This window comes from Crocodylus siamensis, chromosome 15 (genome assembly GCF_052110815.1).
Source record: "Crocodylus siamensis isolate JL-2025a chromosome 15, ASM5211081v1, whole genome shotgun sequence".
NCBI classification, from domain to species: domain Eukaryota; kingdom Metazoa; phylum Chordata; order Crocodylia; family Crocodylidae; genus Crocodylus; species Crocodylus siamensis.
In genome coordinates this window covers 39,399,281-39,456,805 of record NC_143409.1, presented here as the reverse complement: position 1 = coordinate 39,456,805, position 57,525 = coordinate 39,399,281, and the positions used below count along the sequence as shown (strand labels likewise).

Sequence of the window (57,525 nt, the reverse complement as noted above, 5' to 3'; positions counted from 1 at the left end):
AGGTTCGAGTGTTCCTGATATCTTTGGGCATTGTGCCTTGTAGTTGTGTGACAGGGCTGCCTGTGTAGGGTTAGGAAGAGGTTAGACAAGCACTTGTCTGGGATGGTTTGGACAGTGATGGGCTTGTCTTGAGCCAAGGGTTGGACTAAACAATCTCCAGAAGTCCTTTCCAGCTCTATTTTTCCATGATGTTATGAATAACCATTGTCTTCTTTTCCAGCCTCTCCATATAGGGGCCTGCACCTGTATGGAGCTGTTCAATGAGCCCCTTTTTCCCAAACAACAAGACATTTTTAACCCCTTTCCTTTTTTTCTTTCTTTCTTTTCCTTCAAAAGGGCAGATCACTCACTCCCAGCCCTGGTGCTGCAGCCTGCAGGTTAGTTGGACTTTTCCCAGTACCTCTGCAGCCTCTTTGTTTTGCCAGGTTTCAGGATTAGGAGCCCACCCTTCTCACCAACTGGTGTGTCTTTTGTGCTTTGCACAGCAAAATTGTATGAAGGGGCAGGTCAGAAGGTGAACCTGGTCCATAGGGCTTGAAGCACACCAGTGTTGGTAGCCAACAGCATGCAAGGATGTGACAGATGACATTGTATCCATGTCTTTGACTTGTCTGCCACCACGGCCATCAACCCATTGACAAGTGGGCCTCCCAGTTTGGGTACAGGTCTGTATCAGGGCTTGAACTCAGCCCTTTGAAGCTTTAACAGATCTGCCACCCTGTCTTTTTAAGGGGGGTAAAAATAGCCAAGTTTAACCAACTGTGTACGGCCTGAACTCCAACTCCATAGAGCCACTGCTGCTCTGGGGACAGGGTCTGAAACACAGACCTTATTCAGTACTACTAGAAGGTTTGCAGACTATTTAAAGGAACACTACCTCTGTCCTCTGCATTACTGAGATGCTTCAGCTGACAGCATCAACCTCTGCAGGGACATGGATACCTTGATGGAACTGTCCAGCATCTATGGCCCAAATCTAGGAAATGCCTGAATCTTGCTCCCTTTAAGGATGATGGTTGCATGCTCCCTCCACAGTTGTCTTTCCTCAGACACTGTGCTAGACAGTATTTCACCTGGAGACAGATAGATGGAAACATGTCCAGGCAGGGTGAATGACTCAGAGGAATGTGAATGATGTGCATATGGAAAGGGCTGCATGCATATGGACAGTAGAGGTGGTTGAACCAGGCAGGTGGGAAGCAGTACTTGCAAAACCATTGCTGGAGTTTTCTGTGGGTCCCTCCCCCACACCCTCCTCCCTTGTCTCAGTTCCCTGGTTAGTGACTGGGTGACCAGAGCCTGGCAAATCATAATGCGAGGCTTCTCTTGTGCTCGCAGCCACTGAAAGCTGACAGGTGCAGCTACCATCACGTCATTGTGGGATATTCTATCAGGGTGAAATTCACCCCAGAGCATGGAGCCCAGGTGATCTGGCTGCCTGCTGGGGGTGGGGGGGAGCATAGGTGGGTGGGGTGGGGGGAAATCTATCCCTGCTTGGGTCTGTGGGGACCTGCTACATGGCCTGGAAGAAGCGCTGAATCCCTTGGGAACTGATGAAAGCTCTGATCTGCCCCCGTTTGTGCCAGGCCATTTCATTCTATGCCCTGTGTGTGGTACCCAGGGGATGCAGCAGCACCCTGCCTGCTTTCTCTGTAGCCCAGGGCTGGTAGGATCTACCACAGGAGATGCTGAAACAATGCCGTGATTAGGACTGACATGAGTCCCTGGCAAGCCTTACTGTGGCTTTCTCATTCCAGGAGATGGGGTTGCTAATGAAGGTGCTGGAGAAATATCTTTCAAACTGAGGAGGACCGGTGGCCGCCATCCACATGGAGGACTTGGGCCAGTGCCCCCGACGGTCTCACTAGTTTACAGGGAATGCCCAAGGGCATTCCCCTTGTGGTGTACTGTGGCTGTGTCATTTTTTGGTTATTTATTCTTACTGTAATATTGTTCCCAGAGAGTGCCTGGGGGACAAATCCAGCACTTTCTATATATTCCCCTCCCTTCCCCACTGTGGATTCTGCATCATTGACATTTAAAGAGCCCCTGTGAATAAAACCAACTCTTTGCACAGCATGGGTGACCCCTTGCCTTGGAGTCTCAGGACAAAGGCTGGAGCAACAAGCTACTTCAAAACAGCCAGAGCCTTGGGTACAGATGGGATTGGTGCAGGGGCTTTGCAGGTATCCTGGCCTGTAGCAGGTGGGGAGAGGCGATGTGAATGGGGTGAGAGGGGCCACTGAATACTGGCAGGGAGGGAGGGTCTTTAAATGTGGATGAGGGATTGTTGTGGGTATGTGGCCATGAGACTGAACAGCAGCTGGGCAGAGAGGAAAGAGCCTGCTGTATTGGACTGGGTTGTGCGGACGCCCAGGCTGCAACCTCCAGCCCAGCAGCGAATAAACAGCAGGTGGCAGCAGCTCCCAGAGAAAGAGCAGCTGCAGCAGCTAGGCACCTCAGCATCTGGGTGTGCTGGAGCTTGAATCGTGGATCTGCCACATGGGGCCAAACCCATTTCCCTGTAGAACTATCCTTGACCTGTGTGTGTACCCGCTGGAAGTGAAACAGGGGAGGATGCTCCTGCCTCTCAGCCAGCAGCAGAGCAGTCGGCCCAGGGAGCAGACCTGGGTTCCAGACCCCGTCCACACAGCGGGGTTTAGTGTTGCAGCTTCTGTTTGCCATCAGTGTGTCTGAACCACTAGGCCACAGGTTAGGCATTGGCCCCCTTTCCAGCCCTCTTCCTGAAGCTAGCCATCTGCACTTGCATTTAATAACTGTTGGATAAAATGGATGGAAAGAAATGGGAAAGGTCCTACTCCATTGGGAGCCTGGGTCCAGGCCAGAACCCATGGCCTCCAAGTACAGCCTCCATCTCAGTGAACCACACCTCCCCCAGTGCTTATACTTCTTGGTGCCATGTACCAGCCTCCCTTGGCTGCTTAGTGGGCCTGCTTCAAGAGGAAGGCTGAAGAAGGGCCTTAGCCAGTGGCCTGGTTGTTCAAGCATACTGAGAAATAGGAGCAGCAGTTTCCATCCCCCTCTGGGTGAAGGGGGCACCTAGAACCTAAGTCTGCTGCACAAATGCCTGAGCCCCTAGACTGAAGTATAGGAGCACCTGTCTCTTCCAACATCTGCCAGCTGTGGAGTCTCTGCAACTAACACTTCAAGCCTTACCTGACTTACGATGCATACTTGCACAAACCTATTTCACTGTGCAGGTGCCTGGCCAGAGCTCAGCCCCACTGAGCATGGTCAGTAGGTAGTGCAGGCTTGGGCACCCGCAGAGCTGGGTTTCAAACCATGCTTAGCTGTAATTACCCAACTACCTACGTACTAATTAAATAGGATTTTGCCTACAGTGCCCACTTGCTACGACCCACACGCTGCAGGCCTGGAGAGACCTAGACACTGCTTTTGCATGGGAAATGCTTCTCAGAAAAGCAATGAGGCCTTACCCAGTGACCTTGGGTGGTTGAAGCTGGAATAACTTGGGGCTGGAGAGAGGCAAGTGATTTATGTAAAGTTCATGCAGGGAGTAGGCATGGATGGAGGCCACCTGAAGTGCACAGTAGAGCACAGCCCCATGAACAGGCTGTGGTTCAGCACCTTCTGGAAGTGCCACTTGCAGATATACTAGAAGGAGAAGGATAGTAGCAAGTCAGAGCTGGGACAGGGAGCCTGGAGCAAGATACCCCCCCACTCCTCACTCCCACATGGATGGGTGGCAGCCTGGCATAGAGGGTCAAGGGGAGCCCTCAGCCAGCATCACCCACAAGTCCTGACCTGTGCTCTGAGAGGACAATAGCTGCTCCCGTGATGCATCTCCCAGGCACTGGGCAGGACTCACCACGAGGGGAGCTGTGAAGTGGCCTGCAAGCATGAAGGCTGTGCAGCCCTGCCCTGTTCCCACATTCTTGCCTAAACTGGCCCTCAAGCTGCATGCTGTCCCACTTTGCTTCCTGCCCTGAGGAAGGTACTGGTCTCTTTGTGTCACAGCAAAGGGTGTCCTACCACTCAGACCCTTCCCAGTTGGGAATTCACTCAACCCTGACCTGCTGGTTTCCCCTGGACCTCTCCCCTGCTGGTGCCAGGCGCTTACCAGCATGGTGGTGCACAGGTTGAACCAACCCAGATGAGTGATGTAGAAGTGCACAGAGACCAGACCAAGCCAGTCGCTCTCCTCTACCTTATGGATGATATCACCCAGCCACTCATACTGCTGCTGCACGCACATCATCCAGATTAAATAGATCTGGGAGAGATGGAATATGGTCAGCACCACACCAGGAGAGCCCTACACCAGGAGACACGCAGCCAGCTCTGCTCCAGAGGACCCCACATCCACCTCCACTCCAGAGTACTCTTCCAAAGAGGGACTGTGACCCAAGGAGGGACTGTCCTCCTTGCAGATGCCTGGGCCAGGCAGGGCAGAGGGGCCATGCATTATGCAAGCTGGTGCACAGATGTGCAGACATCTCTTTGGCTATGAACCTCTGTGGACACGGGGGCATTTCAGTGGGGCAGCACAGCTACAGTTGTGGGGACATATACGCATGCATGAATCTGGCCATGTATGTGCAGTTGTATGTGGATCAGTAGGTGGAGATGTAGGTGTAGAGCTGTGTGCATGCATGAGGGGTACACAGAGGGCAGGCACACATCCCTGCCTCTGTGTGTGTGTATGAGTGACTGGGTTGCACTGGCAGGTAGCCTCTGTTTCAGGGCCAGCTCCAACTCCTCCGTGTTTCCCAAGAACTACACTGTACTGGGCAACATGACAAAGATCTTCCTGGCCTGGCTCTGGGCCCATCACTAAATAAACTCTGACATGTTGTAGATGTTCAGGCCTCTAACACTCAGCTTAGTCGGACAGGACAGCCCTGAGGCCCTGCTGACACAAGAAATGTGCTGTGCTCCCTAACTACCACGCTGTTGGCTCAGTAGATCAGAGCCAGTTGGGCTCCCCACCCAATGGCTGGGGTGTGGGATGGTGCCAATGAAAGCAAAGACACCCTCAGCCTCGCCCTGTGGAGCAGAAGATGGCTGGGTGCTGCCTAAGCATGCATTAATCACACTGTGCCACTGCTGAGGCACGGCAAGGCTGTACCCTGGCCCTTTTACCCAGCAATGCACTATGGAAGGGAACGCTGCCCTCCTCTGACCTCCCTGCTGCCAAGATGGCCGAGTCTGCTCTATACCCCACTGGTGGCATGGCCACGAGCCAGGGCCCAGGGTGTCAGGGACCACTCCTGGGAGAGGGCTGAGAGCGCACAATGGTGGGAGGCTGCACTCCTTGCTTCTGCTATAGCAGGGCTGCTCTTGATCAAGCAGGGGTGGAGGGGCAGCATTCAGGAACCCACAGATAGATAGGGCTGCCAGCACCTGGTATCTCTCAACATTTGGCAGCCTTGGCATCGCCCCCACCTACAGCCCAGCAGAGCTCAGGTAATACAGCTGGGGAATATTCCTGCTCTTGTTTCATCAGGCCACACTGTGGCTGCTTCTCTAGTTGTCCTCATCCTTCCCTCCATGCTGGGCTAGCTCCCCTCCCCAGCACTTCCTTCATGTTGATCACCTGCCACAGCTTCCCTCCCCCCAGCAATCCCCTGTGCCCAGTGACATCAGCCACTTCTTCCCCGTGGGCATCACCTGCTGCCCTTCCCCCACCAGTGCCATTGGAGCCCCACCCCAAGCGTCTTACCCCAAACCCCCCCAGCCACCCCCGACCCAGCTGTCCCCTCATGTACCCAGAACTGTCAGACTTACTTCAGTGGTCACCCACAGGCTTTTCCAGCCCTCCAGGCACCTTTGTACCTGACCCAGAGCCCCAAGCAGCCACTCTACTAGCCGGGCCCTTGCTGCCAAGTTTTGTACAAGCCCTGTGTGGGCCAGGGTGTTAGGAACACGAGATAAAGTGACTGGTTATACACAAAATGTGGAAATCCACTCACCAAATGCTCCGAGCAGATGCTACATGAGGGGCTGCCCACAGCCTGGCTGCTCTGAGGGTGTTGCCTCCCCACAGAGTACCGCACACAGTGCACGTAGCAGTGCAGCTGGTTGGAGAGCATGGGCCACCCACATGAAGGGGCCTGGGTTTGCTGGAGTGGACTCTGCCAAAACACTTGTCCCTGTCTGACAATCTCACTACAAATCCTTCCCTTCTGTGAAGAGCCCTGTTATGAGCAGCACTCTTTTGCCACACAGGCGAGGGTGCCTGGGGGCAGCTCTCACTGTGCTAAATCCATCCCCTCTTAAGCCTGACTCAGGGAAAATCTGTAATATATGTTATAGGGCAAGGCTCCTCTCTGATCCAGCCCTCCAGGATGCCAGTGGAACGGTTCCACCTGCAACATGTCTTCTCCTGAGCTCCACCTCTGTTGTGTTCACTCCCTTTCATCATGGGCTCCAGTGATCCACCCAGGCAGCTGCATTGAGCACTCCTGTCTGCCCTCCCAACAGCTCTTCCTCATAATGGAAGGAGCGTGGCACCTGGGGCAGCAGCACCAGGGCCCCTGGCCTTTATAAGTGGACAACAATTAAGCAGCAGTTGAAAGGCAGACCTGAGATCCAGACCATTCATCTCCTCAGCTGGTCCTAACCTAAGGTGTCTATCGTGCATCAAGACAAGAAATCAGTCTAGATCAGTGGTGCCCAACCTTTTGGCCCTGTGGGCCAAATGAATGATGTGGAGCTGGTGCACAGGCCGACTCAGACCCACAGATCTGGTTCCAGACCCCACTGCCCCTGCAAGACCCCATGTGCTGGGACTGGGGCTCCAGGACCCCAAACTACCCCTGCTCAGCCCCACTCACCAGGATCAGGGCCCTGCACCATCTCCGCTTGGTCCAGCCTGCGAGGCCTGGGTTCTGGGGCACTGTGCTGCCTCATCCAGTGTGCAGTGCCATGGCTCGTGGGGCTCCTCGTGGATCCATGGGGAGCCCTGCAGGCTGGATGACAAGGCGCCAGGAGCCAGAATCTGGCCCATGGGTCAGGGCTTGAGCATGGGTCAGGGCTCCTGCAGCTGAACACCCCATGTCTAGATGTTTCAGAGGCTATTTCCATCTCTGGGTCCTCACATCAGCCCTGCAAGCTGACAGAAACCCCCAGTCGGATCGCTGAATGCTGGGGAGTACCACATCAGGGTCACACCCTTAGGGACAGCTCTGTGTTTGCAGACTTCCTGACTTGGCCATCACAGTGTGACACCTTGTCTGAGGGCCATCACAGTGTGACACCTTGTCTGAGGGCTGAGGGAGCCTTTAGTGATGGTTCTACTTCACCTGTCTTGACAAGAGGGAGATATCTTTCATTTGGGTAGCTGAAGGGGCAATTCCCAACCCAGGGAGGGGCCTCTGGGCCTCTGGGTGTTCCCTGCTGTTTTACACACTGAGGACATAGGTGCTGTGCTAAATATTATGAGAAGCCCTGCTCAGAGAGGCCCCCTGCCCCTTTCCCCGACTACACAGCCAGCCAGCCATAGGCGTGATGGGGAACCTCTGAGAGGAAAAGGCTGTACCTTCTTACACTGGAGCTTGGTGCTGAGTGAAGACCAGGCCCTTGAGGACGAAGGCAAAGGGAATCACCCCAATGCTGCTTCTCGCTAGCACGGACACCTCAAGCTTCTGCCACTCCTGGCGGCCCTCACCAGATGGCCCATCCAGGTAGATCTGGAAAGGAGCAGGGTGTTATTAGCAAGCCTGCTTCCTTGGAGCAGCTGTTTTTGAGGCTGGCAGCTGGTTTTATAGAGAGAGAGCCCAACAATGGAGAGGCTTTAATAGACCTTCATGGACTGGTGCCTCTGGAGAGGGGCTGGAAGGTGAGACAAGGACCTGCTTGGCAGCACCATATAACTAGGGCTCTGGTCCCAGCAAGACAGTGTGGAGGATCCCAGACTGTGAGCTGGTCACAGTGTAGCCTCCATTCTCTTCACCACGATTCAGAGGTGCTACTTGTCACCTGGACCACAAGAAGGCACAAAACAAAGTGCCAAGAGCTTTGTGCAAGGGGCAGCAGCATTTCTATTTAGGCACTGCTGAGCAAGCCAATTGACTTCACGACTCATTATCTCATTTGAATTATTTGGGGTCATCCACAGGCTTTCATGAACAATTAAGCTGTTGAAGGACTGAGGCAGCCAAGATAAATAACTGGTATGCTAGCTAGTCATTTCACAGGTTGATGCATGAGCAGCTGCGCCTGCTCAGCACCTGCATTCACTGGTTACAGTGTCGTTGCTGCAAGAAGGGTGGAAGACAGTACTCCACCGCTGGTGGCTGCTGCGGAGACTAAGCCAGGCTCCTTGACAAGCTGTTCACAGCAATACCCAGAGCTTTTCCCGTGCTGGCTTCCGTTATTTTTAGAACCCAGCTGTCAGAGTGATTCAGACTGCTCTTGCCAGGTACGTTACCATGTACTTGTTTGAGCTGATTTTTTTTACCTGCTATAAACCTGCCACCCACCTGGGCCTTGCATGGCTGTAGGAGTACCGGAAATTCCTCATAATCCTTCCAAATTTTGACTCATTTAAATAATATGCAGATTTCCAGGTAGGACACCTCCTTTCCCAGATTATTCATGAACTAACTAGTCTTTGCATGGATTTAGGGAACTTACCTGCTCACTTTTTTCCATGCCAGTTAGCCATGTATTCCTCCTGTCCTTTTTTGCCTCTCAGCTAGTTTCTAATACATGACATTCCTAACACTACATTTTTTGCCAGGTGTCTAAACTGGGTTTCTGGGGCTCTTGTGAAGATCTCTGAGCAGGCTGAAATCTTGTCCATGTTCTCCGAGCATGCCAAGAGTGGCACAGTGCATCTCTGCCATGCATGGCACAATTGCTCTGGAGTAATTTACCCTGGATTACTCCTTGATTGTTCACTCTTAACAAGCAGTCACACGACCTAGGATAACTCTCCCAAACTGGCTGCCCACAATAGGCATTATTACAGCACATGGCCACTAGGTGATGGGGAAGCTGATTTGGGTTGAACAAACGGCCACCCCAGGATGAAACTGACTGGAGGAGAGACACTGGACACACGTCCCTGTATATGGCGGGGCTTATTTGGCAACTAGGATACTGGCCAACATGCTTGGTAGTTGGCCCATCTTGCAAACTTATCTGTCACCCAGTTGGTGGTAACAAGGGATCCTGATTTTTCTCTGATAAAAAAAATCCTCAATTTTTGGATTGGAAGTAACCCAAAATGACCCTGAAGCTGTGGGGCCAGGTGCACAATGCCTGAGCACCCAGGGACCAGATGAAGCAAGGTGGCAGCAGGGGTTGGGGGCTCTGGATGGGCATGAACCCAGCATCTCTTAGTCCCAAGTACAGGGGCACAAGTTACACTGATGTCCAGGGGGGAAAGAGAGAGGGAGACTCACAAGGAGCTCCTGCAGGTGTTAGGAAGGTCATGTCATGGGATCATGAGAGGTACCTTCCTTGGGATTTACTGGGCCTGCTCCCACTCCTCAAGCTCCACCAGGGTCCAGCAGCTGGACCAGAAGGAGATACATCCTAGCTCAGGTGAGAGAGGTAGACTGGCTCCTCTCCACATTTTCCTGCACCAATGTACAGACACCGCTAGGCAAACTTCTAGGTGGCAGAAGCAATGCCTGCAGCTGTACAGCACAAACAAAACCCAAGCCTGCCCTATAAACTGTAGTGAAATCCACCTGCACTGACCTATTGGACTAACCCAATCCCATGAAAATCCAGTGGAATGGGATTTGACTTCCTAGCTGTAGGACAGTAACACCCTCTTTTCTTCACCATAGTTGAGAGTGTGCACCCTTGACCCTGAACCTTTCCTGCCCAGCTGAAGATCAGACGTACCAGGGATAGGATATAGGATGCTGCCTACTAAATGAACCCGAGTGCCCCTCAATCTGTCTGTGTTCAGATCTTGTTTTGAATTTCAGGTCACATATTCTGCCTGGCCCTATGCTGTACTGCTATTTTAACCAGCTCTGGTAATGACACACTTGGCCTAATGCATAGGGTGGTCTCAGCTCTGTACTTGTACAGGATCCTGGCTGGCAGAGAGGGTTTCACCATCTGGTGTACAGTATACCCCTGGAAACAGGAGCCATTACACTGACATTATCAATAAACTCAGCCCTGCTCAGCTCACACTTCAGTGATTCTTTTGCTTTCTGGGATGTTTTGAAGTCGAGGTCTCCTGCATCTGCCTTGTTGATGTCCAGCACCTACAGTTTTAGACGCAGGCTGAGCTGAGCAGATTCACAGCACAGCTGGTTCAAGGTGCCCTGGAAGCAACAACTCTCGGGGCTGAGAGATGGCAGCTACATCCCAAACCAGCTGATACAATAGGAACCCCACCATGCAAGCCCCACTGATGGTACAGGGGCAGGGAGCTCCTCACTCACTGGCCTGTTACCGATTGTCTCTTGTTGGGCCTCCTATAAACATTCATGCTAAATGATCAGACATCTATAAAAGCAGCAGCGCTGTATCCCTTTGTTCTTGTGCTATGGAAAAGGAGGATCACAAGCCTCCAGTGAACTTTCTCTGACCCTTCACTATGAGCCCTGTCCTGTGCACTGAGCAGGCTTTCACTGATCTCTCCACTATGATTCCCATCTTCTTAAGACATTATAGTTCATATAAAGCCTAGCAATGTATCTGAATAATTCCCATTACCCCTGCCAGCAGGGCTGACCTTGCACTTGTCTCCACTGAAATTACTTTTGTCATGTGCTGTTGCTTTAGGCCCCAGGTAAGACTGGTCCTGCCTGTCCATTTAATGGACTCAGCATTCACACACAAACCTGAGCAAACAGATGTCTGAAGAATATTTCCAGGATGCAGCTCCTCTGCTTCTTTGTCACAGAATCTGTCAGCAGATCCTGCTCTCTCATTTCTGATACAAACCTGTTCTCTTCAAAGTAATCCTGCAGGTCACCAGCAAACTCCTTCCATCCTTCCTCACCACTGGAGAGCAGCGCTTAGAAAGACGGGGGTTCCCTCACAAAGAGACAGCAGTTGAGAAGGGCTCTCCACTCACACAAGCCATACCAGGAACCTCCTGCTTCTCCCGCAGACCTCACAGCACAGGGCACAAGTGTCTGTTATGCCCTCTGTGCGCTCTGGTTATGCAAGGTGCTGCCTTTCTCCCATTGAATGGGGGGGGGACTTTTTGTCACAGTGCCAAGTGCCACATTGATCCTCTTCCCCTGCCTGATCTGCTGCTCTGCTTTCTGCTTCCTGCCTTATCTACCATAGTGCCGCTTGTCCCCTCCCTTATCTGCTACATGCCACACACAGAGGCTGCCAGTGCCACTTGGGGCATATGTGTCATTTAAGTTTTGGCCAGACAGTATGGTTTGGAGCCTCATGCAAAGTCCTATTGGTTTGTAATCAGCATTATAGGAGGGCTTTTGTTGTGAGGCCTGGCACTGTTTCCAGCCAATCCCACCCTCTTAAGATCTACAGATGTTAGCAGGAGCTGGGTTATTTCACCTGAGCCAGATCACCGGAAATGTGATGGCAATTTCTCAGCCTTTATCCCCTTCTGCCACCTGCAGAAACTCTCAGGAAACTGCACTTGTCAAAGGGGACTGGGAATTTTTGTCCTGTTGCAAAAATGCACTACCTCCCTTATTTTGGTTTCAATGTGAAACTTTCCTCTGGGATTCCCTGCCTCCCTCCATTTACATCCCCCTGGTAGCCTCAGCTGCAGATGCACTGCACCCCTGCTTTGATACCTTGTTCCTACGTGCTCCCTGAGCTCAGGGTGATGTCTACCACCATGCCTAGAGGATTTGCTCTTCTGCTTCTGCATGCCATGAGCAGAGGTGCAGTGATGTCAGGCACCATAGTGAGATCAACCCTGTAACATGCAGGTTACCCTGATACGAAACTGCAGTGAAAACCACCCCCATTACCCTCCTCAGGGGACCTCATATGCACCTAGAACATATGCTTGGCCATATTTCATGCATAGCAAATACTTAGAAAATGCTTCATGTGGCAAATGCTTCATGTAACCTCAGCAAGGACAGTGCATTTCTCTTGTCTTGAAGTAGCCATGTGATCACAGAGATATGATGTGGATGTGGACTATGATGTGACTCAAAGGATGTGTCTACACTGTATCCCCAGATCTCCCAGGGATCCCAGGGGGGGATACTCTGGTTCACACTGCCTACCCACTTCCGCTCATACATACACACCAAACCCGGAGAGAAGCTGGTGAAACTTCTCTGTGGGTGCCTCCACATCCATTCTCAAAACCTCAGGTGGGGTTTTGCTTGTGTAGGTGGTCAGAGCATTCCCAAGACTGTCAAGCCTCTGCCTAGACACCCCCGTGGAGGGCAGTGGTTGTTTGGGCTCTGGTGCCCACCCCATATGCCCTATTACCTGGTGGCTGTGCTGGGGTGTTCTTAGATTCATAGATGTAGGGTTGGAAGGGACCTAAGTAGATCTACAAGTCCGACCCCCTGCCCTGGGCAGGAGAAAATATTGGGCTCATATGACCCCAGCAAGGTAACTATCCAGCCTCCTGTTAAAGACCTCCAGGGTAGGTTGGTTCCAGATCCTAGCCGCCCTGACTGTGAAGTAGTTAGTGCCTTCTAATGTCCAGCCTAAACCTACTCTCAAACAACTTAAGGCCATTATTCCTTGTTACTCCAGGAGGCACTCGGGTGAACAGGGTCTCTCCCATTCCCTGCTGGTCTCCCTGGTAAGTTTGTAGACGGCCCCCAGGTCCCCTCTCAGCCTTTTCTCGTGGAGGCTGAACAGGTTCTGGGGTTGAGACTCCTGCACACGTAGGATCTTCCAGGTTGCTCCCAAGCGTTACACCATGTGGATCTGTAGCAGTGAAGAGGGCTCTGTCTTCCCACCCCAGTGCTCCCTCAGCCACCCAGGTTCTCTGACCTCTCTTGGTCCAGGGCTCTGGTTCAAGGGACCAGCCACCAAATAAGTCTCTGCTCTTCTTTTCCTGTAGCCCTGATGCTAGTTGGGTCTTTATTTCCTCTTTATTAAGGACTTCTGCTTTGTGCAGGAGAAGCACAACATTAGAGAGTCTCATGCCCTCCATGGCTGACAGCTTTTCTGTTTGTCACACTGCCCCCCTCCCATGTGCCCTGGCCTTGCCTCACCCAGACCCGTCACACCTATTGTACCATCTTGTTCTCATACAGTCAGGGGATGAGGGCCTGCCACGTGCTGACAGGGTGGAGTTGAAGGAGCTCCAGGGCTTTATTGTAGGCCGGCAGGCCAAAGTCTCATTCCCACTGGATCTTGCTGGTCACATAGTCAGTGCCAGTAGTTTGGGGAGGGTGGGGAGACAGGACTCAGCAAAACCAGAGCTAGGAACTGTCACTGAACTTCAGAGAGCCCCATGGGAACCTGCTAGGCAGGTATGGGGCTGCACCATCCAGCTAAGGGATGAAAGGGAAGGGAGGATGAGAGAAGAAGTATGTGCGGGGATAGGGCTCTGGACACTGGTTCTGGGGCACAGGTTCCTCTGACTGGAGACCTTGCCTGGCATCTGATAGCAACAGACGTTACTGAGTTTCTTGTTCTGTCCTCTCCCTGCCTCCAGCCCCCTCACTGCTGCTCGCCTGTCTGACCCCATCTTGTAAAGACACCCACTCAGCTCCTCACTCTGCCCAAACACGGCTCCACAGCTGCCTCCCTCCCACTCCCCACCTGCTGCAAGTCATCTGTAGCTCTCACTTCTCAGGAGTTGCCTCCATGTACACACTCCCAGCTCCTCTCCACAGGGAGCTGGGTCATACCCAGGTGGGGGCCTAAGGAAGGGTCACAGTGGGGTTGAGTTGCCCAGCTTAAGAGAGCCTCAAGCATGGTAATGGGCTTGTTAGTGTACTGGCATTTCAGAAATTGGAGTGGGAGAAAAATGATCTCAGCTTGAGCTGAAATTATATTTTTAAAATGTTGGTATTTGCCCAAAAACAAGTAAAAACATTCTATTTTGGTTGGAACAGAATGGTTCCTTTTTATTTATTTATTAAAAAAAACCCAAAAAAACCCTGGGAAGCTATTTTAGAACAAAAATCTGTTTCAAACAGGAAGATCAAAATGCTATGTTCAAAAATACTGCCACAAAAGTCCCCCTCAGGACCAGAGGCAGCTGGGGCCCACTGGTGGGGTCAGGGAGACCCTGCGTGGTACCGTGACCTGGAAGTAGGGTGGCCATCATAGAGGACATTCCAGTTTTCTGTTACTCTGTCCTCTATTGATACGCAACTGGACACCTTTATGTCCTCTATTTTTCTCTTCAAGAGAAAAACTCTTAATTTTCAAGAGAAAAATAGAGGACATAAAGGCATCCGGTTTCGTATCAATAGAGGACAGAGGACAACCGGACTGTCCTCTGTGACGGCCACCCTACCTGGAAGCCTGGTCTCATGGACTTGCCCTCACTAGCATCTCTTCCTGGGGCTGGCTAGAGATGTGTTCACAAGGATGGAGCAAAGTCTAGAAGTTCTAAGCAAGGACCTTCTGTAGGGTCCATGATGCTGGATTCTTATTCCCAGAAGGAACAAAACCAACCTGATCTAATGAAGCATACTTCCATTGCCCGATTTCCATTTCTTGACCAAAATAGTTCTGAACAAAGATGCCACCCAGCTGTCCTCCCTGGATCCTTTCATCCAAAGAGGGCCCACAACAACGATGCTGTCAACATCTGAATGCTGCTGCCTGAGGTTTTCTGCCTAGACCCAACACTGCTCTGATACTGGGCTTTGGAGAAGAGCTTGCTTCTCTCCTAAACTGACTTTTCCTGCTGAGACCTGCAGCAAAGCCAGCACCTTAAGTGAGCCACATCTGCCCTGTGCTTTAGAGAGGGGGTACTCTAGATCCAGATCTGCTATGTCTAGTCCACAAGGCAAGATGGGCTGGGAACACAGTGCCTGTTTGAGGGCCACTATCATCAACAGAAATAGAAGGGGAAAGAAGGAAAGCCTAGTACCAGCACTTGGGTTCCCAGGGGAAAGAGACTATTTCTGCACCTTTCTTGGGCTGGTCAGGAATTCCTGGGCAGAGATGCCTTGTGACAAGCAAGCAAAAGCCCAAAACTCATTGAAGAGAATACTGGTAGAGAGGATAAAATGCACCATTCCTTTAGACATGCCCAAGTACGAGGCAGTAAGGGGGAGTCATTAGAGAAGAAGGGAGGTGCTCCAGGGTTGAGCAAAGCTTCCAACATACAGACTACAGTGAGATCAGGGTAGGGACACTGGGGTCCAGCACAGAGTCCAGAGCAGCCTCTACCTCAGGGACCTTCTACTGCAACACTGTCTCCCGCTGCATGATCTGGGAACTCATCCCCAGCAGCAAGTCATCAACATCTTGTCTCTGGAGACTGGGGCTCTATGAGATTCATAGAGGCAGAGCATGAGAGGGCGTCTGCGCAGCACTAAGGGCTGCCTTCTACCCCTCTGAGCTGTTCAGGCAGGCAGCTCCAGCTGAATTCCCTCCTGGTTTCCAGCTACAGCCATGGAGGTTTCCCCTAGTATAGCCAAGAAGAGAGTTAGGCCTTTGTTCTTAACCCCAGCTCTGAGTAGAGCAGCAACTCCTAGGATCCTCCAGTGATTTTTTTCTCCCTTCCAAATTTTTGCACATGTTCACATAAAGCAGCCAATCAAACTCACTTCTAGCACTGGTTTGCAGGATCCACCACACAGATTTCAGCTCAGAAGAAATGCTGCTTGAGAGTTCAGGCTCTGTAGCCTGGTGGTCATGCAAAAAACTCACCTGACTCGGTCACATCTATTGGTCCCCACTCGTGAATCGGAGAAGATGACAAAACAAAAATAAGGATCATTCCTTGCAAATTCTCCTGGTAAGCACTTTGTTTCACAAAGATTCTCTTCAATTGGAGGCTCCTTGTACTTGCAATGTAGATGGGACTGGACTAGTTTGGGTCTCACTGGACCCCAGCTAGCTGTAAAGAGGTTTCACTGCAATTACAGAAATCTACATTAATTAGCCCTGCTCAAGTTACTTGTTATCTGCTCAGCCACAACTGTGGCCCCTGTCCTGTTCAGTTGTCCTACTAGCATTTCAGCTGTTCACTAGTATTTGTTGCGCAATTCACACAAACAAATCTCAGCCTATATAGGCTGTTCACAGACTGGTCACAACACCTATTAGTTGTTCACTATTTGTTCTCCAAAGTGCTTTGATTTCTTACCTTAGTTACAAGACATTGTTTTGTCCCTTTATTAAGTGAAAAACAATGCCCCAGCCCCCCCACAAGTATTCACAGAATAGCTAAGAGCACTCTTTCCAGTAGGAGAGGCAATCAATTGAAAAGTCCTGTTAAATTTCACCCTGTTTGTGAAATTCATAAGCGTCTCTGGGAATAATCTGTGATCACTTGACTATTCCCTGACAACAATTTGTACTGCTCCACAGATGGGAATGAAGAGAAGACCTCATGACCATGAGGGGATTCACAAATTATGTTAGGTGTTAAGAAGCCTCCTGCCATGTTAAATCCCCAATACCTACCCAGCAGAAGCATCAGCTAGAATGAATTAAGGATGCCTGGAATCCAATGCCAGGTTGTAATCAGTGGGAAATCATAATGATGAAACCCCCAAATACTTCGCTTTTAAAACCTACCATCTCCTGACCCTGGGCTAAAGGATACAGCTTTAAGGGGGATCGTAGAAAATGAAGGTTTGAAGGGATATCAGGAAGTCATCCCCTGATGACCCTGTCTCCCGAGCAACCCCATGGTCAAGCAGGGCCATCCCCAGCTATATTATTCTAGCCAAAAGCTTTGTTTACCCAGGTCTTAAAAACCCCTAAGGATGGAGATCCCACCACCTCCCTGGGTAACCTGTTCCAGTGCAGCTTGATCCTTTACACAGATCTGAAATAATAGAGATTTGTAGAAAGCTTCATGTATTTCCAAACACAACCTACATTACTGGCTTATTGTAAGCAGCATCACTAAGCTTAATGCCAAGGAAGGTGCATAGATGCTATAAATATAGATTCTCTTGGGACTGCCATGGGAAATGGGTGCTGTCCCTACTAGCTAATCAGGACTAGGCTGCTAGGATACCTAGGCTGTTGGAATTAAATGTGAGCCCTTAATCTTTAAATTACATGGTAAATTGGATGTGCTTTTTACAGGGTGAGCATACTATTAACTTGTTCCAGTACAACTGAGGTGCTCCAAGCAGTGGACCTTCTAGCTCTTATAAGAACAGCTACAACCCATTCCTACAGCAGGGAGTTTCCCAGGTTCACTTGGTATACTGGGTATAAGGCAGAGTGCTTCTGATGGCTAAAATGCCCTGTATGAAGGAGTCTCTGTTAGGTGAGTAGTGGATTAGTCTAGACTAGAGTCTAGACCCAGAGCACATCCGGGGCTGTTCTAGATACTACTAAACCGGAGTGGGACACAGGGAAAGACCAGTTGCCTGTCGCTTCTCAAGCCCTGGGATTTTTCTATGAAGGTGGGCGATGATGAAGCAGGTGTTCTCAGGCTTCAGTGCTTCCTATGGCCCCTGTAGCAGTCCAGTCAGACAAAGTATAGCCTTAGGAGAAGTCAAGACAGCAGGGTCTGCAGCAGAGTTGCTTGGGAATTATTTTATTTGATAGGAAGATGCCAAACTGAAACCTTCTGTGAGGAAAAATCTGGTTTAGCCAAAAGTTTGGCTTTTCCAGCATAAAAAACTGCAAGCCTTGCTGGGTGGGCCTGGAATGGGTTAAAGCAGAAACACTTAGAGTTAGGAGGAATTTTGAGGAGATCGTTTGGTAACAAGAAGTACCTACCAGGAAGAGGCCACAGCTGGCAGGAATTAGGGAGGTCTGGAACCCAATGCCAGGTCGTAACTGCTAAGCACCGGATCAGGCACCTGAGAAGTTAAACCACTGGTGCTGCAGAATTCAGGGAGTGAAAATAACATGGGTATTAAATATTACCCAGCTGTGTGCCAGCCTGTGACTGGGTTGTTCAGGGAGTGATGTCTGTATACAGGAGGTGTAATCTTAGGGGGAGGTACTGTGGAGCTGATCACATATAACTGATAGTGAATAAGGGCTTTTTTGGGGTTTACAGTCACAGCCCATTCATTTGAACCAGCAGGAAGGGGGCTGGAAAAGGTGCCTGTGGGAGCTGCAACATGAATCAAAATGAAATATTTCATTGTGTGGGCTCAGCCTGACTCTCGGCTGGATGCTCTTGTTTCTTGAAATGGACCAAAACATTTTGTTCAAACCACTTTGATATTAACCTTCATCTGCCTGAAATGTGACTGTTCCTTCTGGGAGCTGTAGTTTGAGTGGCTGACACACCTGTTGTCTCTTATGAGGTGGGGTCCTTGTCTGGATGACATAGTCCATGATGCAGTGCAGCCTCCGCTGGACCTGTATGAGCCGCCATAGGAGTCTAATCACACTGCATTGCCCAAAGGGGCAGGAACTATGGTATTTACCTTGGATAGGCAAGACAGCATAGGGCTAGTGGAGTAGGAGAACCTGTTCTAGTGTGGCCTTCCCAAGACTTGTACTGCTTCAGGTTAAACAGTTGCTCTACCTGCAAACCTTTAAGGTATCTAACCGCTGGGTGGGAGATGTGGTCTTTTCAGTTTCATGTGTCTTTTAAAGTATGATGCATGCTTTGTGTGGAGAGAATCTGGTCTAGGGATCCCCTTGAAACACCTGTCATGTGCACAAGAACTGCAGGCCTCCCTGTGCCCCATGGTGCTATACTGAGAACCTTCAGGTGGTAAATGCAAAGTGTCCAGGGGATGCCTTGTCTGCCCTGGCTGGCAGTAGATGGGATCACAGTTCTGTGGTCCAGCAGGTGAGGTAGAGGTGACACAAGGATAGAGGTATCCTACCTCTACCAAAACACCTGAGGAAGCAAGTGGAGGAAGAGCTAGGCTTCTGTATAGGAATGTGCAGCCTCTGAAGGTCACAGAACAGCAAGGCCTAGGCCAATGGAAGGGGTAGGCCCTGGAGGAGCCTGGGGTTGACTGGTCCCAGAGTATGGTTCTTGCTTTATTGCCTCCTACACAGCTCGGGTCTAAACCCCTCTCAGGCAGCCTAGAGGAATGAGGCTTCCCAAATCTCAGCCTGTCACCTTCTTCCGTGACCCATTATAACAAGAAACACATTTACCTAGTAGGGCTGTGCGAGGCTTTGGACCACGCTTCAGATCCGGGGCCACTTTGGATGCTTTGGATGTCGAAGCAGCCTGTCCAGAATGAAGCACTAGCTTATTCAGGCTTTCCGAAGCCGTTCGGAGCTTCTGAAGCCCTTCAGAAAAGCTTCCCATGCTTTGGAGGGCTGAAAGTGAAAGTTAAAAGAGGGAGGGGGAGGGGGGAAATAAGGGGAGCAGGGGGTGGGAAGACTGACCTGCGTAGGTGGCCAGTGAGAAGGATTTTTCTCTGGCTGTCTTTCCAATGACAGTGTCTCAGGAGAGGGACCTAGAAACAGTATAAAAGCCTCTGTTTGCAGGCATGCTGTGCCTTTTGTAAGCTTGTTCTCTTTCAGGAATTGCATGAGAAAGGTACTGTAGCAGACAGGCAGTTCGGCCTGGCTTGCTTTACTCAGTAGTTGAACTTGCCTGCTCCTTTTTGTTGTTAGAAAGGATTGGGTAGGATTAAGTTTAGCTTAGTTTAGCTTAGTGTCTGTGTCTTAGAATGAACTACTGGGTTCAGAAGATTCCCCGCGCTTGAACAAAGGACGTACTCACAGTTGTTTTCACCCTTGCAAAGCTTTATTGAAGGATACTCGCAGAGGCAGGCGATAGAACAAAGCAGAGAGGATGGTCACCTCACATTGGCATTAGGTGGCAGCCGCCACCCCACATGGTTCCCCTGGCCCCGGAGTGTCCTGATCCCGGGGATGCGATAGCCTGTGCTGGTGCTCCGCGCAAGTTGGAACTCTTGCCAGAGCTGAAGAACGCCCCATAACTTAAGAATGTACTGCTTATATAGTCTGAAGTTAAGAACGTTATCGCAAGCTAAGGGTTTGGTTATCTCAGGCTAGGAATTTGGGATGAGTCATGATCCAACGCATCCGTTGTTTACCACATTCCACTGTCTTACAACTTTCTACTATCTAAGTTCATGGTTTGGTCATGCTCACAGAGAAGGAGGCTATGTGCCGCTTCACTGGCCTACTATGGAATCAGTGTGCAAAACTCTTGCTATTAGCAAAGCTCTTACTATTACAGTCTGTTAGTACTATTAAATTAATTTCTTTCAATTTATATTTGCTTTTTTTTGTTGTTGCAAACTTTGAAAAAAGAAAGCTGTGTTTTCCCTGCTAGTGTGATCTATCACTGTGCAGGGAGGCACACAGATTGCATGCATGCATGCACACACACACACGCACATAATATAGAAGAAGAAAAATCAGATATTCATAGGAGAAGAAGACAGGCAGACAGACAGCACACAATTTTTACATAGCTCTTAACACTTCTTGTTCCTGAAGCAAACAATCAAAGAAGAGTCCAGTGCACGCACGCAACAGAGGGAATAAAACACACAACACAAAAGGAGCGACACACATGCACAGACCTTTTGCAGCACAGGAAAGATTAATATAAAGCATGCTGGAAAGGCAGGTGCCAGGTCTTCTGGCAGGGGAGGGAGAGGGGGTAGGGGGAGAGCTAGAGCTGCAAGCCCCCCACCCCCAAACACAGAGGCATTCTATTCCTAAGCAGCCATGACATCGGTGCTGCTGGTGGAAGCCAGGCGGTGGAAGCAGTGTCTGCACATGATGTCCCTGCACCTGCACCACCTCCCCTCACTCCAGAAGTAGGCACCAGCAGTGGAATCACTGTCTCCTCCACCCCAAGGTCATCTCTCAGCATGAGCCTCCCACTGCCAGAGAAGGAGCTGGAGCTGGAACCAGGGATGCTGAGAGCGCTGGCTCAAGCAATTCTGGGGACTGAAGGGAAATTAGAGTTTGTGCTCCACACCCCTCAAATTTCCCTTACACCCAGGTATCCTCTGGAAAGCAGCACCTCGGAGGAGGCTGAGGTTGTGGAGGCAAGTGGCTCAGCTGAGGCAGCTCCTCCTGCTGTTAAGGCTCAGCCTGCTGAGGAATGGAATAAGGCAGGATCCTCACCTCAACCCAGAAGTAGTGTAGTGTGGGAGCATTTTGAGCTGGCATATGATCCCAGGTTTGCCATCTGCCAGCACTGCTGAAGGCACATGAGCCGTGACAAGAATGTGGGACACTTTTCCACCATGACGATGCTGCTGCATCTGAGGAGGCAGCACGCCTTTGCCCTTCTTCCTGCTCAGCCTGGCACCAGTGCGAGTGTGCCAAAAGGGAAGTCCCCTGCTCACTCCAAAGCCCCCTTCCCCCCAAAACAGAGGCAGACCACCCTGGACCAGTGGGGGAAAGGTGGACAGAAAGCAGGGTGTGTTCCCAAAGCGAGCGAGAGCAGCAAGAGCACTGGGGAGATACTTGCTCTGAATAGCCAGCCCTTCTCCCTAGCTGAGCAACCAGGGTTCAGGTGGTTCACAGCACTTCTGGCCCCATTTTACAAAGTGCCTGCATGCACCACCTTTAGCAGGGCGGTGGTGCCCTCCCTATATGAGGAATGCAGGGAGTACTTGAGGGAGGAGCTGCACAAGACAGGGCTGCAGGTAGCCTTGCACTTCATCTCCGACATCTGGAGCAGCTGGGGTGGCGATCACGCCTACCTCTCCCTCACAGGGCACTGGTGCTCTCAGCCAGGCCATCGGTGGGCTCTACTGCAAGCCGAGGTGCTGGATGAGTCCCACATGGCAAGGGAGATTGTGGGGGTCATGAACCACATGGTGCAGGGGTGGCTCGTTGGGCAGGCCAAGCTCACCCACGGGTTCATGTTCACTGACAACAGGGCCAATATGGTGAAGGCTGTCTGTGATGCCAACTTTGTTGGCATCCGCTGTGTGGCACACAGGCTGCACCTCATAGAGAGGGATGCCTTGAAGCTACCACTGCTACAAGACAGCTGATTTTGAAATGCAGGAAGGTGGCAGGCTACTTCCACCACAGCATCAAGGTGGGCAAGATGCTGCAGGACAAACGGGCAGAGCTGAGCATCCTGCAGCACAAAATCATGCAGGATGTGGAGACTTGGTGGAACTCCACATACCTGATGCTTGAGGGGCTGCTGGAGCAATACAAGGCCATCCATGAGATGGCCTTGCTTGGGGAGATTGGGATCAGTGGCCCCCTGAACAGAGCTGAGTGGGGAAACATCTCCCAGATCTTGGTGGTCCTCAAGCCCTTCCTTGAGGCCACCGAGGCCCTTAGCACTGGTGATGCCCTCCTCAGCCAGGTGATCCCCCTAGTGAGGGAGCTGGAGACAAATGGAGAAGTTCCAGGGAATCAATGTTCCTGGCTGGGACAGGCTGCTGTCACCAGACGTGCAGGCACTGGTGAGGCGGCTGAAGGAGCGCAACAGGAGACGGCTGGATCCCTTGCGGTCCAGACGGTCCATATGATGGCGGGCATGTGTGACCTGAGGCTGAAGGGGAGCAAGTGCACTGGCAGCACCAAAGCCCTCAATCACTGGACACAGGTGCTGGTCAACAAAGTCAGGGAGGCTGAAATGCAGAGGCGAGGGAATGTGGAAGAGGGGGATTCACTTTCCCGTGCCAGGACTCTCAGCACCAGCACCAGCCAGTCTCCTCCCCACCAGCCACTGCCAATGTGGGCCATGGGCATGGCTTCAATGCTGGGGTCCAAATGTGCCAGACCCCAGGCTTGGGCAGGTAGTGCCGAGGCTTTGGTGGCTATCTATCTTGCTGAGGATGTGGAGCCACTGGACTGCAACCCCTTGGCCTACTGGGCAAGCCACAGCCAGATGTGGCAGGATCTGGCCACGTTTGCCCAGCAACACCTGTCCTGTCCACCGACCAGTGTTCCAAGTGAGAGGGTGTTCAGCATTGCTGGGGATGTAGTGACACCCCACTGCACCTGCTTGGATCCTGCTTTGGTGGGGCAGCTGGTGCTCCTAAAGGTGAACCTTGTGCCGTTGGGGTTCCCCAAGCTCCACCTGCAGACAGACTGAGTGCCACCCTCCCCACTTCATCTGCTCCAATTCCCCTTTTTGAGTTTTTAAAAGCCAAGTAATGCCCCGCTCTCAGCTGGAGGGGGCACTTAACTGCATCACCAGCCAGCAGGGGAAGAACATGTCCCTGCTGAGCTCATTCCCCTGCCAGGACAAACTTGGAGGTATGGGATTGGGGCTATGGGGAAGGAGGGGGCCCCAGGTCCTGGGCATGACCACTAAAACTGCACCCTGCCAGGGTAGGGAGGCCTGGTGGGACTACTGGCAGCTTGGCAGCCCTATAAATGCCAGGACCAATGATCCCCTGGTGAAAGGCGGGTAGGGGGTGCCATAACCCCCAACTAACACACGCATGCACAAAGTCCTGGCTGGGGAATGCCCAGAACTGTCACGTCTTTGACAGGCCTGACGCTTGCTGGTTGCAGTGCAGTTGTGCGGCTCCTGGTGAGCTCAGCTTAGCTGCCCGGTGTCACAGGCCAGCTGGGCACTGTGACTATATTAATTTAGCTGCAGGCTGATCAAGTACTGCAACTGTATTAGCCACTGGGCTGTTTTGTTTGGGATCGAGGAGGTGATGTTGGGAGGGAAACAGTAATAAGTTTTATTTATGACAGTAAAAATAAATTTGACTTATAACAACAAAAGACATAGTTTGCACATATAACAATTAGTAAAAAGGTTAAGTTAATAAACAGACAACATAACAATAAAAGTTAAAATTGGCAATGATAATAAAAACAGATAGATAAATCAACCAAGAGTTCTCACTTGGTTAGTAACTTATTGATAGTCCCTCAGTGTTAGGTACGCATCAAGTTGATTCAGCAAGTCAAACATCCCCAATCGATGCTTGTGGAGGAAAAACTGGGGGGGAGGTCCATCTGTCAGAATTTGGTCTTTGCTTACACTGGGAGTAAGAGATCCGTGGGGGCATGGGACAGCAAATGACCATTTTGTTCCGTCCTTCCTGCTGGTCACTTAACGTGAGCCCGTCCAGGTCAGCCTGGATCATCCGCCCATCTTCTGGTGTGGATGCTTTGCCCCAAAGTCTGGTGTCATTGGCGAACTTGGCCAGTCCACTTCTGACTCCAATGTCCACAACATTAATGAAGAGGTTGAACAATATGGGTCCAAGGACAGAGCCTTGGGGGACCCCACTGGTTCCAGGACACCATGATGATTGACTTCTATCAATTACTACCCTCTGGGTCTCTGGAGCCAATTTCCTAGCCAGCAGATTGTGGTGGACCCAAGGCTACAATTGGCCAGTTTTGCCAAGAGGTGATCGTGGGATACCAGATGGAAGGCTTTTCTGAAATCAAGATATATGACATCAATCTCTTTTCCCTTGTCCAGCTGATAGGTCACCTGGTCGTAGAAGGAAATTAGATTGGCCAAGCAAGACCTACCTGCAATGAACCCGTGCTGGCTATCCCTTAGGATGTTGGCCTTGGCCAGTCCATTAAGGATGGCCTCTTTAATAAACTTTTCTAAGATCTTCCCCCAGATGGAGGTCAGGCTGATGGGCTTATAGTTAGCCAGATCCACTTTCCTCCCTTTCTTGAAGATCGGCACCACATTGGCCTTCTTCCAGTCTTCGGGCACTTCTCCAGAGCGCCAGGAGTTTTCAAAGATCCATGCCAGGGGCTGGGCTATGACGCTCGCCAGCTCCTTGAGTACCCTGGGGTGTAGATTGTCAGGGCCGGCTGACTTGAATGTATCCAGCTTCTCAAGGTGTTCCTTCATGAAAGTACCCATTTAATAGGTTGGCTTTTTCTTGGGTGTCAGTTGTCAGTTGCCCCATCTGGTTCAGCAGGGGTCCAATGTTGCCCTTGCTTTTCCTCTGGCTCCCCACATATCTGAAAAAGGACTTTTTATTGTCCTTGATGCTCGAAGCTAGTTGGAGTTCAGTTGCAGCCTTGGCTTTCCTGGTTTGCTCCCTGCAGAACCGGAGCAGTGCAGAATAATCCTCCTTGGAGGTGAATTGTATCCTCCATCCTTTGTAGGCCTTCTTTTTTAGCCTCAGGAGGTCTGCTAGATCTCTGGAGAGCCAGGGGGGCTGCTGTGCCCTCTTGCTGCCTTTCCCCTGAGGTGGAATCAAATTAGTTTGTGGAGACCACGACCCCAGGGAGAGGGGAGTTCAAGAAGAGTGGTTGCTCCTCAAGGGAGCAATCCTCAATGCACAAGCTAAGACATAGAGGTCTAGTTTACTAATGGCTCAACTGAAGGCCACACCTAGAAAAGTACTGCTATACGGGTTCAAGATGGTAAGCAGCTTACGATAAAAAAGACCAGCCAAAATACTCAGTATGCTCAACAGGCCGCTGTAGTCAACATGGCCAACTATATATAAACTATTCCAAAAGTCAGGCTATACAAAACCCATTTATATCTACTGTGATTCGTGGATGGTAGTAAAAAGTTACATCAAGTAGCTACCCCTGCGGAAACAGGAAAACTTCAAAAAGCAAGGCAAAGACATTTAATGCTGTGATAAGTGGAGGCTTTGTGGGCAATAGCACAGGGAGGCCTTCCCCTACATATATGACGCGTTAGTGCAGCACATGGAAACAAAAAAGCTAAAGAGCCTGAAACAAAGTGGAATAGGCAAGTAAATGAGCTAGCCAAAAACAACACAGAAGCCCTTGTTGCTGAAACAAAGGCTCAGCCACCTCCAGAGAAGGTGCCTGGCCCCTTCCTCCAACAGATCCCTGGAGTGCTAGCCGCAGAATGGCTGCATTGGCAGCATGGGCACCCTGGCCGTGATGGCACTGCTCGCCTAGCAGCCACCTGAGGCATTCACCTAACTAAAAGGGAAGCACAGGAATTAGTCAACTCCTGCATCACCTGCCAAGAAGTCAAGGCCCGACTAAGCCCTGCCTCGACTACCCCTTCGCCATTATGCGATGGGAAGATAATATAGCAAGTTTAGCAATGTAACTTTATAAACCCACTTCCCCGCACCCCGCCGAAAGCGACAGTATGTGTTTGTAGCAATAAAAGCAGTCACCAGAATGATGTTTCCCCAGGCCTCCGCCAAAGCCACTGCACAGGACACCTGTGCAGCACTAGAAAACCTGCTAACCATCTACCCACCTCCTGTAGAGCTGCAAAGTAACAACGGTTCACATTTTCACAACCATCTTACCTATGAGTAAGCTGCAAAGCATCATGTACTGTGAACCTATCACATTCCCTATCACCCACAATCTAATGCACTAGTAAAATGAGCCAACAGTATCTTAAAGTGCAACCTGCAAATGGCCACTGGTTCAGCCCTCAAGGACTGGAACCTACACCTGGATCGCTCAGTCAACTGGGCCAACAATCGGCCCTGCGCTGGAGGAAGCCCCATGCAGCAAGCCTGTAGTCAAAGGGGGCCCCGCAAACCAGCAGTAAAATGGCTAAAGGGTAACTAAAAAAACCTCCAGGTGCGAGACCAAGTAGTAGTTAGACATCTGCAGGGGGACAAATAAAAAGAGGTGCTAATGGCACAAAACACATATAACTCACGGTGGGTGTCAAGGTCAAATCCATCTAACGAAAGCCAGACTCCATTTTTCCTTGTTCCTGCAGATTGGGTCCATCTGCGGGCACAGCCAGAGTGGCCTCAAGGTGCTCTGGAGTCGTCATCCTGCTCCAGAGCAACGCTGCCACCCTTGTCCAGCAACGAAGGGGTGGAATGTCATCATGATGGGACTGCTAATCGTTTGCTATTGTTTAACTAATGTGGAGCATTCCCATCCTCCCACACTGCCAAGGCCTCAGGCACACTGGGATACTGGGAATGCCCAGCTGCAATCAAAAGAGTGCAAAACTGGCCTCTCAGTCGTCAGCGATGGATTGTGGACTGGCAAGGGGGAACCTGTCAATATTACTGTAGGACAAGGTAGTTACTGGGTTTCCTCCCATACGCCAGAATCAAGAAAAACGAGGTGGGACAGAGAAAAATTGTTGTAGTTTCTTCCAATAACCCTAGTGCTGTTATAGTCTGCCTGCAGGTACACCGCCCACCCTGGGTCCCGGCGAGACCGCTGCCGCAACCCCGCCTGCAGCTCAGAATGCTACCCCCCCCAGAGCCCAAAGAGACGACCAAGACCTCCAACCCCACCTCTGTGCGAAACAATAGCTCCAGCAGTTCCCCTACCTGATGATACTTTGGCACAATGATATACAACTCACCAAATACACCAGTCCTCCAGGTATAACAAGATACTATAGTAATTTAAAAACAACTCTTATACTGTTAAGTAATAGTCCACCAAATAAAAAGCCAACGCATCCCATGTTCCGGGTATTTTGTGGTTCTGCCGTAGAGATGAAGGAAGGCATGCTTTTGGAACTGAATATACCATAGCTGCATATCACCAAACAGTCTGGAAAAGTCTGCAGGGCACAGCCCTGGTCAACCCAGAAAAACTGACCGAGCCCATGGGGGGCACCATGCCAGAATCATTTTTACAAGATACCCATGCCATAGTCGTACCTAGACAGTGTGCATTCAAGTACGCAAATAAAAATGCATTCCAGTGAATAAACCAACCCCACTGGGAAGTTTACCAATCCCAGAAACAAAAAGGGAAATAGTTAAGCACCCAAACAGGAGAACCCCTGTCCATTTTTTGCATTAGGCAGGGATGCACATTGTTAATCCAAAAAAAGCCACCACAAGTGTATCCACTACCTTGCTTATCTAATGTCACCCCATGGTGGAGGTCCCAAACCAAAGTTCAAGTTCTTCTTAATGCCTCCTTGTTTAATGCCCGCATCACTTTTAACCCTGAGCAATAGATTATCAGAACAGCATTTCCCCAACTGTTGTGCCAGTGCCCAGTTGGCAGAGAAAATGCGCTGGACTTGGCCAACTGTTTTCTAACCCACAGCGCAACAACCTCCAAGTGCCTGGAAAAAAAAAGATGCCCTAAACCACGTGTAAAACAAGCTTAATTCAGCCATAAAAGTTTAAAATGTAGACAAATCTCAAAAAAAAAACACACGCAAGGAATCACAGATATACAACAAGTCATAGGTTTTCTCACTAAAGGGGGTATAGTTGATAACAAGCCCTAAAATACACTAATGAATTAGTAGCAACCATTGGCCAAAAAGCAACACAAATAAGTTACCTGTTACTGCATACAGCCTTTCAAGCTGATGCTAATCGAACTTGGAGCACTGCGTGTGCCCAAGTGCAGCTTGCACTTACCTTTCACTTCTCCCAGGTGATGAGAGATCTCAGACACAAAGAATGGCCTGCTGGCTTAGAGTGCCATGGACTACCCCCAGTTTTAACCCAACCATTAGTTTACAAAAACACGTGAAGCACACAATACAAAGGTTGTAGCAAAACAAAATGCTTTTTTGTCATACATAAAGTAACAAATAACACATAGTCCACTACCCATCTCTTAACAACAGGACTAGGAGGAGGATGTATGTAAAACTGGGACTTGCATCGGCTCATTTAAAAAATTATAACCCCAAAACCCCCCCAGTATTTAACTCGATCTCCAGTGTACCCTGTAAATGACGCTTATTCTAATAAACTTAAAAACTTTATAAAGGAAGTGACCCAATAGTCCCACCAATATAATTTGTATAACACCCCTACCAACAAGTCCTTACATTACCCTAGCTCAGCAGGTTTGTTAAAAAGGTCCTGGCTGCTTGTGCTATCCCAACAAAATGTTTTAAAAATCCTGCACCAGCTACTGTGCAGAAGCTCAAAATTTTCAAAGAGCATCAGCTATTTTAAATGTCCAAGGCCGGGAAGCTATTTCAATATAACCAAAAACCCAAGTAAAAAGTTTCATCCTTAACCTAAGTCTTCCAAAATCCTGGGTTCAAAATGTAAACATACGCCAACTAAAAGAGTAAAATAAAGTAACAACCTACATCAACAATTTGTTTAAAAATGCCCGAGAAAGTAAACAGCTTGCTCTCATAACCCAAGAGAAAGGGTGAATTATTAAGTATGCTACTAACATTCCCCCGCTATGTAAATGGTATAAAACAATCTGTACTATACAAATGGATGCTTTTACTAAAAATACTCCCTTTGCTTAGTTTGTAATAGTAATAAATTTAATCATAAAACTAATACTATTCACTATAATCCTCAAATATTGTTATTATAAAATAAGTCCTTGTACTTATGCCAAAATAAATGTTGTTACTCGCACTAATGTTACATATGCCACCTAGCAAAAGTTATATTTATAAAGCAAATACTTCAAAAAGCAAGGGGTGGATTGTAATGGCCAGAACCAGAAGGGTTAATGAGCAATTTATAGCAAAAAGAAATCTATTCGAAATAGAGCTTATGAAACTGTTTCCTGTAAATGTTTCCTGTAAATGTTTCCGACCTGTCTAGAGTATAACTGAAACAACAGAAATTGTTTCATGCACTAATCATGAAATTAACATGAATTTTAAAAAGCAGAACTAAAGTGAAACTGCAAACCTAGCTGATGTAATACATTTTTGCTTAAGGTCAGTAAAATAAACTTTAACAAAAACATGCTAATCCCAAACCCCAGAAGTAATGTAGTGTTTAGTCCAGTCCAGTAGGAAAAGACTTGCTGATAGAAGTGTTTCATGGCCCAGTAAAACTGGGTTTTTGGTTGTAGCTGTGCTGGTCTAAGGACATAGGCAGGCAAAGTTCTTTGAGTGATATCTTTTATTAGACCAACTGGATAGCTGGAAAAAAAGTTTTAGGCGAGCTTTCGGGCACAGTCACCCTTCTTCAGGCATAGGGAGTTTCTGCTGGTCCATGAAAAAGAAATGGTGCTGCCAACCAGGGTAGCAGCCCCCTTCTTGGTTCCATCTAGTTCAGGGGCGTGCAATTATTTTGAGTGGAGGCCTGCTTACTGAGTTTTGGCAAGTCATCGAGGGCCACATGACAGGCAGCCAGGGCGGATAACTATTAATTTTCTAAATTTTTTAGGGGCCCCGCAGGCTGGATAGAATGGCCTGGTGGGCTGCACCTGGCTCGTGGGCTGCATTTTGCCCACCCCTGATCTAGTTACTCCCAGTTCAGTTTCACATGGCAGAGTGAGGTCCATGGAAACCCAGCTTCAAGCTGGGTTTGTCCCTAGAGCCTAACAAAAGGTAGATGTCCAAATGCAAAGTTTTTTGGTAGCAAACTCACTTAAAAACCCAAGCCCTATGTTAATGCCTTAACCGTTAGATTTTCTTTGCCTAACTGCCATGTGCTTTGCCTCTTTACTTAGAGTTAGAAAAACTGGAACTTTCTTGTGTTTTTGTGTCAAATGGGGCATCTGTCTGAAAGATGTGTTTGTGATGCATGTGGAGTGATGATGTTTTGGCTGAAAACACAAAAGAAATCATGTTCCCACTGCTGGTCTTTCCAGGGCAATCCTTTTCTCTTCTCAGGAACTTGCTCTGGCTGGGACCTATTTCTGGCTTGGCTCAGTTGTTGCTTGAAGGCTGTGCTGAAACCAGTAGCAACTTGGAGTTGGGTGCTGGGAATTGTACTTACCGATCAAGCGCCGTAGCCCTGCCAGGAATATGCAAACTGCAGCCAGGCTGCACTCCATGATCAAAGCCTGGTTCCTGGCATATGACAGTGCTGAAAAGAGAGAGAGAGACAAGCCCTTTAGAAACTTGGGATTCTTTTTCTGCAGCAGACTGGCTTCATACCCAGCAGATGAAACCCTTAGCAAGATTTCCTTGAGGAGGCTTAGAGGGACTTCCCAAGCGCTGTGCCCTTTGGGAATCCAAAACAGGTATGGGGGGTACCATGGAGAACTTGTTCCCAGGGTTTATTTGGCTTCTTTTACTGACCACAGGCATCTCCATCTGAATCCCACAGCAACACAGGCTGACAAGTGCTGCTGTAGCATGTGCATGTGTTGACTTGCTGTCTATAGTCTATAAAACATGGAGGAGGGACAGATTCCCAAGTGCTCAGGACACAGCCAGAGCCACTTTATCAATTCTCTCTTTGTATTTGGGCCCTGTCTCTACTGCCAGACTGGGGAAACTGAATGGACCTCTTTGTCCTCCTAGAAAACAAAGCTGGAGCTGGAGAAGCCCCATCACCCAGCGCAGACCAGCAGCATTCGCTCTCCTGCTTCCTAAGCCAGTGCAAATTCTTCCTTCGGCTGCTTTTCCAGGGCTATAAAACTTTAGTTAGAAATGTCCAGCTCTCAGACGAGAGGGTCCCATGGCCCGCTGCACCTTTCTGCTCCAATATTTCCCCTACTATTCAGCTACATTTTCACTGTAGTCAGTGCTCTCACCTCATAGTTTCTGGTCATTGCTTGTATTTCCCTTAATAATTCCCTCTCCTGTCTTCCAAGAGATACAGAGAGTTGCATCCTTTCTGTAGCCCAGTGAGCATGTAGTTCATTCTAACTTTTCCTGAGGACTCCACCTCTCTCTTCCCCAGATTTGCCCTCCTTCTGCTATTGATATCCTTCAGGATCGAGCTGAACTCTGTCCCCCCCAGGCACAGTTACCACCATAGCCCCATGGAAAGCCACTTCTTTTCTTGCTTCAATTCATGGCATCTTGGGATAAATCACTCTGATATGAAGGTTTCCATCCTCCCTACTCCACCCACTTGCCTCCAGCACATCACTTTGTTTCTTTACTGTCCCAGAGGGTAGTGCAAAGCCATATTTGTGAGGTGAGGTAATATCTTTTATTAGACCAACTTTTATAGTTGGGAGTGAGAGGAGTTTCAAGCAGCCTTCACTAGCTCGGGGAAAGAAACAGTCACAGCTGCTCAGCTATACAAGTTTGCTCAATAAAAGATATAGCCTCACCTCACAAATTTTGCTTGACTATCCAGCTATAGTGCTGCCCCCATGACAGCCCAGAAGATAGGAGGAAAATCAAGCAGGAAAGCAAGAGGAACAGTGATCCAGAACAATGGAGTCATGAAACAACAGCTCCACTGACACAGCCAGCACACATTTGTTTTGATGGATTGAGGCAATACAACAGCTCCACTGGGGTCCCAGAGAGTCAGTAGCTGAACTACACAACATCTGCCTGGCATCATTCATGAATCAAAAAAGAAATCACTTCTTAGAAATCTCCTTTTTGTTTCTGGGCAGCAATGCAGCATGCTCTTTTCATTGGAGCCCCTGCTGCCCTTCACAAATGCTAGGGTCTTCTCTTCCAGCGATGGCCAGAAAGTGGCATAGTCTTTGGGGAGGACTGATCAGCTGGCCCCATGTGAAGTAGCTTTGGGACTGAGTAATAAATACCAAGAAGTCCTGCCACTTTAACCCTTCAGCAAGTGCATGGCCTTCCACAGCTTGTGCCTGAAGTGCCCAGAAGAGCCTCCAGGCATGCCACAGCCACTCTCTCCCCCTCAGTGAGGCACCCCGTGCCTCAGTGTGTTTCTCAGTATCTTGGGGACCAGAAGGGGAAAGGGGGAGGTCAGACGTGGGACTCAGAAGGGTGGCTGGGTTTGGCCGTCAAGTGGGTCAGCCTGGCAGTCTCAGAAAACTGTAGCTAGGTGAGGTGGGGATGTTTCTGTTTCTGTGTGAGTGAGGTGGCTCAGCAAGAGTCAGGGCACAATCAGGCCACAGCTGGACAGAGAAATGTGGCCCAGTGCTAATACAGGGCCTGGCAAAGAACCTAGTCACCCATGCTGTCTCTCACTCACATCTGTCCTTTGGGACTGCAAGCTCTTCCTGTGACCATCATAAATCATATGAAAGTGCCCTCCGTCCCTCCCCATTCCAGACCTGGTGAGAAGGAGCACTGCGGGCAGCTAAAATAAACCCCACCAGCTTAGAGGATCTGAATGCTTCCAAGGCAAAAAGTCCTTAGGTGCTGCTCCTGTGGTATGGTCTGCCCATCCCAGTGGAGAGGGGAAGCTGGAAGCAGAGGTGCAGCCACCCCTGCAGTGCTGGCTGCTGCTCCAACATCCCAGTTACAAAACCTAGGATCTGCCTATGGAGGTGAGAAGTGGCTGAGGATTCACTTTGCACTAGGAGTGGTTGTCCTGTGGATGCTCCCTATCATTCTCTCCAGCACATCTTTGGGTCTCGTGTCACATCCCTGCTAGACACCAAACTGGTGCAAGTTTTACCACCCCCCTGCCACCCCGAAACCCTTGCCAGCTCATGCCAGGGCCAGACTGCTCCCAGGCTGATTGTCAGTTTGAGTCAAGGGGGACCCTCCCTACTCCAGCATGTGAAAGTGAGAGGAAGAGCAGGGCTAATGGCTCCATTGCAGCTCTGCCAGTCTCACTGGCACTTCATCTGCCTACTCCTTGCTCTGGGGCCCCTGGATGCAGCTGCTTAGGGTGAGAGGGAGGCAGCCCACCCCTGATGGACTCATGAGGAACAACATGACCTGAGGTTAATCCACTTCCAGAGGCACCTGGGATTTACATCCATCCAGGTTTTTGCTCCTCTGAAACAAAAAGCTCCCATCCTGCCCAGTACAGAGACTGGGGCCATCTCAGGAAGGACAGAGTCAGTAATGCTTCTCTATCCCTGCCTCCAGCCGGCTCGTCTGTGCTCAGAGCTCGTTCACCTCTGCAGTAGGTGGGGAGGAGGTGTCCATTGCTCTGCTGCCTTCTGCCTGTGGCAGGGCCCTGGGTGACTGCAAGAGAAGAAGGGAGAGGAGGAGGTGGGTGCTGCTCAGCTGTGGGCTGGGTCGGTACTGCCCTCAAACACTGTCAGTCTGGGCACAGAGGCGTGCACCATGAAGAAGATTGGGAGTAGCTCAGCCATGACACGCAGGCCTGGCTGCTTGCCCACTGCCCAGGGAGCTGGTGTATAAAGGCAGGGAGAGAGGCAGAGCAGCATTCATCCTCTAGCCAGTAGCGTGTGGAGTGCCCAGGCATTGCCCAGAAGCCAGGCCAGCTGCCCAGGATCATCAGGCTGGGGTAAGTCCTCCCACCTTCTGTTCACTGCCACAGCTGTGGGGAAGCCAGGCCTGGGGCATAGATGGTCATTTCTTCAGTCAGAAGCTGCTGGGACATCCCTCAGGCTGGGGGTAGGGATGGGGGCACTCATTAACTGCATAGTACACTTAAACACAGGGGCTAAGTGCCTTGCTGTTGTGAAGTTGGAGAACTGCTCTGTATATTGGTTCCCACCTGGGCTCAGTGACTAGGAACAGACATTGCATTTGCCCCTGGACAAGTTGTTGCCCATGTTGTCCTAGAACAGAAATGTCCCAGCATTGGCGTGTGCACACATCACCCTTATAATTAGAGTTTAACGAGCATCTCAATGCACTGCTCCTCTTTTACAATTGGTTCAATGATGCAGTCCCAGGATAACATTAGATGTATTTAGTGATGTCCCAAGATAAACTGTTAGCACTTCTTATCCGATGAACCTTCCTGAGACAATGAACATAGATGTCTGAAGGACTGAACTTTGTCCCAGGATGCCCTGCTTTACCCCAGGATAGATAAGATGCCTGTTTGTAGCCATTGTCACCCTCACTACCTACCACAGTAAACTCCTCCAGAGTGATTGCCAGGGCTTGGGGGAGGAGGGATGGAGGGTCCCGGCCATGGAGGGCTCTAGCCATCCCCTTGTGCCCATAACTGGGCCTGGCAAATCGTTGGCGTGGAACAGCTCCAGGCCCCCAGAAGACATGGTGGCTTTGATCCTGACTGACCATACCCGGCCCATGTCTCTCTTGCCTGGTGAATACTCTTATCCAGAGGTGGGGAGATGCTAAGACTTCCTTGAGGAGGCAGCAGTAAAGGGAACAGATGCATGCTGGGGCTTGGAGGGACTTCCCAAGAGCTGTGCCCTTTGGGAATCCAAAACAGGTATGGGGGGTACCATGGAGAACTTGTTCCCAGGGTTTATTTGGCCTCTATTACTGACCACAGGCATCTCCATCTGAATCCCACAGCAACACAGGCTGACAAGTGCTGCTGTAGCATATGCATGTGGAGACTTGCTGTCTATAGCCTATAAAAACATGGGAGAGGGACAGATTCCCAAGTGCTCAGCACACAACCAGAGCCAGGTTCTCAGGGGAAAGCTGGCCCAGAAAGCAGTACCTGGTTCAAGAGGAGGAATCCCAGAGAGAAAAATCCATCTCTCCCTGGTTATAGATGACTCTTGCTTTGCATTGTATCAATGGCACTAGGTTGGCTGCCTCATTTGCACTCTCCACAAAGCCTGCTACCATTACCACTGCAAGTCCCAGGCCTTTTTTTTAACTTGGACCGGTGGTATTGGAGGCATTTTGACATATTTGTATTTAAAGAACTCATAAGACACAGGGGAGATTGTTTCAAAATGAAACATTGTTTTACTGTCTCTTTTCTAAAGGTACCTTGTTCAAACTAGGCCTTTTGATTTCCAGGAAGGTTTTTGGCCACACCTGTTGCACAGAACCAATTCAGAAATGGGAAAAGGTCTTTTTGGGAAGTTGCTCAGGGTGGTTTAAGTGAATTTGTGCACAGAGTCTCTACCTGAGGCACCTCAAATACCCCTTCAGTTGGCAGACATACTACTGACAAGGTCAAGGGATCTGTCTAATGGCTATTACATCTACGCACAAGTATAAATGGATGGACTGTCCCAGCTTATGTCTTGTAAAACTCTTGAATGGGTGTGCTTCTTTGAAGGATGATTTTTAGTGCTTATGATAGCACTATGCCCCATGATACTGTGTCCCCAACTCCAGTCCATTAAAACTTTAAAACTCTCTCTCTCTCGCACACAGATACATATATGCATGTACACAGATATGCACTCACACACATGCATTAACTTCTGTATTTCCATGAACTCTGAAGGACAACAGTAGCTTGCCACTGAGGTGTACTGGCAGAGCTCTTGGTGGGGCCCAGCATCAGCAGTGCTATAGCAGGGGTCTCTGACATGGGGCTGAGGGTGGCCTAGGTCTGGAATAGCAGGTGATGTTTCCTCGGAGAAGAGGAGCAGACTGAAGGCACGTCCCCCTGCCTCCTGGGATGAGGAATATCCAGAGACCGTTTGCTTCACTCACTGCTCCTTTAGTGTCTGCAGGTTTCCTGTCTTGCCTGGGTGCCACAATGACCTTATTCGATGGCTCTTTTCCCTTCTACCCCAAGTCCGAGGCAGCCTTCCCTTTTGACACAGCTTGTGCTGTGGTCATCTCTGTGTTCATCACTGTGTTTGCTACTTTCATCATCATCTGGCCTGGCATCCAAGGCAAAGGGGTAAGTGAAGCAGCACCACTCCTTAGTGCTTCTCCTCTGCTCTCCTGGCTGGTGCAGGGAGACCTCCCCACAATGGGCTAGGGCACAGACTGAAGGGCCAGGACTGCACTGTATGCTGTCTATGGGTGAAATGTCCCACAGGGAAAAAGTCCAGCAATGTGATTCTGGGTGGAGAGCACAGACTTTCCAGGCCCCACAAAGGGCTAAGGAGGCAATGACTTCTCTCCTTTGCCCTGGAGCAGAGTGACACAGCTGGACTGGTCACTGAGGGTACACGAGACCTCAGGTAGATGTGTTACTCATACACTGAGTCACTAGCTACCTTGGAGGAAGGTAGGGGTGTTACATCAGCCACTACAGTGACAGAATATGGCCAATCAATGGCAGCCACCCATGGCATCCATCTCATTACACAAGGGTGTGGAAAGGGCAAGCCAGACAATGGGCACTATACTAAAGCCTCTTTGCAGGCAGGGACTTGGGACCTATAGGCCAGGTACAGACATTACGCTTTTACCGGTATAAGTTATTGGAAACCGGTCTATACCTGTAACAGAGCAGAAATTTGACATGCACATACTGGTTTAAAAATGGTAGAGCCGATCTACGATTTGCCCCCTCCCCATTCCAAAAGTGCGAATGTGCGTTCTGTTTGCTACTGGTCAAAACTACGCCATGTACAGAAAATCGTATCACTTAGACTGATTCCACCTCGGGCTTTTGGAACGCTTGTACCTAGCCTTAAAGTCCCAGGATTTATCTACAGATGAACCCAAACCCCAAATCTGGGGCCTGGCTCCAAAAGTTTCATAGTTTCATAGATCCCTTCTGACCTGAGCAGATCATCAAGTCTGACCCCCTGGCATGCTGGGGTCAAACGACCCTGGCAAGGTGTCTATCTAGCCTCCTTTTGAAGACCCCCAGGGTAGGAGCCAGTACCACTTCTCTTGGAAGTTGGTTCCAGGTCCTAGCCGCCCTGACCATGAAGTAGCGCCTCCTGATATCTAGTCTGAATCTACTCTCTGTCAACTTATTGCCGTTATTCCTTGTTACCCCCAGTAGTGCTCGGGGGAACAGGGCCTCTCCCATTGCCTGCTGATCCCCCCTGACTAATTTATAACAGGCCACCAGATCCCCCCTCAGCCTTCTCTTGTGGAGGATGAACAGGTTCAGGTCCCGTCGCCTCTCCTCATAGGGCCTGCCCTGCTGCCCCTGATCATGCAAGTGGCCTCCTCTGGACCCTCTCCATGCTGTCGACATCCCTCTTAAAGTGCGGCGCCCAGAACTGGACGCAGTACTCCAGCTGCGGCCTGACCAGTGCTGCATAGATGGGGAGGATCACCTCCTTGGACCTGCTTGAGATGCATCTGTGGATGCATGACAAAGTATGGTTAGCCTTCCCGACTGTGTCCCCACATTGGTGGCCCATGTTCATCTTGGAGTCTACAATGACTCCAAGATCCTTTTCTGCCTCTGTGCTGATGAGAAGAGAGTTCCCCAGCCTGTAAGTTGTTCCTGGCCACATCTTTGTATAGGCCTAGACCCACTGCCAGATGTAACCACCTGCGAAGAAGGAATATTCAGGCCAAAATCTGAGCATAGCAGCCCCTTGGTCAGCCCTAGCTGCAATCAAGCCTTGAGGTTGTCTATCCCATGGACAAAAACACACCCATGTGTTCAGTTTCCAAAAGAACAAAGAGCACTTCATCAAAAGGAGCCATCTTTTGCATGCCACTGGTCACCTGAACTAGTCTCTACACCTCTGTCCTGTCCTTCCCACAGAGGTCCTTCTGGATCTTGCGAGTGGTCACCAGCCTCTTCATTGGAGCAGTGATTCTCAGTGAGTACTTGGCTGCCTGGGTTCCCACAGGCTACCAGGCAGTTGGGGGGACTGGGACAAAGCAGGAAAGACCATGGGAAAGGATTGCTGTGCTCCCCTGCAGGGGAGGATAGAAAGGGGAGGAAAAAAGAGCAGTTGTGAATTGCAGGACAGATAATACTTGGATTTTCTAGGAAAGCTGGTACTTTTCTCTGAGTGATAATTAAGGCACTTTCTCCAGCCAAGCAATTAGCAGGTGGCGGAAAGGCTGGCATCTGCATGGTAATTTATTAACAGCAAATAATTAAAGCAGCTCTACTTTGGAGACTGATAGTGAGATGGAAGGGTCACCTCTAGGTCAATGACTGAGTACAAAGCCTGTTGCCATGTGACATCTGCTTGGTGACCTTTGTAAAATGAGTTGTTAGCCCCAGTCATGTGGACATCTACGTCATAAACCCCAGCACACCCGCCCTTTTATTACATCTCATCAGAGAGGGCTGGGAGCTGAGCAGGCCCTGAGAGCAAGCTGCCCCTTCAGCTGAATAGGATATGGTCAGGCAGCGGGTGGGGATGTACATGATACATGGACGCCCAGAGGCCTTCAGCCCCACGGCTAGCCAGCCAGCCCCTCCAGCTTGTGCTGCAGTGAGTTCCCTTTGAGACATGCAGTGCTGCAGGGCTCTGGTGTCCCCCTGGCCTCAACCTGGCCCCCCGCACAGTCTCGGGGAAATGGCGGTGCTCGCTGAAGAGACTGGTGGTCTTCAATGCCAAGTCCTTCTACAGCATGAGCTAGAAGCTTGTCACTAGTCATCCATGCGTGGAAGCTGCCTGTGTCTAGAGTGGAGAAGCTCTGACTAACCACTGCAGTCTTCACAGCTGTTAACTTCACCAGGGACTGGGAGACTGGCCAGGTGACAGTGAACACCTCCTACAAGTCCTTCAGCAATGCCGTGGTGAACACGAACATTGGGCTGTACATCGGCTTGGCTGGCATCAATGTCACACTAGTGGGTGAGTCCCATTTTTTAGCCCAAGAGTGGTGAGGAAACAAAGCGGGCTTCTCCCCTTCCTGGGAAGGGAGCTCTGTTGAGGCAGAGCAGTGGCACTTCAGGCAGGGGAGAGCAGCATTGCTTACCTCTGCCCTAGGGGATAATTATTGAGCCTCTGCTAGTCCCAGATCCCCAGGGAAGCTCTGTTCTGCCTAAGTGGCTGAGCAGAGCTTGCTGTTTTGGCAGGAAACCCAGTGAATCAGGTCAATGAAACTATCAGCTACAATGAGCACTTTTCCTGGAGCTTTGGAGAGGACTATGACCTCAGCTACAACGAGGGCCTGGAGCGGGGGCTCCCCCATCCCATCCTGTACGTGGCAGAGAAGTTCACCCCGAACAGTCCCTGTGGTGTGCATGGCCAGTACCGCATTTCCGGCCACTATGCCTCCCTCACACTGTGGTAAGGCACAGCAAAATGTTGAGCCCTCCCTTTCCCTTCCCCCTTGCGCTTTCAGAGCAGAACCAGCGGTGAGGGAAAGGATCCCTGTTTGGTGATAGGTCAGACAAAGAGCATTGTGTGGCTCACTGCAGCATCATCCAAGGACTGATTTCATTATCCACAAACTGCATGGACTGCCTGGCTGTGGACTGTGCAAGCAGGTTACGCCAGGCGTGAACTGCTTTCAGAGTTACCCAGGTTCTCTTATTAAGGTACTTAGTCACAGTATCTTTCTTTGGGCACAAGGCTTGAAGTGGTAGCATGTTATAAGTTATAGGGTCAGCTCAGATCTGTACTATAAGGCAGGCCTTCAAGGAGAACTCTAGGTGCTCCCACAACTTGTGTTCAGCAGCTTGTCCTTGTTAGTAGTGAATGAGAGCATTGTAGAGGGGGCTGGAGGAGGTGCTGTCTTTAAGAGAAGAACAAGACCTGGCTGGTTATGAAAGGTCTTGTGGTTTTTGTGTAGAACTGGAGATGGGAGCCCCCATCCAATCCAAACTCTTTGATGGGTGACTGGTTTTCACACTGCACACAGCTGTTTGCACTAGTGCAGAAGTGGATGTGAAATGTTTCCATAATAAGTCGCATAATTATCATTCTTATTATGAGCTGTTGGCAGTGCTCACCCAAGGGCCTGGGTAATGAGAACCATGTTTGCCAGTGTCTGGAGAGGACACTGGAGAGTGAGATTGTCCTTTCAGTCCTATTCCTGTCTCACAGGGCAGCCTTCTGCACCTGGCTCCTTTCCAACGTGCTCTTCTCCATGCCCATCCTGCTGTACGGGGGCTACATATTCGTACTCACGGCACTGCTGCTGATCTGCTCGCTGCTCTTCTTCACTGTCGCCAGGCACTTCCCAATGTGCAACATCCGGTTCAGTTCAGCCTCCCTGCAGATTGGCTATGGGGGATCCTTCTGGCTGACCTTAGCCACAGGTTAGTTCCCAGGGCTGCTGCATGACACAGAATCAAGTAAAGAGCAGACAGAAACAAAGGCTGTTAGGTAGCCCAAACCTTCACTTGTCCACCAGAAACTGATTGTGTGGGAGAATCCACATGGTCCCAAGAGGTGAAGCTGGCTTCGGGCTCCCAGGAAGCTTTGATAAGGTGTCTACCAATATTTCTTAGTGGAAGGAATAGTGTGACACCAACTGCAGCATTAGATTGCCCATAAGGATCAAGATGGCCCCTGGGCTGATTCTGGGCAGATATATCAGGATTGTAGTCCTGGGGCCAGTTGCATCCTTCAACTTGATTAAATGCCAACTTGGCTAAATCATAGGTTTCTAACTTTGCACTGTTGTAGTAAATTTCTGCTTTCTGCTGGCAAAGAATCCCATTAACCCGGATGTCTCAGTTTAGGAGAGTGTCAGTGGAAGAGGGCCAGTGTTAGGTCTCCAAGCCCATAATCCATGCCCACTTCCAAGGAAGGTGTTTCTCACTACTCTGAGTTGAGCACAAGATTTGGTCTGGTCACCTCAGCTAATATTTACCTCTCGGGCAGTGCATCTAGGGCTGGTTTAATGCTTGTTGTCAAGGAAATGAATAAAGAGCTGAGCAGTCAGGTAGCATTATTTACAGGTGATCCCAACATATTTAGGAGACTTCAGGCTGAAGAAGAGTGTTAGGATCTTCACAGGGTGCCCTAATGGCAGATGGCATCCATGCTACTATCAAGGACTCAGCAAAGAGTACCAAATGCTTACCAATCAGATTCACTGCTAGGTTTTAAATTGACTGTAAACACCCAGAATAGGGACTGAGGAGTCACTGTAGACAGCTCAGTGATGTCAGTTCACCAGCAATCAGAAAAGGGAACAAGAAGTTTGGGTACATGAGGAATAGCAGAGAGGATGCTGCAGAGAACTGCCTGACACAATTAGACAAAATGAAGGAAGATCTCTGCAAAGCCGCGCTGTTCTGGCCTCACTGGCTGCGCTGTGCAGCAGCTGCTTTCCACAGTCTGGGTGCTAGCAGGCTCTCTCTCGAGGATCAGACAGGCATCGGGATCCCTCTCGTGGCAGAGTATTAGAGCAGTCTAGAGGAGGTCTGGTTTGGCAGGCTGTAACTAGTCTCCCCACCTTCTGTTGCAGGGCTGCTGTGCTTCCTGCTGGGGCTGGCCGTGATCCTCATGAATTGGATGCAGCCCAAGAAGCTGAACCTTGTCTTTAATGTGAGTGAGGGAGAGGGAGAGGAAGAGGAGGAGCAGGAAGTGGGGCCTGCTGAGCAAACCCCGAAAGACGACATCCTCATGGCTCTACGGGGTGAGCACTGCAAAGTGACAGTGACTGACTTGTGAGGGCCAACCGCTGCCCCTGCCCAGCCTGCAGAAGAGCACTGAACAGCCGTGTGAGGAGGCAGGGGAGGAGCAGGACTGTGCCTGGGCTTCCTGGAGGAGATCTTCCAGACTGCCAATCTTTAGCAGCTCCCAGCTTACCCACGCACAGCCACATGAGGCTTGTGGCCACGGGCCAAATTAGTTTAGTATCTTGTCTCATGCCCGAGTGCAAAGGTTTCCATGGATCTTCCTGCAGCAGTAGCCATGCCTTTTCCTGTTGTGGCAGGGGCTTGCTTAACCATGGAGTGTAAGGGTGGTTTCAGCATGCATTGCCCCGCACCCTGTTACTTGACCCCAAATCCCATCAGCTATTGTGCTGTCCAGTCCCTCCAGCTCCTTCAGCGCCCTCTCTGTCTTGTCCAAGGTAAATAGCCCTTGCTGCTGCTCCCTTCCTTTCCTTGTTCATTATACTACATTAAACCACAGTCCAGGCAGAAATATCTGCTGCTGACCCACAACAGAACACTTCATCTTCCCTTTTCTTCCATAGCTCAGCCAAGTTATGATCGGGGCAGGTCTTCTTCACGCCCCCTAATAAAGCGTCTGCATGGTGGGATCATTGTCCCCTGCAGCAGTGCCTTCACACGGGCTGCACGGACTGGCTTCTAAACTGTCGTGTCTGTGCAAGGTATCAGACCAGCTAATTAGCACTGCTGCCTGGGATCCCTAGAGCATATACTGACAACCTTTTATAGGAGCAGGACATTGGCTGCCCGGTTCCCCTACTACACGCTGTATCTCGTTTAGTTGGATGCTGCCCTGAAGGGGCTGCTGCTGGGCATGGGATATTTACCATGTAGTCATGGCCTCAGTTTACTTTAGTTTCTTGTGAGGAGACTTAATAAAAGATTCTGGAAAGCCTAGGTCAGCACTGCCAGTCTGGTTGGCTTTAATAGCTGCCTTCTGGCAGAAGCGGGCACGCTGGAGGAGAGGGACAGGCTGCAACTAGATCTAGACAGGTTACAGGGCTGGGCAAATGAGAACAGGATGGGTTTCAACAAGTGCAAGGTGATGCACCTGGGGATGAAGAACCAGCACTATACCTACAGGCTGGGGAACTCCCTTCTCGTCAGTGCAGAGGCGGAAAAGGATCTGGGAGTCATCATTGATGCCAAGATGAACATGGGCTGGCAGTGTGGGGATGCAGGCAGGAAGGTCAACCGCACCTTGTCATGCATCCACAGATGCATCTCGAGCAGGTCCAAGGAGGTGATCCTCCCCCTCTATGCAGCACTGGTCAGGCCGCAGCTGGAGTATCGCATCCAGTTCTGGGCGCTGCGCTTCAGGAGGGATGTGGACAACATGGAGACGGTCTAGAGGAGGCCACTCGTATGCTCAGGGGGCAGCAGGGCAGGCCCTATGAGGAGAGGCGACGGGACCTGAACCTGTTCATCCTCCACAAGAGAAGGCTGAGGGGGGATCTGGTGGCCATCTACAAACTGGCCTAGGGGGATCAGCAGGCAATGGCGGAGTCCCTGTTCCCCCGAGCACTACTGGGGGTAACAAGGAATAACAGCAATAAGTTGACGGAGAGTAGATTCAGACTATATATCAGGAGGCGCTACTTCACGGTCAGGGTGGCTAGGATCTGGAACCAACTTTCAAGAGAAGTGGTGCTGGCTCCTACCCTGGGGGTCTTCAAAAGGAGGCTAGATAGACACCTTGCCGGGGTCGTATGACCCCAGCATCCTTTCCTGCCCGTGGCAGGGGGTCAGACTTGATGATCTGCTCAGGTCCCTTCCAACCCTACCAACCATGAAACTACGAAACCTCTGGGACAGTCGTACTTCCCAGGAGCCATGCCATGAGGTTCCTCACATACGACATCCAGGTCTGTGTTTCGTTCCTCCCTCTGGGATCATCCCTTTCCTCAATTCACCTGGTGTTGAGGTAAGGCTCTGTGACCTGCCCCTCTGCAGCATCCTATGGTTGCGCAGTCCAGGTGTGGCTGCACCTTTCATCTGGCTTCTCCAAGTCCTTCAGAAACCTTGTATGGATGCTGCTCTGACTCAGTGCTGCTCACTCATTTGCAAGCTTGTTCCAGTGCTTAATCTTTTTCTGCCAGAAGTGTTGCTAGAATAAGACCTCAGCAGACCCATCCATCCTCCCAAAGACCTTTTACTTCTGATATATGTACTTCAAGGTGTACTTGTGCTTGGTTTTCTGTTTGTGGCTGTTTGCTCTTCAGATTCCTTCTTCCCCTCCTAGTCTCCATCACGCATTGTACCCATTGTGAGTTATGCTATTGGCCACCATGGTCCTGGACTTCCCTCTTCTGATCTAAAGGATACATCACTGCCTCTTGATACTGGCTGTTTAGCCCACTGGGTCTATTTCTTGTCTTTTACTTTATTTTTTTATGGTAAAGGTTTGCATGCTTATTGTGGCTTTATTAATGTATGCACAAATCCATCCTTCCTAGAATTTTACCCTGCCATTCATCCCTGTAGTATCTGGGTGCCTGCCATTTAAAATCAATAACAATAAAATGTACGCTTAGGATAGATTATGTGGTTTTTAAACATTTTTATTAAGTGATTTATCTTGATTAGTTGATTTGTTCAAGGTTTTAAGGTTGTGGAGTTGTGTCTTTGTGTGAAGAGGCCAGTGTTTTGAACAACATTGTATGTGTGGTGGAAAGGCTATCTCAGAGTGGAAAGCCTCGTGGAGTTTCCTGAAGAAGGCCAATCTCTAGATTTGTCCAGTCACCTCTGGCAGCCTATTCTAGGCTAGGGAGTCTCCAAGCTTGCTAGGACCAAGATTAGTCTCTTTAAGCTTGCCTGTGTCTATCCCAACCATGCAGTTTATCCAATAAAAGATATCACCCACAAGAATTCTTGCCTCTTGCCTGGAAGAACAAACCATTTTAGTGAAAAAAGACTTGTTTCCCTTTCAGTGAAAGGTGTCTCGAGTATCAGAATTTTATAGGAGCATTTTCTACACAACTTGGCCAACTCTGTTAGTTAGCCAGTTTTCTCAATTCCATTTTTTCCCCATCAGACAAAAAAGACACTGATGTAACATGAAAAGAAATATATACATATATTTTTGGCATAGGCATCATTAACCTGTAGATCTCAATGCCACCAGATGCAGGTGAGCAAACAGATTAGGAGGTTTCTAGACAGTATTAGGCACATTTAGGGATAAAAAGATTGTCTTGGACAGACCCATGAGGTACTGGTGCAAGTCTGATATTCCTCTTCTCCCCCAGCCTGGTTCAAGGCTCAGTCAAGCTGAGCACAGACTAGCTGGGGTGAGGGAGAGATTTCAACTCAGGGCAGCATAGCACATGACTGTCCAGTATGGTGCTCCCTCCTGTGCACTGGACTTGAGGAAGCCCAATCTGAGCCAGGCTGGGAGTTCCTGTGCTTCTCTTCACCCCCAAGAAAGAAAGAAACACAGCTAGGCCCCAATGATGAGTGAAATTGGGGTCCCCAACCTGTCGGGGGAGAAAGAAGCTGGAGATATAAAAGGCAGATCCCTGCCCTTTCCCCAGTTAGGAGGGGACAGAGATAAAGCAGGAGAAGAAGAGACTGGGCTGTCCACCCATGCAGCCAGGGGAGAGGGAGGTTCAGGAGACAGCCTTGGTGCACAGTACTGCTACCCTGGACATCCACCCCTTTCACAATGCCATCCCCACAGACAGGCTTTGTAAGCCAGGTGGCACAGCTTAACTTCCCTGCTAGGGGGTGTGCAGGGTCCTCCTGCTGCAGGCACCTACTACTGAAACCACCATGGGCACAAACTGCCCTAATGAGATGAGGTAGGGGGAATACCATGCAATCACTTTGGAAGAGAAGGCATTGCAGTACAGATGCACAGGCCAGATTTAAATGAGCACTTCCAAATATTCAGCTGCAGTGTAAGCCTGTGAATGCTCTTTAAAAAGTAATTTTTTAGTGGGGGGGGGGAAGATGAAGCCAATTTTTAGCCCTCACAGCAAGCAAATCCCATGCTAGTAAAACCCAGATCCTGCATTACCAGGCTTGTCACCCAACAGCAGTAGATGCTTGTTATTGAATGTGAAGGAGCTGTTGGAGGAGGCCAGTTGGGCACTGGGTTACACAGGTAACTGTGGCCTTATAGCCTGGGTGGCACAGCCAAGGGGAAGTCAGAGTTTGCTTTTCCTGAGATCACTGTGCCCAAGCAGATGGTCAGCAGTTCTGGGTGAAGCTCATGATGGCCCAGCTCTTCGTGCAGCATTCCTCCCCTAAGCCAAAGGGCATTTGGTTTGGATGGGAGCAGAAAGCAGCAAACTCTTTGGCTGGTGTCCTTGCTAGAGTCCATGCTCCACAGATGTAAAAAGCTATCCCATTAATTTTGAGGAAAAGCGCAGAGTCCTACAAATGTACAGATCCACTGTCCCACTTCAGGTACCTCTGAAGCAGTCATTCTCAACCTTTCTTTGTCTCCAGGCACTCCTCCATGGCCTTGAGACATCCCTAGGAAAATACCAACTCTCTGTTTTCACTTTTTTGACTGGAGAAAAATACTAAAGCAAGTCTTCTGTTGCAAAGAACTCAGAAAGGCTGCAAAAGGACACGGGGTTTTTTTAACACCGTGTAGGGGTGGATCCAGGGGCGATGCACTGGTGTAGTTGTGCCCCCCTTTGATTTCTGCTCCACCCAAATTTTAAAACCAACCGCCTGACAGTGGCAGCAGCATTTCTAGTCAGGCAGTGCTGAGGGCATCCATAGACATCATGGTTCATTATAATCTACCTGATCCCTTCTAAACACTTCATTCCTCAGGTGAATGACGCTCTTTTCTTTTTAATGGGCTTGATGTTCAAGCTAGCCATTGTTCTGCAATTCTGCTGTCTGTTAGCAGCTTCTCTTAATGAAGCTCATATCGCATAGCCCGGCAGACTGTTTTTAACTCGTTCCAAGTAAGTTCTGTTTGTTTTTGCTTCACTCTTAAACTCAGTAATACAACCCTATACCCTCTGGCCCATTAGTAGAGACTCTGGTTTATTTTTAACTGGAGAAAATGATGTGTTGTTTTATGTGCGATGATGCACCTCACCATCTGCACCCTCCCCCCTTCTCAAAATTCTAGATCTGCCCATGACACCAGGGATTCCTATTTGAAATCTCTGGCTTTATCTTGTGAATCATGTTGCATGAGACCCTGCAGTACCCCTAAAAAGATCTCCAGACTCTGCACAGTACCACAGTACCCTGGTTGAGAATCACTGCTCTAAAGTACGTGAGATAAAATGTGCTAATGCTTTGTCTCAGGATATGGCTGTGTGCATCAGTAGGGTTATTACAGGTCATACCCTGGACAAGCTGGCCAGGCTGTGTACTCTTGCTTGCTGGCTACCTCCTGGCAGCAGTGCAGCTTGAAAGGATGACTATGCCATTTCTGGGTGAAATCCTGAGACCATCTGGTTGCAAATAACTTTCATTTAACATAGATCTAAGTGAAAGGGAGATCACAAGCTGTGTGGATGATTCTTAGGCTGTATGTAAAACCCCTACCAGGAAGCAAGAGGCACAATCCCAGTGAAAGGAAAAGGCTGGTGATTAGTCATAGAGACCATCAACTTATCAGCTCTGCAGAAATAATCAGATTTCAGAGCAGGTGCTTCTAGAGATAGTTTCAAGAGAACAAATTGACTTTTATTAGTAGATGTTTTGGATGGGGAATCCAGGGAAAAGATGACAAAGCTGAGATGGAAATACAAAGCGCCCGAGCGAGGGACTAACAATTGATGCCTGTTTTACTGTGCATTAGCATGGCTGCACTGTTTTCTATGTGACACTGTAAAATAGGCTACTGTGCATTAAAGCATACATGTAGACATGCCCCCTGAAGCATTTGAACATCTAGATCTGACTGGAATGACACCTTTCCTAGCCTTGACACTCCATAGGACCTGTGCTCCTAAGTCACTTTGGCACCTTAGTAACTTCTGTTTAAAAATATATCATTGAGACAAAAATATTAGGAGACTCCAGATTACAACATTTCTATTCCTTTATTACACCATTCATAGCACAGAGCAGGCATAAATATAAACTCCCTGAAAATCACAAACTCAGCACAACATATACTTGTGCACACACACAGATTCTGAAATACAGCCAGGGAGGATGACACAAATAAAAATCAACCCAGCAAGGAGGGTTAAGCACAGACGTCACTGGGAGAGAATTGAGTTACAGTGCCGTGTGAACATCCACAATGGGACTGACAGGGCAAGGAGCCTGATCTCAAGCAGGCTACATACCAGCAGCTTCACTGGCTTCCCTGGGAGCTGGGTCTGGCTTCCGCTTGGCATCAGGCCCACTGTTAGTGAAATGACCAAGGCCCTTTTTTAAACAGGCTGCTTACCTTTTGTCCTACCCCTTGTGCCCCATAGTTGCTCTTCTACATCTGGTTACTGCAATGCCTCAGTGTGGCACCCACTATACATCTCACCATGGGTCATTATTCTCTATCCACTCCCTGATGTAAGGAGTGGTGCCAGTCCAGTCCTAATCTGCAAGACTGTGGTCATAGGACATTCACTGGAAAAACCATGGTATGGACCAACTGCTGTTGCATGTGACATCTCTCTCCCAGGGAACTGCTCATTGAACATACCAACAAACTTAAATACTCTTCATATTAGTTCTGGCCTTTTCAGCCAGATATACATGGTACTGGATGCCAGTATCATTTCACGGGACTGGAGTGTCTGGGGTCTCAGACACTCCATGTGAGAAGCTCAGCTTCCAAAATCAAGTGCGAGTCCCATTGGAGAAGGGTTGAGATCAACTCCTCAAAGGGACCCAGAGTGCAAGTGAAAATGCCTCCTAGGAGGCAGTGTCCCTGGAGTGATTAGTTGGCGCAAAATGGCTGCAGCGCCACCAATGATCCCAGTAATTGGGTGCAGAGTCCTTGCTGACTCTGGATTCAAAGCCTTCCCTTTCCCCAGAGATCACGATCTTCCATTCCAGGCTGTTGGAGAGTCCTCAACCCAGCAGAGTGAGGGAAGGAAGCTCATTGATTTCTTGGGGGGTGGGAGGATGTGGGACCCGGATCTCAGCGCAGAGATGGGGAAGGTCAGGACTCCTTGATGTTCTGCTCCCTTCTTCCTGGTGTCAGCAAGGGGGGGATGGCAGGAGGAGGGGAAGTTTCCTCTATATATCCTTGACAGTCAGCCTGATGTCCGAAGGAGGAGCCAGCACTTCACTGGCTACCAGCTGGGGGTTGACGTACACTTCCCCCAGCTCCTTGCCTCCTTCCTCCTCATCCTCACACAGATCAAAGAAAGCTTTCAGCTGCTTGGGCCTCCAGTAGTTCAGCACAATCACAAACATCCCAATCAGGAAACAAAGCAAGCCTGGAAAGCATAAGAAACACATCACCTCCTTAGGGAGCTTCCCTTCCATGGATCACGCACCAGGGTGGCAACACCTTTCTTCCAAGTATTGCATATGGTCCTATTCCCCCTAGGCTAGAGGGCTGTCTGACTCAAGGGAGAGAGATTCTCACAGACAAAAGCCTTCTGCTATGGATGACAGAGATATACTGGAAGCCTCAGCCTCATCAAATCCCTTAAAAGCCTCATATTCCTGAACACAGGGCCATCAGCGGGACATTTCAGAGGACACACCAGTGGAGGGAATAGTGCAGAGAGGCTGTTAGCTATGTCAGTCAGGTAAAAGATAGGGCAGGATGGCACCCTAGAGGCTAATTGGTTCTGAGTACCTTCCACCACATACATGAAACCCAGAAGCTACTGTAAGAAGTCTACTATATCCTCCTCTTTCCCCTACTAGGGGCTTGCTGCTTTTCAGCAGACAGTGCTATTCAGGGCAACTGGCTGGGAATTTTTCTGTGGCATGTAATGAACCATTTCAATCTAATTCCCCAGCAGAACTGTTGACCTGATAATTATGACTCCCAAAAGCCTCTTGGATCCTAAGGATGCTTAAAGGCAGCCTCTGGGAGGCACTTGAACAGTCTGAAATGCTTACTTGTTGCCAGTGTGAGCCAGAAGGATCCCCCGTAGACAGTCTCTAAGGAGGCAGGTCCAAACTGGATGGCACACATTGGGGAGTTCCTCACCGTGGAGAATGAGAGTAGTGAGAAGAGCACAAAGGCCCCAGTGACTAGCATCATGTAGCCACCGTAGACAAGGACAGGCATGGAGAAGAGTATGTTGGCTATGAGCCAGGCACAAAATGCCACCCTGGAGAGAAACAGAAGGGTCACTGAATGGTTTTTGCAAGGTGACAAATGCTAGATATATTGTAAAAGTGAGTGTGACACATTAGTGCAGGGCAACATCCACCCTTTGCTCAGTCTTCCTGAGGAGTCCTAGCCATTGGGCAGGGAAACACCTGGCTTGGTTGTCTACTCAGATTTTCTGGGCAGCACCTGAGGGCATAACTCAGGGGGGTTGTGACACCTGTGCTGCTCTCTAGCTAGGTGAGCTGGCAGGCAAGACATGCAGTGTATGCAGGGCTGGGATCCAGTTCCCTGGAGTAGGAGCAGCTGCCCCATCAAGGCAGCACGTTGCCAAAAAGCACAGTTCTTCTCGTGGACATGGAATAGCCAGTAGAGGGAGCCACGATCACCCCACAAGGACTGGCTATGCCGCTGTCCACTAAACAAGTGCTTTACCTTGCATGATCTACAGCTGTTATGTTCATGGCTGGTATAACTCAGAGCAGCTCCATGGGTGTCAGCAGGAGTTGCACCCAAACTAATGGTGGTCCAGAAAGTTGCTGGGTGACCCAGGGAAGCTTCTGCCGAGAGCCGTCAAGCTCAGGGTTACCCCAGCCATGCAGCAGCTTTGCTGTCTCCAAGGTCTCTCTCCTCGTGTGCTTGCACTGGTTTGAGGGCGGTGAGAGAAGCACTGAGTCACGCTTCCTGGACTTGCAAGAGGAGGCACCTGCACCTCTAGCTCTCAATCCACCAGACTGCTTCTGCTGCCCGTGCAATCAGCCCAGTTTTACTACCCAGCAGGCACAGCAACAAGGAAGGTGAGGAGCTCCAGGGTAATGTCATAACCAGCACCTGGCTTTGATACTGGTGACTGAACCTCTCTCATTATCTGAGTACCAGTGATTAAATGACATTGTCATTCACAGACAAGCAAACTGTTTCCCCTGGGAAGGGTGTGTACTGCACTCCTCCTCTCTTCCTTCATGTCTCTCTCAGGAAAATAACCCCCATGCCGGAGACAATGAACCCCACACACCACACGCCTTCAAGACCATAACTTCCCTAGCATGACAGGGCCCCAACTCCAGGTCACTGAAAGGATTTCTGTCACATTTGAAGGACCCTGGTTCCAGTTTCTACTGCATCCAGAAGAGCCAAACTGCCTGTACTGTCTCTTCTGCTCACTCACACAACATGAACAATGATCACAACGGCAAGACATTCATGCACAGGAGACTAATGCAAGGCTCCTCCCTCAGTACTGAAGCGCCTGCTGTGCTCTCAGCAGCTTCAGTCTTCATAGCCTTGTCACTTCTGCAGATTCGCTTGAAGTGATTACACCAACTCATTCCCTTCTCCCCCCATTTTATCTCTGTGGGATGTATGTGCACCCCAGCAGGCCAGGTCTGCAAGGGAATGGGAGTCCAGTGCTGGCTACTGCAGAGGAACCTCCTTGAACTACCCACTGCAGAGCTGGGGCACGCACCAGGCACTTTGTATCCTCCCACCCCTTGGGAGCAGCCTGCCCAGTTTCCTATAGCAGGAGAGAGAGAGAGAGACTCACCACATGGTAGCTGATGCATAGTGGCTGGAGATGCGGTACTGGGCGTGCACGCCACAGGGGCTGTTCAGAGTGAATTTCTCTGCCACGTACAGGATGGGACGGGGGAGCCCCCGCTCCAGGCCCTCGTTGTAGCTGAGGTCATAGTCCTCTCCAAAGCTCCAGGAAAAGTGCTCGTTGTAGTTGATGGTTTCATTGATCTGATTCACTGGGTTTCCTGCCAAAGCAACATGCTCCACCTTAGGCACGGATGCAGAACAGAGCTTCCCTGGTGTGTAGGGATCTGGTACTAGCAGAGGGCCAATTATTGAGTCCAAGGGTAGGGGATGAGTACTACTGTGCTCTCCTTCCTGTGATGCCACCAGCCTGCCCTGACAGAGCACTTCCCTCTCCTACTTCCTGGGCTTAAGAGTTCTGGTGGGTTTTGTGTCAGAGTCCAGAAAGGAGATTTTATGAACCAGGGGGCAGGGCCACTGGAGGCTAACCCCCGGAAGAGTGGATTTCATATGACTAGCACCTCCTGTCCTCCTGTGAGGTCCACCCACCAGACGGATAACAGCTATGGCCAGAGATATTCAGGAGCAGGCACATGGTGGTAATGGAGTCACTGCCCCTACACAAGAGTGAGGGCCCTGATATTAAGGAGAAGGATGGGAAGGCTAGGCCAGGTCCGTTAGCTATTGCTTTACCTGTTGATGCATCCCAGTGCTGCAGATGCATACCCAGTACTCACCTAATAGTGTGACATTGACACCTGCCAAGCCGATGTGCAGCCCGATGTCCGCATTCACCACAGCATTGCTGAAGGACTTATAGGATGTTTTCGCTGCCACCCAGCCGGTCTCCCAGTCCCCCGTGAACTGAACAACTGTAAGAGGTAGAGGGATAAGTGACGGGCTGGCACTACACCATGATTCACAAGTTTTGGGTGGCGGGTGGGTGGGGAAGTCTGCCTTTGGTAGGGTTTATTGCAAGGGCAAGGAGGTGGAGGTGCAGCCAGAGCAGTTAAAAGTATGGATCTGGAGGTCTGGGTTTGAACCCTGATCTAGTCTCATACCAAAACTTGGCTCAAGGGTGAATGGGCCATTCAGGTTGAGGAGGCCAAGGCAGCTGGACGCGACTCCAGCCCTGTCATGCCTCATGCAACTGCTGAACCCAGAAAGCGAACAAAAAAAAAAATCACCTGTTTGATCATTGATGCTGACCAGACAAGCCCTGAGGGATTCTAGTGCGTATCCCAGGCCCATCTGTCTCCCCTCCAGCTGGGAGGGAAGGTAGGACTGCAAGTCCCCTGTGGCAAAGAGGGCACCTACATCTTGGGACCAAGGTCTCTCTGGTGCAGGTGTGATCCAGTAGGACCTTCTAGGCCTGGCAGTGATTCAAAGGAACATGTGTCTGTGGCTTCATAGGCTGAGGACAGGCCTGGGCATCCCAAACACACAAGGACCTTGGTACCTCATGCTCACCCTGTGCTGGGCTGTCCCCTTTTAACAAGTGTCTATATTAATCTTCAGCTCTTCTGGTCCCCTGTGGGGCTAATTATGGGAGAACCTGAACAGCCGTGTGCTCTCACCTTGTGTTGCAGACAGGTTCAGGGTCAAAATGCCCCTGTGGCATTGCCCCAAACCCAAGGCAGTGGCTCCCAGCCCTGGGAGGGCATTTGGAGGAAAGCATGTGAATCACGCACCATGAAGTAGGGTGCCCCCTACTTCAGCCTTTCCTGCACCTCTCTACTTCAGCGGCTACCATCACTTCCCTCCTTGCTGAGGGGAATTTGCAGCTAAAGTTTGTTGGGGGGGGGAAGGCATGAGTGGGTCTGATTTAACTATGGTGGAGCAGAAACCCACCAAGTCTGGGAAGCAGTGCTCTACATGATCCACACCTTCAGGCCATAAAGTACAGGAAACTTGTGGCAGACAGACACACTGTTTGCCAAAGGGGGAAAAAACCAGCCCATGGAGTGTTTCCAGATCCTTAGATATACATTATCTGATGCAGGGCAGGGTGGAATTTAGAGGGGGAAATGTTAAATTTCCCAGAATAGTTCAACTGGGGCAGTGGTGACTCAGGCTACAGGGAAGTTTTGGTTCAGTGAACAGGCTCCATTGAAAAAAAACAACCATCCCCTTCCCTCCCAAACACTAGGAGAATTTTTGGAGAAGACAAAATGTTTTGTTTTGACATTACTGAAATAAGAAAATACAACTTCTCATTTTGAACAAGATTTTCAATTCAAAGTTAATCTGATTTTTTAAAGGTGTCATAGTTTGTAGGGTTGGAAGGGAACCTGAGCAGATCATTGAATCCGACCCCCTGCCATGGCAGGAAAGAGTACTGGGGTCAAACGACCCCAGCAAGGTGTTCATCTAGCCTCCTCTTAAAAACCCCCAGGGTAGGAGCCAGCACCACTTTGCTTCGAAGTTGGTTCCAGAACCTAGCCACCCTGACCGTGAAGTAGCGCCTCCTGATATCTAGCCTGAATCTACCCTTTGCCAGCTTGTGACTGTTATAAGGCTGTAAGGTTAAATAACCTGAGATCAAAATATATCATTTCAAGTTAAACACAATATTTTTTGGGTTCCCCAAATTTGTTTTTTTCCCCAGCTGATGATCTGAAATATCCATTATTAGCAGAGCCCTAATGCAACAGGAGCCTCATGGAAAGTTTATCTATCTACAGAACACAAACCAGGCTGCCTGACAGTGCCAAAACTGAGAAATTCCTGGCTTTCACATTAAAACAATTCATTATTCTTCTGCATCCAAGCAGCACTTAGCCAGAGAGCGAGAACAGCACTTGATAGCTCTCAAGTGCCTGGAGAAAAGTAAAGTCGCTCAAATGGAAAGTGGAATAGGAGACATGACCCCTGCTCCTTGCTCCTTCTCTGAACTCCAGCACAGCACATTACAAGAGTTGTCTCCACCTTTATGTAGTGTCTGTGAACCAGGTAGGGACTGGTCCCCAGCCATGTACAGGTGCTGTTTGACTTTTTGCAGCCTGACTTTTCCTAGGAAAATAAGGCTGTAAGGGACCTCACAAGGTCATCTAGACCAGCCCCCTGCTCAAGGTAGGATCATCCCTGACTAAACTGTCTCTGCTAAGGGTCTGTCTAACCTGCTCTTAAAAATATCCAAGGATAGAGATTACACAGCTTCTCTAGGCAGCCTGTTCCAATGCTTGACCACCCTCATAATTAGAAAGTTTTTTCTAATCTCTAATCTAAGTTTCCTGTTGCAGCTTGAGGCCATTGCTCCTAGCCCTGTCCCCTGTGGCCACAGAGAAAAGCCCATTTCCATCTTCTCTATAATGGCTCTTTAGGTATTTGAAGACTATTATAAAATCCCTCCCACCCGCCCCCCCAGTCTTATCTTCTCCAGGCTAAATAACCCTAGCAATTTCAGCCTTTCCTCATAAGTCTTGCTTTCCAGGCCTCTGCATTTTTGTTATTCTCTGCTAGACTCTCCCCAGTCTGTCCACATCCTTCTTGAGGTGTGGGGCCCAAAACTGGACACAGTATTCCAGGTGAGGCCTCAGCAGTTCTAACAAAACTTGGCATTTCTACAACACTTTCCAGCTGAGGTCCTCAAATGCTTTGCAAATAGGGAAGCCGCAAAGCTCAGCGTCCATGGGAGGAATCAGCAATGTATCAGCAAGTGTGCACACACACAGTCACACTCATGCACACTACCACCCTCTGCTGACTGGAATGAAGAATACTTGGCTGTGGTCAAAGACCCCATTCTGCAAGACTGGGCAACAGGGCCTGTGCGTTTAATCATAGAGGCAATTAATCTCTGTCCCCTGTGAAACTCTTGTGGCACAGTTCCTGGGTGGCCATGTATTCCTTAAAACACTGGCAATATCATTTCAGAAATGGGGCACCTGAGGCTCAGAGAAGTTAAGTGACTTGTCCCAGAGGAAGAGTTGAACAGAGTTAGGAGCAGGTCACTTGTTGCTTGCCTGTGGAGCCTGTGATTTAACCACTAGCCTGTGCTTCCTGGATGCACACACCAAAGCCTCCCAACTGGGAAATTCTTAGCTGCATTCCTGTTCCAGGAACACATCCTGCTAGCTCCTGTGCATCACAGATGAGGTAGAGCACTTACCAACAATCACCACCCCGATGAACAGGCTGAGAATGACCCGGAGCAGCCAATATAGCCTCTGTGAGAAGAAGAGATAGAAGATGATGAGGAACAAAGGAGGATCCCAGCTTAGCCTCACTTCTCATTCCCAAGTCAGCAAAATTAAACCAGGCATTTTAGAAGGAACAAAGCCCATGGGAATACTGCTAGATCCCTGGCATGGGGACAGCATCTTGAGGTGTATCAGCACAGTGCTTAGCACTGTACCTAGGTGTGGCTCCTGGATGCTACTACAATAAAGAGGAGTAATATAACTGGAATTACAGCAAGACACTTGGGGGCAGGAGGGAAAGAGGATAAGGTTAGGACTTGTATAGCAGAGCCGTCAGCCTACTAGACCAGGGGAATACTTGCAGGCTGGAGGGGTAGGGAGCCCAGAATTGGAGCCTCTGGGGCTACATTGCAGAGCTGGAGACAAAGGACTTCAGGGCTGAGCAACAAGAACCCTCCACTCCACAGCCATTGTCTCACAAATGCAGCAGACTTGTTATAGGCAAAGGTGTCTCTAGCACTGAAAAGTGCACAGGTTCCTTTAGGCTGCATGGCCAGTACTGGAAAACTAAGTAGGACTCTTAGAAGCAGCCCTGCCACCATCTCGAACCATGCCAGTGAATCTCTGATTTAGCTGCTAAATCTGGGGATTCATTTCTCTATCAATTTCCTCTCCTTGAATTGAACATCAAGCAACCTGATCTACAGATAATATCCCTTTGTGGTTTGGAAGTTTGTGTGGCACAAAAGCAATGTGGTTCCAGCCTCACTTGTGGACCAACACCTCCCAGGACAAGAAGAGAACATGGACCATGCAGCATGCCCTGATATGTCCACATGCTTGGGCAGCCATGGATGTAGGGGAAAAGAGAATAACCAAGTCCCAGGCCAACTTTGACTTATATAATGGACTACTGGCTCCAGTTAGGAAAGTCTGAGGCTTCCTTTAAATCTGAAAGATCTCCTTTGTGGGGAGACAAAAGGAACTGGGTTTGCTCCCCTGGAGGGCCATGGAGCCGAAACTGTAAGGCAGTGGCCTGTGAGAAGGCAGTGATGCCTTGGGAAAACTGTGTGCAGCTCCTGCCTGCTTGCTTTCTGTAAGGCAATAATCTATGCTTGTGGTCTCTCTCTCTCCTTTCCATAACACCTGAATCAGAAATTGGTTCCAAGGTGGGCAGGGTCAACTCGGGTCACTCACCGCTCGGCCACGGATCCCAGGTAGGATGAGCAGGAAGCTGAGTGTTAATGTTAGGAAGACGATGATGACTATGATGATGCTGACATTGAAAACAAATGGTTTCCTGCCCTGCCAGTAGAAGGGAAAGATGCCGTTGAAGAGCGTCATTCTGCAGAGCTGGGTGGAAGACAGGGATCCTAGAAGGGAAATAGAAATACAGGGTTATCAAGCTTGCCCACTCAGCTCCATTCTGGCTGGCTTGGGACAGGGAGGATCTCCAGGAGATTCCTCAGAAGAAGGATGTGCATTATGGTAACACCGCCCCCCAGCACCAGGAGCTCCTGGGGCACTGGTCCCACAAGCTGGATGAGAACAACTGGGGATGAAGCCACCTGGCTATACAAAGAACCATAATAAGCAAGTTGACATATTTCCTAAGGGCTAGGCTTTACAAAGAAACTGACTGAAATAACTCCTGCAAAATAGCAGTTAGTCATATGGAATATCCACCCCAGAATAGATCCATGTATACTCTATTCCAGAATAAAAGTCACATTATTCCAAAAATAATTAGTGCACTTTTACAGCGTATCATAATTACTGCAGTCAACTTTCTTGTGTAGACAGG

At 49.7% G+C, this 57,525-nt stretch overlaps 3 protein-coding genes across 4 annotated transcripts in view; 2 read left to right on the top strand and 1 right to left on the bottom strand.

The window, feature by feature from the left end:
• NMB (neuromedin B) overlaps positions 1 to 2,043 on the top strand; it is a 13,247-nt gene extending 11,204 nt beyond the window's left edge. Inside the window, exons 3-4 of one of the 2 annotated variants that reach the window (XM_090029210.1) lie at positions 337 to 377; positions 1,758 to 2,043. In XM_090029210.1, the coding sequence (XP_089885336.1) occupies positions 337 to 377; positions 1,758 to 1,773 (57 nt within the window). In that variant the 3' untranslated portion in view covers positions 1,774 to 2,043. The remainder of the gene's footprint in view (positions 1 to 336; positions 378 to 1,757) is intronic. The other variant, XM_090029211.1, reaches the window with a different exon arrangement.
• A 34,016-nt stretch (positions 2,044 to 36,059) lies between these two features.
• On the top strand, positions 36,060 to 42,347 carry LOC149852393 (dual oxidase maturation factor 1-like). Its single transcript, XM_090028978.1, has 6 exons — positions 36,060 to 36,209; positions 37,992 to 38,049; positions 38,908 to 39,042; positions 39,267 to 39,480; positions 40,240 to 40,454; positions 41,612 to 42,347. Exons 1-6 carry the CDS (start codon positions 36,063 to 36,065, stop codon positions 41,815 to 41,817), a joined length of 975 nt encoding a protein of 324 aa, XP_089885104.1. The 5' UTR covers positions 36,060 to 36,062; the 3' UTR covers positions 41,818 to 42,347.
• Positions 42,348 to 47,877: 5,530 nt separating this feature from the next.
• DUOXA2 (dual oxidase maturation factor 2) lies at positions 47,878 to 57,085 on the bottom strand. Its single transcript, XM_090028881.1, has 6 exons — positions 56,919 to 57,085; positions 55,691 to 55,748; positions 52,317 to 52,451; positions 51,587 to 51,800; positions 49,830 to 50,044; positions 47,878 to 49,192 (listed from the first exon to the last, which is right to left on the bottom strand). The coding sequence occupies exons 1-6, from the start codon at positions 57,063 to 57,065 to the stop codon at positions 48,990 to 48,992; spliced, it is 972 nt and encodes a 323-aa protein (XP_089885007.1). The 5' UTR covers positions 57,066 to 57,085; the 3' UTR covers positions 47,878 to 48,989.
• Between the last annotated feature and the right edge of the window lie 440 nt (positions 57,086 to 57,525).

Bases quoted from the DNA above. Each gene is read 5' to 3' on its own strand.
- LOC149852393 (XM_090028978.1), top strand. From the start codon at position 36,063: ATGACCTTATTCGATGGCTCTTTTCCCTTCTACCCCAAGTCCGAGGCA. The intron at 38,050-38,907 runs GTGAGTACTTGG...CAGTCTTCACAG, and splicing joins CATTGGAGCAGTGATTCTCA to CTGTTAACTTCACCAGGGAC. The intron at 39,043-39,266 runs GTGAGTCCCATT...CTGTTTTGGCAG, and splicing joins CATCAATGTCACACTAGTGG to GAAACCCAGTGAATCAGGTC.
- DUOXA2 (XM_090028881.1), bottom strand. From the start codon at position 57,065: ATGACGCTCTTCAACGGCATCTTTCCCTTCTACTGGCAGGGCAGGAAA. The intron at 51,801-52,316 runs GTGAGTACTGGG...TTGCTTTGGCAG, and splicing joins TGTCAATGTCACACTATTAG to GAAACCCAGTGAATCAGATC. The intron at 50,045-51,586 runs GTGAGTCTCTCT...GTTTCTCTCCAG, and splicing joins TATGCATCAGCTACCATGTG to GGTGGCATTTTGTGCCTGGC.